Source organism: Miscanthus floridulus, chromosome 13 (assembly GCF_019320115.1).
Source record: "Miscanthus floridulus cultivar M001 chromosome 13, ASM1932011v1, whole genome shotgun sequence".
NCBI classification, from domain to species: domain Eukaryota; kingdom Viridiplantae; phylum Streptophyta; class Magnoliopsida; order Poales; family Poaceae; genus Miscanthus; species Miscanthus floridulus.
Window position 1 is genome coordinate 58,693,648 of NC_089592.1, and position 72,089 is coordinate 58,765,736.

Sequence of the window (72,089 nt, forward strand, 5' to 3'; positions counted from 1 at the left end):
CATGTCGAACCACTCATCCGTTGCTCTTCCAATCCAGCTTTATGCTCCAGTGCGTTTGGTGTGAGCTCCAGGTTCTTTTCCGAGTTGTTTTGTGTGAGCTCTAGGTTCTTTTCTGAGTTGTTTGTGTGAGCTCTAGGTTCTTTTCCGAGTTGTTTTGTGTGAGCTCCAGGTTCTTTTCCAAGTTGTTTGTGTGAGCTCCAGGTTCTTTTCTGAGTTGTTTGTGTGAGCTCTAGGTTCTTTTTCGAGCTGTTTGTGTGAGCTCCAGGTTCTTTTCCGAGTTGTTTTGTGTGAGCTCCAGGTTCTTTTCCGAGTTGTTTGTGTGAGCTCCTAGTTCTTTCCGAGTTGTTTGTGTGAGCGGGTGAGTTCAAAATGGAATTTTCCTTTTTCAGATATGGTTGAATAGTGTTGTAATTTGTTATTTTTGTGTAGATTTATTTAGAGCTCCAAAAATTATGAAAATTTTTGTGTGACCTCTTTGTGATGTATATTATTTAGGAAAATATAAAATGATACTTTTCAGTAATTTTTGAATGTGATAAAAATTGCTCAATTAATTAATAAATGAGTTTTCATGATTTTTCTAGGCTTAATTAATTATCCAAAAATTATGAAAATTGTTTTTCCACTTAGTTATCATATGGTGAACCTTTACAAAAATTTTGAGCTCAATTAGAACAAGTTGATTTATTTCATAATTTTGAATTAAATAATTAATTCATAAAGCAAATATTAACCTCTAATGATTTAGGTTTGGATTGAATTTTTGATTGAGTGATGACTTTGTGTCATTAGTTGGTAATGATCCTTGACAATTGAAACAAGTTTTATGAATATGTTTAATTAGTTGTTAATTGGCATCCATCATCAAGCATCATATTTTGTATCTCGCATCATGTTAAACATGGCATTGTTACTACGTGTAGTGAACGAAGGTGAACACATAGCAGTTAATCAAGTTGCGGAGGAGGTTGATCCGTCTATTGAGGTCAGATCAAATACTTGTGGTGTGACTCCTGAATCGGACTTTTCCGTCAACGAAGGCAAGCCCCGGATGCATCTAAACCTACCTTGTGTTTTACAAATTGATTTCGCTTTTTCTTTCCTTTACTACATTAAGTGATGAGGAGTTAAGTAAAAACCTAATTGGTGCATTACCAACCTTGTTTTTTTTATATCTACCTTGTTACCAGTTTTACTTTGTAAATATCTAGTTATGCTTAGCCATGCTTAGACCGATAAAAGTCAGCTGATTACCTGTCACCTATGAGATTTAAATGGATCTTTGGTTACACTTGGGTACTTATGTGATCATGAAATATGAGCATGTGGAGTAATAAATCTAGACCGGGCGGACTCGGTGTATGGGAGCCACAAGACATGGAGGTCTTGTGAGCGGGTTCTTTCCGCCTGTGTCGATTAAGGCACGTCCGTTGTTGAATTGCATGAGGTGAGAATTTGTGGTACTAACCACATACTCTGGTAAGCCTAAACTTGGCAATTCTATTACGAGAATGGCTACTCGCGCACTGGGAGTGGAGAGATGGCGGGAATAGCGTGTACCCACGTGGCCATGGGCTAGAATGGTGGAGTACTGTATTCTCGGGTGGCGCGGACCCGTTCTTGTTTTAGAGGATCCGAGGGTAGGTTTGTATATGTAGGTCGGGGACCTGCATATGTCGTGTGGTCTGGAATTCCCAGCTGGGTTAATAATCGGTTCGAATCGTCGTTGCTCCTTGGTTATGGAGACTCAACTCACTGTTCATCATCGTAGTAATAATAACTGGAATTTGAGTAAGGTTTGAGAAAGTGTTGGTTATGAAGTTTCATGATCTCATTACGGATCATGTCAGCTTGGTATATGATCTTTTGAAGACAAATATGTTAATAAAAAGAATCTTGTTAAAGAGCTTTTACGCAAAAGAACTTTGATTATTGCTAAAGCCATACCTTGAATCCCTGAGTCTGTATTCCTGAGTTCTATCAGTTAATATTTCGGTTAAGTCTTGTTGAGTACTTTTGTACTCAGGGTTCATTGACCCTTGTTGCAGGTGAGCCTCATGAGCAGATCTGTTTTGGATCATGCTGCATGACTATCGTTTGTTCTGACGATGAGAAGTAAATGTGTGATCCTTGGGCAGGATGTTTATTTTGTGTGTTATGTATATATTAATGATGCCACTCCACTACTACTATGGTTTGTAATAATTATCAAACTTAGTTTGTAAGGTTTGAAACAACTGGTTTGTAAACTATGTTATCGTAAGACTTCCGCTGTTTTTACTCTGGTGTCGATAATTGAATAAATGTTGTAATACTGCAATGACTCTGTAACGTGATCCTGCTCGGAAATCGTGGATGATTTGGGGTTCCCCAAGGACACCCAACAGACTTCTTAAAAGTTACCAGGAACATATGCATTGTTGTCAAAGGTCATTGGACAGTGACAAGTGCATGTGGGTCCTATAATTTAGGAGGTTCTGCCACAAAAAGAAGCCATATCATCATCACTATCACTCTCACTAGAGGATGAGGTTTCGTTACCTCGTGCCATAAGGCACACACGTGAAGAGCTTGATGATGAGTGCTTGTGGCCTCGCCTCTTGTGATGATGTTCTTCTTCACTTGAAGAATCATCCCATGATCTTATTGATGTGGGGGCTTGGTTCTTGCATGCCTTCTTTGTCTTGGGTGTGGGCTTGTTTGGACAAACTTCCACAAAGTGCTCCAACTCGCCGCATCCATAGCATCCTCTCTTTCTTTGCTCATTTCTTTGATTTGTGAAAATGAGATCTTGAATTTGGATGGGCACACCCTTGACATTGAGCCTTTGGATCATCTTCTCTACCTTGTTGATTAATTTGATTGATTCTTCATCAAGGTCGGAGGTGGAGGAGGAAGATTGATCATCATCACTTGAATCTTCATCATCATCATCATCATCATCATCATCGTCCTCGTCTTCTTCTTCATCTTCACTTGAGGAGCTTGAGCTTAAGCTTGTCTCAACTTGCTTCCCCTTCATCTCCTTTTTCTCGCTACATGCGAGAGCTTTGCCTTTGCTTGATGAAGAAGCTTCTTCTTGACCCATCTTATGTGACATTTCAAATGCCACTAACTTGCCGATGACTATGCCCGGGGTCATGGTGCTCAAGTCCTCCATATTGTGAAGGATGGTGATGATACTTGCATATTTTTTTGTGGTAGCATGGAGATGATCTTCCTCACAATATCCGCATCATCTAGCTTTATTAATCCTATTGAATGGAGCTCATTGATAATTAGATTCAAACGAGAATACATACACGAACAAGCTCATCATCATTCATTGTAAAGGAATCATAATTTTGTTTAGCTAGACAATGTTTTTGCTCACGGACATTACTTGTATCGTCATGGAGCTCTTGGAGTTTTAACCAAATTTCATGTGCCGTATTTAAAGTGAACACTTGGTTAAACACATCCATGCTAAATGATTCAAACAAGCAATTTTTAGCTCTAGCATTGAAATACATTTCATTTTCATCACTCTTTGTGGGTTTTTTAGGATTCTTGATGGGTTTCATCCCGTCACGAGTGACTCTCCATACACCCAAATCAACTGCCTCAAGGTGGCAAGCCATTCTAGACTTATAGTAAGGGAAGTTAGTGCCATCAAAGTGCGGAGGCCTAGAGGTATCCATCCCAACCACTCTAAATAGCGTCGATTCAATGGCGGTTAAGCCAAAGGTCCAAATTGAGCCAACCGGCTCTGATACCAATTGAAGGGGACTGTGACACCTAAGAGGGGGGGGGGGTGAATTAGGCAACTTAAAATTCTAACTCTAAACTATGGCCTCTTTTTCTAACCTTAGCAAAACCTATGCAATAGATATACTATCTAAATGTGTAACTATGGTTTTGCTAGTGTGTTGCTATCTCTACATCAAAACAAGTAATATTATCAATGTAAATGCGGAAGCTAAAGAGCAAGGTAGAGATATGCAAACTCTCGTTGATGACTCCAGTATTTTTACCGAGGTATCGAGAAGCACGCAAGCTTCCCCCTAGTCCTCGTTGGAGCCCTTCACAAGGGCCAAGCTCCTGGTCGGGTAACTCCGTGGATAGCCTTGGGCCTTCCCCACGTGTAAGTGGGTCTCTAACGTGCCTTCCGGCAAGCCTCTCCCAGATGCTCCCCGCCGTCTTCACTATCAAGCTTCTGGCCGACACGCCGTGGGCCTTGTTCCCTCTAGTACACGGTGGCGGCCACACCACAAATGCGGATGGTGTGATCTCGCAAGACTACAAGCCCCTCCGATGTACAACAATGGTGCATGCAAGCACCGAGTGGTAAGAGGTATGCAAACCTCACTAAACACTAGGCCTAAACCTAGAGCAAGCGCATAAACGGTGGTCTAATCAACCTAAGCACTTTGCAAAGCACCTACGGTAATCACCTGATGAAACACTAAGCACTATGCAAGTGGAGATCACTAAAATGGTGTATCAACACCCTAGATATGTTTCCTTAGCTCCACACAACTCAAATGGCTGGTTGGGGGTTGTATTTATAAGCCCCACTGAGAAAGTAGCCGTTGGGACGAAATCCCGCTTTTCTACTACTGACCGGACGCTGATCACGTCCTGGTTGGATGCATCCGGTCGTCCCGACCATTAGAGCCGCGAATACTTGATCGGACACTGCCAACGTCCGGTCACCTACCACCGAACGCGTCCGATCATAGTTTCACAGCTCTAGAACCTCTCTGTACTCGATCAGACGCTGCTTCCCTATGTCTGGTCGGTTGCCGCCAGCATTTGGTCTAGCATCTGGTCGCTGCTGATGATGTCTGTCTGCCGAGCCTTCGGTCCAGCGTCCGATCGCTTCTTCCAGCGTCCGGTCCAGCGTCCGGTCACCTCTACGAGCTTGTTTCTTTGGGATCTTGTGTACATCTTGGTTCCTATCTTCATGCTTAGATTTTGCTTGATATCTTGGGTCTTCTCTTGTGCTCCTAAGGTCTTGCTTATGGTGTTGATCATCGGATCATCATGTCGCCTTCGTCCAAGTCACGTCTTGCACCCTATTGAACTACAAAACAAATAGTTTCAAATTCATTTGTCCAATTTGGTTGTGTTGGTCATCAAACACCAAAATCCAAAGTAAATGGGCCTAGGGTCCATTTTCCTTATAGATGCTAAAGAACATTTTGACATTAAGCGATGGGAATGCAAAAACTTGTGTAAGGAACTAAAAGCCCTTAAGCAAGCCTTTGATGAGCTCAATGCATCTCATGAGAGGCTAGAGGAAGCCCATGAGAAGCTTGGCAAGGCTCTCAAGAAGCTTAAAAAAGCTCATTCCTCTCTACTTGATGACCAAAATGTGAAGGAGCATGTTGTAACATGTGATGTGGGCTTAACTTGTGACATAATTGATGAATCTTTCTATAAGCCTATCATTGTTGCTCCCACTAACTCTTCTTGTAGCACTTCCACTTCTAGCTCATCTAGTAAGTGATGGTTTGACTTATGATGCCTCACTAATGGTTGAGAATGAGACACTCAATAAGGAGGTAAATGACATCACTCTTGCCTTAGGCAAAGCCTATGGTGGGGAGGACCACTTGCTTATATGTTTGGGTAGCCAAAGAGCTTCTCTCTACAAAGAGGGATTGGGCTATACCTCCAAGAAAGGCAAGATGGCATTTGCTCCTCATAGGACTAGTTTTGTGAAAAACAATTGTCGGTTTTTCACTAGTTGCAAACAAGTTAGTCACATAGAGCAAAAGTACATGAACAAGAAATCATAAGCTAAAGTACCCTCAATTAAGCTTGATTCTTTCTATATGCTTACCAAGGGTACAAATGGTGTGAAGGCTAAGTTCATTTGTGCACCATGGATGGACTCAAAGAAGAAAGCCATTTGGGTACCAAAGAGCTTAGTAACTAACCTTCAAGGACCCAAGCAAGTTTGGGTACCTAAAAAGAATTGATCTTCTTTTGTAGGTCAATTACAAAGCCGGAGGAAGGCATTGGGTTCTTGATAGTGGGTGCACTCAATACATAACCGGTGATGCAAGAATGTTCAACTCAATCAATATCAATGGTAATTATGGTTATGATAGTATCATATTTGGTGACAATGGCAAAGGCAAGGTCAAAGGGCTTGGTAAGATTGCAATATCCAATGACATGAGCATTTTCAATGTGTTGCTAGTTGAGAGCTTGAACTTTAATTTGCTATCTGTGGCTCAATTGTGTGATCTTGGATTCAAATGCATATTTGGAGTAGATGATGTAGAGATCATAAGTGTAGATGGCTCTAATTTGATCTTCAAAGGCTTTAGATATGAGAATCTATACTTGGTTGATTTCAATGTTGGTGAAGCTCAATTGTCAACATGCTTATTCACTAAATCTAGTATGGGTTTGTTATGGCATAGAAGTCTTGGTCATGTTAGAATGAAACAATTGAATAGATTGGTTAAGCATGACTTGGTTAGAGTCTTGAAAGATGTTGTTTGAAAAGGATAAGCTTTGTAGCTCTTGTCAAGCTGGCAAACAAGTTAGAAACACCCATCCTAAGAAGAGCATAAAGAGTAATAGCAAGGCATTTGAGTTATTGCACATGGATTTGTTTGGGCCAACACAATACACTAGCATCGGTGGAAATAAATATGGCTTTGTGATAGTGGATGACTATACAAGATATACTTGGGCATTCTTTCTAGTGGACAAGAGTGATGTGTTTGTAACATTTAAATCATTTGTTAAGGGCATTCACAATGAGTTTGAGACAACCATCAAGAGAGTTAGAAGTGATAATGGTAGTGAGTTCAAGAATATAAGAATTAATGAGTTGTGTGATGAATTTGGAATTAGACATCAATTCTCGGCCAAGTATACTTCATAATCAAATGGCCTTGTTGAGAGGAAAAATAGAACAGTCATTGATATGGCAAGGTCTATGCTTAGTGAGTACAATGTGAGTCAATCCTTTTGGGCCAAAGCTATCAACATGGCTTGCTATTGTAGCAACCGATTGTATTGCCACCCATTGAAAGCGAAGACACCTTATGAGCCCTTGAATGGTAGAAAGCCCAACATTGCATATTTTTGGGTATTTGGTTGCAAATGTTATATCTTGAGGAAAGGCACTAGATTGAGCAAGTTTGATAAGAAATGTGATGAATGATTCTTGCTCAGATACTCCACTACAAGCAAAGCATATAGAGTTTAGAATTTGGCAAGTGGTACTCTTGAGGAGGTCCATGATGTTGAATTTGATGAAACTAAGGGTTCCCAAGATGAGAATGAGAATCTTGATGGTGTGAGAGGCATTCAACTTTCAAATGCCATGAAGAACATGTATGTTGGTGAATTGAGGCCTAGGCAAGTGAATGATGAAGAAGATGATCAAGTGTAGGTGCTCTCTAACTCAAATGTGCAAGATGATATAAATCAAGCAAGTACAAGTGGACCTCATGATAATATGCAAGATCAAGTGGCTAGTACATCATCTTAACCTAATGATCAAGCAAGTGCAACCAAAATGTTCCAATACTCCAACCAACCAATATTACAAGAAATCATCCATTAGACACTATAATTAGAGATATTTCTAGAGGTGTACAAACAAGATTAAGATCAGCATCATTTTGTGAACACTTCTCATTTGTGTCATCCATTGAACCAAAGAAGATAGAAGAAGCATTGATGGATGTTGATTGGGTGAATGCTATACATGAAGAATTGAACAACTTCACAAGAAATCAAGTATGGGAGTTAGTTGAAAGACCAAAGAACCACAATGTGATTGGAACCAAATGGGTCTATAGAAACAAGCAAGATCAAGATGGGATAGTAGTAAGGAACAAAGCAAGATTGGTAGCATAAGGCTATACATAAGTTGAAGGTCTTAACTTTGGAGAAACATATGCCCCAATTGCTAGATTGAAAGCAATTAGAATCTTGCTAGCCTATGCTTGTGCCCACAACATCCCACAACACTGTCGATGCCTAGAGACATGTGGGGGGGGGCCTCACCGTATGGGAGTTAATGGCGCCCACAATACTATAGGGAAAATGTTGGCCCCTACAACACTGTATGGGCTCTGTTGTGCCAGGGAGGTTGTAGAGTACTATTTCTATAGGTGTACAGAGTATAGTCCCTGGTATCGTGGTTTGACTTGTGCGCCTGCCTTACTTTCTCCATTCATTTCCTAGTCCTTACTGAGCAGGCGTCCTCGGTCGGTTGGTCCCAGTTGGCTCTAATTGCGCCAGTCAGAGAAGAGCAGTGAGTAGGGTTTTGGTGTACCCTGGTCGGAGACGTGGGGTTGGAGTCAGAAGTAGTGCTTTGGCTAGGCCTTCCAATCGGAGAGACCGTCCAGAGGCGGGCTAGAGACCGAAGTGAGCGTACAAGTTGAAGAAGGCATTGTATGGCTTGAAGCAAGCACCTAGAGCATGGTATGAGAGGTTGAGGGACTTCCTACTCTCTAAAGGGTTCATGATGGGCAAGGTTGACACCACTCTTTTCACCAAGAAAATTGACAAGGACTTATTTGTGTTGCAAATCTATGTTGATGACATTATCTTTGGATCAACCAAACAAGACTTTTGTGAATAGTTTAGAAAGATGATGGCTAATGAGTTTGAGATGTCCATGATTGGAGAGTTGAGTTATTTCTTGGACTTCAAATCAAGCAATTACAGAATGGTACATTTGTGAGTCAAGGCAAGTACATCAAAGACATTCTCAAGAAGTTTGGCATGTATGAAGTAAAGGCCATTAGTATACCAATGGGAACAAATGGCAATTTAGATAGTGATGCAAGTGGCAACATGGTGGGATCAAAAGTTGTATCGGTCTATGATTGGAAGTGTCGGTGCATAAAGTAACCAACAAGTAAATATTTATAGTTTTGTCATACGTTGTGATCAGAGGTGGCCTAGCACTCAATGACATAGGGTTTATACTGGTTCAGGCAATGTGCCCTATGTCCAGTTTGAGTCTCGGTGACTTTATTCCTGAGCCCAGGTGCTCAAAGTTTGCAATGGGGTTACAAACGAGAAGGAGAAAGATGGGGGTACAAGAGGTCCGGTTGGAAGGGCCAAGAGTGACAAGAGCTCCACGATGAGCTAAGTGTTCGAGCGTGTGCTCATGGTTTGAACCTAGTGGTTCTACTGTTGTGTGCTAGTGAACTTCATCAATCTAATGAATCTGGAATGACTTGAATCTGCCCCCCTATTGGGAGAGAGTGCATCCCTTTTTATAGATGAAGGGGATGGCCTTACAAGTGAGAGGGAGAGAATACGTATGCTACTAGGCCTTGTTGCCCACGCCGACGAGTACAGGATGATGGTAGGCGCCCACAATACTGTTGAATGTCAGATGCACGTGGGAGGTGGTGTTGTCTTCTTCGGGTAAGGCAGACGTCGGCGCCTGCCACACTATTGATACCTAGATGCATGTAAGGGGTTTTGCTATGTTCGTCTGGTATGGTAAAATCTGACGCCCACAACACTGTCGATGCCCAGAGGCATGTGGGGGGCCTCACCGTATGGGAGTTAATGGCGCCCACAATACTGTAGGGAAAATATTGGCGCCTACAACACTGTATGGGCTCTGTTGTGCTAGGGAGGTTGCAGAGTATTGTTTCTGCAGGTGTACAGAATATGGTCCCCGGTATCGTGGTTTGACTTTGCGCCCTGCCTTACTTTCTCCGTTCATTTCCTGGTCCTTACCGAGTGGGCGTCCCTGGTCAGTTGGTCCCAGTCGGCTCTGATTGCGCCAGTCGGAGAAGAGCAGTGAGCAGGGTTTTGGCATACCCTGGTCGGAGACATGGGGTCAGAGTCAGAAGTAGTGCTTTGGCCAGGCCATCCGGTCAGAGAGGCCGTCTGGAGGTGGGCTGTAGACCGAAGTGAGCGCTTCGGTTGGAGAGGTGGGCCGGAGTCAGAAAATAGGTGCCGCTCCTCCTCGGCTAGACCTTCTGGTCAGTGATTAGATCGCCCTTCTAGCCTATTGTTTAGATACTTGGGCTGGCCCATGAGTTGCACGTTGTCTGCTTGGGCCGAGCCTTTGTTGGAAAACCGGTCCACGAGGGACCCTGGGTTTATGAACATGACAGGAGCCCTCGAGCCCCCCGGGCAATTCAAGTAGAATCATCTAGGGGGATTTTGTCTTTGATGTGGGTGCATGTGAGCACACTCGTAGGTGTAGCCCCCAAGCCCCTAGGCGATTCGAGCAGAATCGTCTAGGGTGTTTTTTGTGTTGCCAGTGGGGGAGATTTTTGTTTTGTCAGCGGGTACGCGTGAGCGCACCCGCGGGTGTAGCCCGCGGATGATTTGGGTAGAATCATCCGGGGGTGTTTGTTAGCGGGTGTGTGTGCGTGTTTTTTAGTCAAGACGGAGTCATCAACCAAGGCGTCGTTACACAGCCGAGGCATTTTAGTTTTGGGATCGGGCGAGGTAGAGATCGTGGATCCTGGCGTCGGTGCGTGCCGTTGGATCAGGCAACACAGTTAGTTTAGGGATCGGATCAAGACGGAGCTCATGGGTCCTAGTGTCAGTGCACACCATGGGATTGGGCAAGTTAGATTCATGGATCCTAACCTCGGTGTAGCCCGCAGCAGCCGAGGTAGTTAGTTAGTTAGTTTAGGGATCGGGCAAGCCTGGAGCTCGTAGATCCTAATGGGGCGAGTTTGGGGTCACAGACCTAGGCATTTGGTGTGCAGTCGAAGCGTAGCCGAGGGATGGGGCGAGTTCGGGGTTGTAGACCCAGGCGTTTGGTGTGTAGTCGAAGCATAGCCGATGGATGGGGCGAGTTCAGGGCTGCAGACCTAGGTTTTTTGGGTGTCTTGAGCCCTCGAGCCCTGTTGGGCTTTTGGTTGGGGTTAGTTTGAGTTATGTGCATTACCTCATCCTCGGTTTCTCACAACCGAAGGTGCTGAGTTTTGTCCCTTGTCCCGATCGCTCGAGCTCGAGTGACGCGCTCGGTGAGTTCGCTAACAGGTATGATCGAGTAGAATCTGGGTCCAGTCATTCATGACAGGGGTTGGCATAGCCCTCTTATGACATTCCACTGCTCCTTTACCTGCAACCCAGCAGATGCCTAGGTCATTCCGAAGACCAACTCAGGTGGCCTGATGGACTCCCATCGATGGAGATTCTATGGGCTTGGCAGAGGTTTAGGATCAAACGAGAAGGTTGAGATGACCCTGTCTACTTTGGGGTAGACTAGGCAAGGGCCGCATGAGGCTCATCTATGTTTTATCCCCTAGCTCTATTTGACATGAGGCAGCATTGAGCCCTTCATGGGCCAGCCTTCGAACCCCGGTCAGTCGTTGCTCATGTCAAATGAGGCAACTGCTGCTTCATGACGCAACATGGAGCGTTGTGATGCATTTCGCTGCATGTGTGATGCTTAGTTCCTAAGCCCCCAGGTGGTTTAGGGCCTGAATCATCCGAGGGGCATAGGCATATGAATGAATGCGTGTATGGATGTATGAAATGATTATAAAGAAATAGCGGGGTCAGTAGTGTTACCTTGATGACTTGAGTGACGAGGTTTGAAGAGCTCCAATCGGAAATGTTCGACCAGGACCCATGCTTGTCATTCATGACAGAGTCGGCATGGCTTACATAGGGCATCCCTTCACTCCTTACCTGTCTCTTGGGGTTTCTTGAGTCGTTTGATCGATTTAGGAAGCTCGATGGTCTCCCCTGGCGGAGATCTTGTTTCGGGTTTTTCCAAGTCCCGCTTGGGGATGCGGAGAGCTACCCATGTGCGGTGGCGCTTTGGTTCTTGTGCCAGCATGTGGTAGTGGTTGGTGTGTGGTGGTGGTGGGCCATGCCTAGGCCACGTCCCATCTGATCAAGCACTGTTCTGTCGGGCAGGGCACGTCTCATCGGTCAGGGTGCGTCCCATCTACATTAAATGGGAAAGAGAGAGAGTTTTTTCGCTCCACCATTTTGATGTTCCCTGATCAGCGTGCCTTCCCCAATAGTTGTGCCCTTTTCCTTAAGTAGGAGAAGGGAGAAGGTTTTCGCCCTGTTCTTTCGCCTATTCCCCATCTGCCGCCTCCTCTCATTTTCCTTCTTGCCGAGAGCGTCTTTGAGAGCCACGGTGGTTCCTACGAAAGAAAAGGGAGAGAGCGAGGGAGTGGAAAAACTCACAAATCCTTTCACGAACCTGGAGTGAGATGTTGGACTGGAGGTCATCCACTATGAGGGAGTCGGTGTTGAAGGCCTTCACCGTGAAGGGGTTTCTACCGCCGAAGGAGGTGGCGCACTAGAGGGCTTTCGGGAGGGAGGAGTTTCTGCAACCTTGGCCTGGCGAGGTGGTTTCTTTTCTTGCCTTCCATGAGCATGGGTTAGGATACCCTATGCATTGGTTCCTATGTGGGCTCCTCAACGAGTGGGGTCTGGAGCTATAGCACCTCAATCCGACAGGGGTGCTGCATATCGCAGGCTTCATCACCGTCTGTGAGGCCTTCCTTAGGATGGAGTTGCACATGGACTTCTTCTGATGGCTATTCTCTGGGCGAGCTTTACTGGCATGAAATCCGCTCGAGGTCGCGCTGGTGGGGGGTTTCACCCTGTAGAGGAAACCTGAGCGCGGGAGGCTCGTATCCCACAGTACATCCCCTATGACTCCAATCGGGAGTGGCACGGGGAGTGGTTCTATATCAGGAATCCAGCGGAGGCGCCATTCCCGGCATTCACCGGTAGGAGGCCAGAGAAGCAGGATAGTTGGTCATGGGGCTATTCCCAGTTGGGAGAAGAAGAAGGTGCCGATCATCAAGGAGGAGCTCTAGAAGCTCATGCGGCATGGCCTTGATGGGGTGCGGGTGTTTCACACCCTCTACCACCATCGGGTTGCTCCGTTAGAGGAGAGGTTGTGGCCGATGTGGAGGTATGGTGGCCTGTCGGACCCTGATCGCACATCACCAGAGGAGCTGCCGAATGACGAGGTCTAGAGTCGTCTCGACCGCATGCTACAGCTGAAGCCCAAAGAGAAGGTCAATGGAAAGCCCAGACCTCTCAATGCCTCGGTGGTGTCCAAACTAGTATGCTCCTCTTTCTTTACTTCATGTTCTTTTCCCCTTTGCTCTCCTACCTTTTTTTATTTCTGAGTTGCTTGTTTCATAGGGACTTTATGCTTATAGGTCTCGGCCAGCACCTTCCGAAGGGGCCGGAGGGCACGGCTCGGTAGGCCACCTAGAAAGAGGCGACAGATGCCAGGAAGAAAAAGAAAGCCAAGGTGGCTCAGTAGAAGTATAAGGAGAAGAAGATTGCCCGACAGCGTGAAGGCTAGGGGAAAATAAAAATGACGTCTAGTCCGAGCTCAAGTCGGAGGATCCCATAGATATGGATGACATGGTTTTCTTCGAGGAGGAAAGCCAGGAGGTCATTATGACCTCGGCAGAGTGTCGTGACCCTATGGCGACATCTACTGGCAATGAGTGGGAGGTGGAGAGCCATGCCATGGTTCTTGTGCCAAGGAAGCATGTGGCGAGCGTAGATACCGCTGCCAAATGGGAGGCTGAAGCGGGTGCGTGGTCACCGCGCCCCTCGGTGGCATTACCGGTCTTGTCCCCGCCTGCTGCGGGAGCGACTGAGTAAGCCATGCGGTCAGAGGAGCAGGCTTGCACCCATGCATCGCTAGGATTGGCGCCAGTGCATGCCTCGTAGCAGGAGGATGCCCCGCCTGCTGCTCTAGTTCGGGGCATCCCGAGCCAAAGGTCATGGTGACCCACAGGCCTGGGCAGGAGCTGGTTGGGATGACTCTGCCCCCGGTTGAAGTGAGGGGGCCCAGGTCATAGCCTAGGAGCGGTCCTCACCCTACGGGCCTATCGACACTGGGTCTTGGCTTTAGAGTTGTGCCGCTTAGCTCCCGGTGTGTTTTCCTTTATTTCTTTTTGATCTTGTTGTTGAGTCTTTTTTGGAGTATGGACTGACCTAGTACTTTTTGTCAGTGGCCGGACGATGACAGGGTTTAGCATCGCCCTACTCCCATGTAGGAGGTTTGGAGGCCCACCCTACAGCGCACCGTGGCGAGTGGTAGGGGGAATAGGATGGTGGCAGTCAACCCTTCCCTTCCAAGGGTGGTGCTCCTCGGATCAGTTGCTAGCACGGCAGCAGCGATGGCGACGGTGCTGGCGGTGATCCCGGGGGTGATGGTGGAGGCTTTACTGGTGGTGTCCCTTGTGGGCCCTCCTCCACCGGGTGTGGTGGAAGAGGAGAAGGAGATCGAGACCCCTGCCACGCCGAGCGAAGGGATGCATGGCTCACCCTCACGGTTGGAGCTGAAGGACTAGAGTTGGAACTCCCGTCGGTGGCCCGCGCAATCAAGGTGGTGGAGATCCCATTCGATGATGAAGCAGATGATGCGGTGGAGTTGTCGGTGTTGTCATGGGAGCTAGAGGTGGTTCAGTCAGTGGCTGGCCCCTCCGGCGGGCTGCCAGAGGGTGATCTAGAGTGGCCCTACCTTGAGGACCCATCAAAGGTGCAGTTCATCCTTTGGGATTCCTAGGAGTATCAACTCTGGGACATCCTTGGGAGAAAGGACTTGCCATGGAGTCTGAACTCGCCAACCTATCGATGAAGCTCGAGGACGCCCAGGAGCGGGTTAAGTCAGCCCAGCAGTTAGTCAAGGTCGACCTGCAGCTCGTCGCAGAGGTGAGTTTCCTGTATTTGTCCTTGACCACTGAGTCTCTTGTTGGTTGCCTCAACATGCTTGCTTTTCGTTTTCGTAGGGTCTAAAGGAGATGTCGTCCCACAAGTCCTGCTTCCTCTAGATGGAGCATGCCCGGGTGGCTGAGCTTGAGCGTTAGCTAGAGTTCGCCCACCATGAGTCCTAGGACCGGGCTGCCGAGGTGACCATGGTGCGGGCGGAGGAGCAGCGTGTAGTGGAGCGGGCGACCGCCGCCAAGCGGGGGCTTGAGGCGACGAAGGCCCGCCAGGCGAAGACTCGAGGCAGGGTTGTAGAAATCCCTGGCAGACATCGAGGTGGTGCTCCAAAAATCCCTAGAGACCCTTGAGTCAGAGCGGAGTGCCTTGGTGTCAGATCAGAATGCCCTAGAGTCAGCGTGAAAGGCCCTAGAGTCAGAGCGGAAAGGCCCTAGAGTCAGAGTGAAAGGCCCTAGTCAGAGGTAGACTAGGAAGTGCTCATGCTTCGGGGTCAGGGTGATGGGGATAGAGGAGGCGAGCGCCTGGCTGCGTGAGTAGGTGGCCCTGGCAGGCAGAGGAATTCTCCACCCTTGAGAACTTCCACCTTAGTACGTACCTTTTCTATTTTTTGTCACGTTGGTTTCTTCCTTTAGCCTATTTCTAAGCTTGGCACCCTTCTTCCAGAGCTAGGCGGAAAGGTGAAGTTGTTGGAGCAGGGACCTGGAGATGGTCAAGGTGACTTCTAGCCAAAATGTAGAGGAGCTGGCCAAGTCCCTTGAAGAGCGACGTGCTCTTGAGGGGGAACTTGACTAGATCCGCAATGTTGCCTAGCTTGTCAACTTGCAGGTCTTCGGGTCGGCGCCAAGTACTAGCACGCCTGCTGTCCAGCTAGGCGGAGGATCTAGATGAGGTCCGAGCCCTTATCGCAAGCGGGCTATTCTATGGAGCATCAGGGGTGTTGACTTCGGTGGCTACGTACCACCCAAACCTAGGACTTTGCCACTATCTGCAGTGGGTATGCCGATGGCTTGAGCACGGAGGACATCCAATCGCTCGGGGAGAGCTTGCTGCCGCACGCAAGGTTGGTGGCAGAGCAAGTCTCTACGCAGTGGGTGATAGATGTCCATCATGAAGACATGGTCGAAAGCAGTGCATCGGGAGGACGTCGCCTAGCCTGCGGATGGCATAGAGCCTAGGTCAGAAGTGGACGTCATCCCGGCTTCAGCCGAGCCAAATGTGGTCCCATCGGGGAGTGAGCAACCCATGCTTTCACCGGTCGCACCGACAGCAGACGCCGCCGAGCCGCCCCAATAGCTTGTAAAGTATAAGTAGTTTAGTAGATGTAAAAAGTTTAAGTTTGTGGGGGAGCCCCCGTGTAGACATTCTTGTGTACTCAATGACTACAATCAGTTTCGTTTTTTGTGATGGATTCACTCCGTTCGGGGAAGCTTGTCCCTTTCGTTCCTTAGTTTTTCCCTTAGCATAATTTTGTTTTTTATTCTTTCTTTCTTGTACTTGCCCATTCATCCTATAGGCTGCAACCTTAGGAGCCTAGGGCATGGCCCGCGAGGCTCAGCTGCTCATAACCGTAGGTAGAGGCGGGCTGCGATCGGTCGGAATATTTTAAAGCAAAGCTACGTAAGGCAAATTAAAGGAACGAACTACCCTTTTGTTCAAGAAGGAAGGAGTTTCACCATATGATAGTAAACGAAAAAGAGAAGGTAGTAGTGCACTCTCGTGGATCCCCCGAGCGACCCAGGCCGAAAAGTGTTCGGGTCGGGGTGCTTTTATAGGAGCAAACACTAAGTAAACAATGATAAGACTGAATTTTAGGGGAAGAGAAAATGACATAGTTGTTCCAAACGTTTGGTGAGAATGTCGTCATTATCGTCCTTCAGTCAGTAGGCGTTCAGTCGAATCATTTCAACCTTCAGTCGTCTGGATCCTTGTCCAGCTATGCCCCCTTTCTTGGCCATTGCTTCTTCGCCTTCTTCTTTCTTTGGCCCGCTGGCCTGTCGTAGAAGGCACTTGAGGAGCTCGTAGTCCTTGTAGAGGTGTTTGACAGGGTAGGCGTGGTTGGTGCATGGGCTCTCCATGAGCTCAGTGGAAGTGGGCCGAAAGGTCCTGCTGGGGCTATTTGCCCATGTGATTAGCCGTGGCGACCAACGCGGAGTTGGCCGGTCGGCGGCGATCTTTTCTGTTCTTTTCCCCCTCTGTGTGGAGGGGCTCTTGTCCTGATCTTGGCGCTTGGCCTTGCCCTTGCCTCAGCCCCTATTGGAGCGCTGCAGGAGCAGCGCTCGCAGGATGTGTTGGTCAAAGGCCCGTGGTCCCGGTCCATCTGGGCTAGGACTTCGGTCAGCTGCTGCGAGCGTCTCGATTCGGTCCTGAGCCAGCTCGTGTATAGGCGGTCGGTGCAGAGCGGTCATCAAGTCAAGACAAGGCAGCCAATGCAGCCTCTTATGCCGCCCTTGGTGGTTGTAGCGGTGAGCAGGTTGGAACGACTCGTCTGCTGTGTCCCCATTACCCTGGTGGGGAGTGAGGCCACGAGTCCATTTCGCCATACGGAGCTCTCCGTCTGTTGAAGGGCGGCGGTCTCCACTAGTGCCTAGAGGTTCCAGTGGATCCCCTATTCTTGAGGGTCGTTCGACTCAGGAAGGTCGTGCAGAAGTAATACCGCAGCGGTGATGCTCTGATTGGCCCTGAGCGAACTGCGGGGGATCGTCCCCCTATCCATGGTGTTGCGCTGGGACCCGACGGGCGTGACCCCTAGGTTCTGCTCACCAGTTTATGCACACGGGGCGCAATGTGGTGCGCTGAGTGCGCTAGCGCAGTCGATGGTTGGTGCAGCCACTGTTGTTCGTAGCTCCTCGCTGTGCTCCCATGAGAGCGCGGGGGTCTTTGCACGAGGGTCTGGAGGGGTATGAGTCTGTAAGGACTCCACTACCACTGGTGGCTATCCCAGAGTGTCCACCATAGCGCACTCCCAGGATGGTCGGTGGCTAGGCACCACATCAGCCAATGCTAGAGCCGTCACTCTCAACTGTCGTCATCCATGAGGTTGAGAAAATAGGTGGGAGCATAGCTCGCCATCCCCATGAATTTGGACGTGAGAGGGGGTGGCACCGGCATCCTTTAGAGCCCCCAGGCGTCCGCGTCCATGGGAGACATGAGGCCATAGGGGAACCGGTCATATGGCAGTCACAGCGGGGACAACAGGGTCCCTTAGGATAATCAGCGGAAGATAGAGAATGGCAAGTAAATAATAGCATATACATTACTTACAGTGGGGTTTGAGCACAAAGTTTGCTCGGTATGAAGCGCAGATGCCTCGTCGTTGAGGTCGTCGTACGTCCTAGAGCTAATGGAGGGCGCCCCTCCAACGGGCGCCAGGAACGAGTGCCTCCTCACAGAGGTGTAGTACGTTGAGCCAGTCGACGACGAAGTCTAGGCTTCTAAGGAGGAAGGCCTAGGGATAGCTCAAAGACAGGTGGAACCCACATCCCAACAGGTGGGAGTGCTGGGAAAGTCCAGTGAGCCTGAAGCGAATCATATCGCTTGAGCCTGCCATGGCAAAGGTGGCAGAAAAGTGGATCATCCGATGACCAAAAAGTATTGAACAGTACAGTATCTTCCCCACGGACAGCGCCAACTGTCGGTGTAGAAAGTGACCAAGAAGTAAATATTTGTAGTTTTGCCGTACATTGTGATCGGAGGTGGCCTAGCACTCAATGACATAGGGTTTATACTGGTCTAGGCAATGTGCCCTATGTCTAATTTGAGTCGGTCGGTGACTTTATTCCTGAGCCTAGGTGCTCGAAGTTTGCTGTGGGGTTACAAATGAGAAGGAGAAAGATGGGGGTATAAGAGGTCTAATCGGACTTCGATCGGAAGGGCCGAGAGTGACAAGAGCTCCGCTATGAGCTAAGTGTTCGAGCGTGTGCTCGTGGTTTGAACCTGGTGGTTCTACTATTGTGTGCTAGTGAACTTGATCGATCTAATGAATCTAGAATGACTTGAATCTGCCCCCCTATTGGGAGAGAGTGCATCCCCTTTTATAGATGAAGGGGATGACCTTACAAGTGAGAGGGCGAGAATACGTATGCTACCGGGCCATGTTGCCCATGCCGACGGGTATAGGATGATGGTAGGCACCCACAATACTATTGAATGTCAGATGCACAGTGGGAGGTGGTGTTGTCTTCTTTGGGTATGGCAGACGTCGGCTACCTGCCACACTGTTGATACCTAGAGGCATGTAAGTGGTTTTGCTATATTCAGTCTAGTACGGTAAAAGCCGGTGCCCACAACACTGTCGATGCCCAGAGGCATATGGGGGGCTCACCGTATGGGAGTTAATGGCACCCACAATATTGTAGGGAAAATGTTGGTGCCTACAACATTGTTTAGGGCTCTGTTGTGCCAGGGAGGTTGTAGAGTACTGTTTCTACAGGTGTACAGAGTACGGTCCCTGGTATCATGGTTTGACTTGTGCACCCTGCCTTACTTTCTCCATTCATTTCCTAGGTCCTTACTGAGCGGGCGTCCCCGGTCGGTTGGTCCCAGTTGGCTCTGATTGCGCTAGTCGGAGAAGAGCAGTGAGCAGTGTTTTGGCTGTACCCTAGGGAGGAGACGTGGGGTCGGAGTCAGAAGTAGTGCTTTGGCCTAGGCCTTCTGGTCAGAGAAGCCGTCCAGAGGCAGGCTGGAGACCAAAGTGAGCGCATCGGTCGGAGAGGTGGGCAGGAGTCAAAAAATAGGCGCCACTCCTCCTTGGCCAGACCTTCTGGTCGGTGATTGGATCGACCTTCTGGCCTATTATTTAGATACCTTGGGTTGGCCCATGAGTTGCGCGTTGTCTGCTTGGGCCAAGCCTTTGTTGGGAAGCCTGGTCCGCAAGGGACCTCGGGTTTATGAACCTAACAGGAAGCCTACTCTATATGACCGTATCAAGCCGGATGTCATGTTTAGTGTGTGCATGTGTGCAAGATTTCAAGTCTCACCAAGATAAAGTCATTTGAAGGCTACAAAGATAATATTGAGGTAATTGAAGCATATACAAAATGTTGGTTCGTAGTATCCCAAAGGAGCAAAGTTTGAGGTAGTTAGTTACTCTAACTCGGATTGTAACACCCTAAAATTTGCTTCTTTGGAAGTAGAGCTAAATTGATTTAATTTTGTATTTTTGTGCTCATGAAACATAGAAAAATAATAAATTTCATTAAATTAAAATTTATCATAGGAATTTAGTAAAATTTTTGTGCATTCATGCTAATGCATACTTATTTTTGTGATGAGTGGTTTTGTCCAAAATTCAAATAATTTCAAATGCTTTTGAAATGGTTTGAAAATGGATTTGAAAATAGAATTTAGAAAAAAAAATAGAAAAAAATCTCTCTCTCTCTCCCTCGACCTGTCTCTCTCCCTCGCCTCACTCTCTTTCAACCCACAGTCAGCCTGCCCCCTCTTCTCTTCTCCTAACCCACATAGGCTTGTTGCTCTCAGCCTTTTTCCCAAGGCCCAGTCATCCATGCGACCTGCCCTGCCTTTCCCCGTAGGCGGCCCAACCCCGCTTTCTCTCTCTACCGAGCCGGCCCAATAGCAAGCGGCCCAGCGTAGCCGTGCCATTCTCCTCTCTCCCGTGACTCCCCTATCACTGAGTTGTGGGACCAGCCTATCAGCGTCCTCTCTGTCTTCTACTTTGCGCCATGTCCGCACCGAACTCCGCCGCCACAGAGTCCACCGTTGCTTCGTATCGTCGCCCTGCTGTGTTCCCCACGCCGTTTCCCCCCCCCCCATAAATAGTAGCTCCGTGTGCGCCTCTCCTCTCTGCCAACCTTAGCGCAAGCCACTACCTTGCCCGAGCTCGCAGCATCGTTGCCTTGACGAGCCGCGTGCTGCCCCCGCTATGGTGGTCACCGTCCGCTGCCGTGCTGACGATGAGAATCGGCCACCAAGCTCCGCTCTGCAATAGGGAACCCATAGGTGCTCTTCTTCTTCTCCCTCCCGGTCTCTATTTCAATCTCATCACCTCCAAACTTCGTACGAGACCCAGCTGCCGCCCTACCAAGCTTCATTCCATCTTTGTCCATTTTTTGCCTGCTAAAACCTCTGCGGTGAGTTCGCAGTCTTGCCCTCTTTCTCCCCGTGCTATTCCCATCGCGAACTAAGGCCTAAAACACCATTTGGCGAAGCTACGGTGAGCTCCAGTTCGCTAGTAATGGCGCCGGCGCCTCCCACACTGGTGCCGACTGATCTAGCGGTGTCGTGCCTGATCCCACAGGCCACAGTCGAGACGAGCAGCGCTAGCTCCTGCATCCCACCTCCCGACACGCACGCACGCAGCGCAAACGCGCAACATCGCGTGAGCATGCCGAACCAGCAGAGTAGCCATGTGTCCCCAGTTTTGCTCTTGCTAGCTTGATGATGTCATCATCACATCACCCACACATTTTGGTTGTTTTCTTATTGAAAAACAAATCCAAAAATACTATAGAAATACACCACTTACAATCAACAATGGATCCCCACCATTTCTCCAGTTTTAACTCTAATTTGACTCGTTCAACTTGCGTTAGGTTCGTAATTCCATAATCTACATGTTCATACTACTGTTAGATATGTTTTCAACTTATAAAATTTGAGGTTAGATTTAATTTATTATTTTATTAAAGGAAATATTGTTTAATTCGTATTTTCTATGTTTTAGCTCTGATTTGACATGTTCAAGTTGTGCTAGATTCATTACAACAAGACCTACGCATTAGTAACAATGTTTATCATGTCACTATTTCTAGAATTTCATGGTTTAAACTCTAATTTGAATAAATATTATGCAACTAGATTTTATAAATAAGATATGATTTGTTTTACTTTAGTTTTATAATTCAAATCTAAATTTGACTTAATTTAATAAGTTTTTTTATAGTTAAAACATATGAAGCTTATAGGTTTATATTTTCTCTTATGAGTAGATCTTTCGGTAGCCGTTTCTTTCAAACCGTAGCTCTGATTAGAGTGTTTTCCACGTTTGTGTGTTCGTAAGTAACGTGTAGAACATCTTTAAAACCTTTTTACTTGTTGTTTATTATGTTTGGTATACTATTCTAATTTAGATCTATTGTTTGCTTCATGTATGATTGCACGGATGTTTGTGTGGTGCTATATGATCATGTCTAGTCGGTGAGCTATACGTGGTGAATCAAGAAGCAGATCTTTGAAGATTTGGATTGGAAGAAGGATCTAAGTTTAAGGCAAGTATAGCATGGGATCTTCCTTGTTGTGCTATACACCTTTAATCATTTAATTCATACTGCATGTGTCTACCTTGACTGCCTCTAAGGATTTCCTAGTACTTTGTTACCTCGTACCTTGTAACGTATGGGGTGTTGCATTGGGTAGTATGATGCTAGTGCTCAACTACAACCATGATCTTGTAACTTGACTAATGAATTATGCAATAAACACTAAAAGATGCTTTTTAGCAACATGGAATCAAGGGGGCTAGAGCATTGGGCTATTTTTATGGTGCTCTAGATTTCTCTCCCTAAGGACTTATCTATAAGCGAACATCTGGGACTTACAGTAGAATTATGAGGGCTACATGGCTCTAGCTTTAGCTCAGTACAAGGACCTTTTGTAGCTTGTTAGAGGTTACCTTTATGGTGCAAGAGGGGTGTGTTTTGGGTTGGATATAGTGTGGCCTTTGTCCGTCAGTGTATAAGCTACGCGTTATTGTGCCTGTCGGAAGGGGAGCCCTACATTCGTAGGGCACATAAACCTAGCAGACCTAACTTGTTAGACGAACCTTTGAAAGGCTTCATAGTGAACCCTACCGACCTTCCTTGGAAGTTGGTCAAGAGATTAGCTACCTCGGGCGAAAGGGTAAATCATGACTTACAGTGAAAGTGTACAACCTCTGCAGAGTGTAAAACTGGTATATCAGCCATGCTCACGGTCACGAGCGACCTTGGACCCTTACAGAATAGATGATGAACACTAATGATACAGATGATGAAGATGATCATTAATGAATACTATTTATGCTATTATTATTCATGTTTACCTAATCATGTGTTTATATGGGCTATGAATAAACTTGCTGCCATCCAATTGCTAAAAGATCATTAAAAGCTAATCGCAGTTAACCAGTGTTAGCCTTTTGAGCCTCATCAACCCCATGTTATATTTGTTGAGTACGACATTTACTTATGCTTGCTTTACTTTTTAAATCTTTGGAAAAATCCTAGATGGGTACCAGATTGGTAGAGTTTGGAGGAATTAGCCTTGTGATCAACCAGTCAATTGTCCCTGTGGAATTAGAGTCTTCACCCAATGATCGGAGTTGTCTTTCTACTATTTGCTGTCTAAGGTTATATCCCTTATACTAAGTATGTTATATATTACGCATTGTCTTTCGATATTACCCTTATTTGTAGCTATATGTGAGCTTTGACTTCCTGGACTCACATATGGTGTGTATCTGGTTTTGTTCTTAAAACCGGGTGCTACATGGATTATGCGGGATGCAAGGTTGAAAGAAAAAGCACTTCAGCCACTTGTCAACTATTGGGAAGATCACTTTTTTCATGGTCATCAAAGAATCAAAATAGTGTTGCATTATCAACCGTCGAAGCCAAATACATATCCGCCTGGTAGTTGTTGTGCACAAATACTTTGGATGAAGGCCACCTTGAATGACTTTGGAATTAATTTCAAGAAAGTGCCACTACTATGTGACAATGAGAGTGCTATCAAGCTCACCAACAATCTGGTCCAACATGCAAGAACAAAGCACATTGATGTCCTGCCACCATTTCATAAGAGATCATCAACAAAAAGGGGACATTTGAATTGAGAGTGTAGGCACCGAAGATCAACTTGCCAACATATTCACCAAGCCATAGGATGAGAAAAGGTTTTGCAAGCTAAGGAGTGAGTTGAACATATTGGATTTCTCAAATATGTGTTGATGCACCCCCCACTAATATGACATGTCTCTCCTTCGAGCAATCCAAGGTAAAAGTTGATTAGCAAGCATACATCCTTTGCTAAGGACATGTTTAGTGCATCTAGTCATTCCTCATGTTTTATAGGCTCATTCATGAAAATCAAATGAATTTGATGCTTGTATGGTACCACTATTGCTTCTTTGTTTAACTTGATCTAGTGGTAGCATATAACATATTTGTGGGCTTGTGAACCTAGTGTTTGATCTAGAAAATGATCTATAAGTGTTAAACTCAACTATGGTACAAGATAACCCTTGAAATGAGGTATGAAGAAGCTTGTCCTTGGATCAAACCGAGTTAAATATCTTCGGCAAGTATTCTAGATTGGACCAAATTTGGAAAAATGATCCTTACCCCATTGATTAACATTGATAGTCTTAATCTATCTAAAATTAAGTCTTTGTGGTCATTGATGACAAAGGGGGGGAAATTAATGCACAAAGATAGAAATAAGATGACATAGGGGGAGAAATATAAAAGTAAGGGGATCAATTAAAATTTGAGCACATAAGTAGGGGGAGCAGGCTCATAAACTTGATTGGTGCATTTGAATGTGCATTTCATATGTTTGCTTGCATGGCACAAATTTTAAATTAAAATTCCATACTTGTGTGGTGTATGCTAGAGCCTTGCTTATAATGTTGATCTCACGAGATATCTAGTGTTTGTGTTTTGCAAGTAATTCCAAGTGGTATCTAACTAGCAATGGTGCTAAGGATGGTATATTTGGTGCACTCCGATTGATATCATGCTTCAAAGGTCCTTCTCTTATACCTTAGCTTCACTTGGTAGACATTATTCTCCTACACCTTATTTTCATGCATATGTGCAAGCTTCAATCTAAACTCTTAGCACATATGTAGGGGGAGCTAATGCTACCAATGGGTGTTCATGAAACTTGTCCAAATCCTTTTACACATGGTAAATATGCTTGGACAAGCAACATGGATTCAATTGAATTTCAATTTATATCTTTGTGAAAGGGTTGTCATCAATTACCAAAAAGGGGGAGATTGAAAGCTCTAGTTTGGTTTTGGTGAATTGATGAAACCCTAAAGTGCTAACCTATTACTCTAGTGATTATGAGATAGGTAGCACATTCCATGTGATGAAGCAAATGGATGAGATCATGGTGATCGTGGAGTCCATGAAGATGATCAAGTGCTTGGGCTTGCAAAAGAAGAAAGAGAAAAACAAAATGGGCTCAAGGCTAAGGTCATATCCATAGGGCCATTTTGTTTTCGGTGATCGAGACACTATATAGAGTGTGATCACATTTAGGATAGATGGTCATACTATTAAGAGGGGAGTTCTTATCAGACAAATCGATCATCTTGTGCCACTAAGTGTTGGAAAACTTGCATTGCATTTTAGGCCTAGTGCGCAATCGGTGAGAAAGAGATTAACCTTTGAAAAATAATTGTGAAAATGCTAACACACTTGCATGTTATGGTGAAACACTTGTAGTGTTAGCACATTTGCAAAGGTGGAGAAAAATGTGAAGAAAAGGAGGCGTTGTCAGGCTCAGGGTGCTGTCACGGGGGCATCCGCCATGCCCTGTCTGGTGCACTACCACCCCTGTGGCGATGACCGGTAGAGGAGGCCGAGAGTGGGGTGCTCTAGTGGGGCACCGCCACCCTGTTTGGTGGCACCGCCACCCCTAGGGTAGTGCCCACCTGAGCCTGGCCTAGGAATAGCAGAGAAGGAGGTAGCACCGGTGCGTCCGGTGTACACCGCCACCATGAGGGCGGTGCACCGCCGGGTCACTACCGTAGGGAGGGTGGTGCCACCACCACTTTTTTCTAGAGACTAGGTGAACTGGAGTTGGTCACCTGCCGTGGGCACCGCCACCCTGAGAGCGGTGCACCGCCATAAAATTCCAGAGGGTGGGGGTTTTTGGGCAGCTGGCCGAGTGGTCATCGCCACCCTAGGGGCGGTGCCACCACCGCTTGTCTAGTGCCCCATTGGATGACCATTGGATGGGAACCGCCGCCCAATGTCCGGTGCCACACCGACATAGTCAGGTGCCCCCACAGAAGCTAACTCAAAGGGGTAACGGCTCTATTTGCTTGTGGGCTTATAAATAGAGGTGGTGGCTGGCCTTGGCCACTCTCTTGGCACTTCTAATAGCTACATACATCCTTTGAGAGCTGAGCACACCACTCACTCACTTGCACACTTGATTTGATCATCTTGAGTGAGATTAGAGAGCCTCTAGTGCATTGCTTAGTGGTCTAGCATCTTGTGGCACTAGTTGGACGATTTGGGCTGGTGGAGACCTTGTTACTCTTCGTGTTTGCCGACACCTAGATGGCCCAGTGATTGGTGGATCGTCGAGCGGAGGAAGATGATTGTCTCTGGCTCCGATCATTGTGATTGTGAGGGGTTCTTGTGCCTTCTCCGGTGGAGCGCCAATGGCAACTCTAGTGGATTGTGCGTGGCTTATGGATCCTCATCTTGTGTTGGTTGTGCGGCACCCGGTTGCAAGTTAGACGTGTGATGCCTATTAGCGCGTGAACCTCCAAGTGAGTGAATCGCCACAACGGGGACTAGCTTGCCGGCAAGCAAGTAAACCACGGAGGAAAATTGATTGTGTCATCATTGTCTCCTTAGTATTCTTGGTATTCATTGTGATTGATCACTTGCCACGACGGTATATCATCTCTACCTCTATTGCATTACTTTCCTAGTGTAGCTAAGCACTTTAGTGTAATTAGTTTTGAGAGCTAGGTTGTGTCTTGTTAGTGGGTAGTGAGGCTCGTTGGTTAGTCTTTAAGAGCTCACTAACTTAGAGGTAGTGACTTAGCCCTTTGTGTGTGACATAGAGATTATAGTTACTAGAATTGTGGTAGGTGGCTTGCTTTTTTAGTAGGCTAACGCAAAACTTGCTTCGCCTCATATTTGTCTAACCTTTTGGCTTAGTGTTGTTGTGGATTTTTTAATAGGCTATTCACCCCCCCCCTCTAGCCATTAGGACGTTTCAGCGCGGCCTCGTGGCTCGCGGCCAGGGCGAGCGTGGGTGGCCACGGCCGAGCGCCAGCGGCCTCACGGTCACGGCCAGGGCCCACGGGCGTGGCCAGCCATGGCCATCCTTCTAGGGACGGCCGGGGCTTCGCCAGGGAGGTGTGCGCGGTGGTCGGAGAAGGGGCCGGGTGGGCATGGCCTCGCCTGAGAGGGGTGCCGCCGGGAGGAGGTGCGCCAGTGGCCGGAGCTGGAGGCGTGGAGATGATCGGTGTTTTTCCCCTCCGCCGGTCTAGTGGAGAAGACGAGTAGAATAGAAACAAAATGGTACATAGGTGTGTAACCGGTGGCAGTGGTGGGTAATTTTTTATCGACTCCACCAATTTGAGTTTGGTGGAGCACCCCATGAGAAGATGCACCATTTTGGTGAATCTAGCCCTCAGATCCACTATTTTGGTGGATCTAAATTTGTTGGAGCTAGACCGTTTGGCAAACTTTTGGTGAAGTGGAGCTATTTTCAGTGAATCTAGAGCTAGAGGAGCTGTCCCAAACCGGCCCTATACACCCCTTAACTCTCACAATCATACAAATTAGTAAATTACATAGGTCTAACACGGAAGCATATCTCTCCTTCCATGCATCCCAAGGCCCCTACCTTTCTTTTCACTTAAATACTAGGCAAACCCATCAATCATTCTCCTCTACTAGCCAAACCCACCAATCATTCTCCTCAACCCCTCCTTTCAGTAGTACCCACTGTATGGAGGATAAGAAATGAGGCTTACATTTTGACACGTGAGACCATGGCACATCAGTAAAATCATCTTGGAAACCACTTGAACAACCAAGGGTCATATTTTCTGGATTTCAGAGTTAAGTGGTATGGGATCTCTATTTTTCAGCAACACCACCATGAAAAAACAGTTTTAAGAGTTGAAGGTGTATGATTTTCTGGTTTTCTAGTTTATGGGAGTTTTTCCTACTTCATAACAAATTCTGGCAAAGTAAAATGGGCTTCACTCAATATTTATCAGCCTGTTCGGTTGGCTGGTTCGTATCGTTGCTGGTTCATGAAGAAGTACTGCTGGCTGATTTGTGTGAGAGAAAAATACTGTTCCGGCTGAAAATTTACGATCGTTTATAACAAGCCATAGCCAAACGAACAGGCTATCTATGGATTGTAGCTTCAACTCACGATCGTGTTATAGCAATCCAATTTTGTTATAGAATCTATAGCTCAATATCATATGACCTATACATTAACTTTTAGGCTCAATTCTAAAATATCACGTTGCATGGTCAATTAATTCCACCTATGTAGATCGTGTTAACAATTATAACTTTTGTATAGATCATGTTAACATCTGAAGTCGTTTGAAATTCTAGATTTTGAATTATTTTCGAGTTGCAGCTTTTGGGTTTTTTATTAAAAGTTGGCTTTCTAACGGTTGGACTTCTGCTATTTGCTTTTGTAATAATTTTTTAGTTTCTCATGACACCAAAAACCAAAAAAAAAAACTCCTCTCAACATACTTTTTAGCTTTTAGTTCATGTCCTCATAAGTTAGTTTTCTAGTTTTAAAAAACTAGCTCAACAGTTGGTTGTTTGTTTCAGCTTCTATGTTCTAGCTGGCAGAAACCAGCAAAAAGCTAAAACAAATAGGCCTTTGGCCTTGTTCATAATGGATGAATAACAATGAAAATCTCAATGTGTAATAATTTGCTCATATTCCTAAATTCAAGACGATGCATGAATATATTGATCAAGACGTAGCAAGGGTTCTATCATAGAGGAGGTTATTGTAGGCCTTCACAATGTGACCGTAGCAAAAGTTGCTTGAGTCGTGGAGGAATTTTTTTATTTTTAATACTTTTTTAAACTATTTTTAATTCTAACGCTGTCTGTTTTTTTTTTACAAATATAACACTTTTAGCCGCTCTTAATGCCACGGCGTAGGCAAACAGCGTTGCCACGCCATGCATGGTGGTGTGGCAGCGGCGATGACGTGGCACTTCCACGGGCCATGGCCGCTGACGTGGCAGGAGTTGCCGCGCCGCACGTCTTGACACGACAGTGCCGCTGCCACATACCACAGCGCGTCCCTTCGTCACATGTTGTGCGATGGTGCACAGTTGAGTTTTCCGTTTGCACGCGTACTGGATGGATGCGCAACTGCAATGGTTATTTATTCGCCGAAAGCATGCATGGGCTCGCACCTCGCTATATACCTAGCAGTCTCCTCCAAATCCAATCTTCTGCTGAGGGCTGAGGTGAGGTGAGGTGAGCCGATTCATTTATGGGGTGTGTTTAGTTCCCCCAAACTTCCAACTTTGACACTATGTAAAAAGAAGATTTCTCATCACATCAAACTTGCGGTACATGTATGGAGTACTAAATGTAGATAAAATCAAAAACTAATTGCACAGTTTGATTGAACTTTGCGAGACGAATCTTTTGAGCCTAATTAGTCAATGTTTAGACAATAATTCATAAACACAAACGAAATTGCTACAGTGTTTGCCGTCACATCAAACACTATGCGGATGCCGATTCCGGCCAAACTAAACCAGGCCATGGTTTCGTGAGGTTGGTTGGCCTGATCACTCACTGATCCTTGGACGTCGGTGAGGATGGCACGTCCGATCACTCACTTCACTTCAGCCAGACAGGCTTGAAATTGTCATAAACTCCGATCCCCGCCAGTTGTACTGACTGCTCAACATTACTGTTCTTAAATCTTGTTAACATTTTTTAAGACAAAAACATGGTTCAACCGTGCATCATGGCCATTTTTCCTGACACATGGTACTCCGTACTCCGTATGGTCGATGGATCTGGGCTGAGGTACATTCGTACGGGGCTCAAATTGAAGCCTCAGCAGCCTGATTCTTCCTGTGCCCTCCAATCCAATCGCGTCGTCCTTGGCTGCTTCACTGCTACACGGATACGGTTGCCAGCAGACAGGGAGCACGCGAGTTAGTGTGGTAGACGGAGGGTGCCGGTGTTGGTGGAGGCTGTAATGGTGATGGTGGTTGTTGAGAGCGTAAATGCGTGCGCCAAAGCCAGCCTGTTTGTTTGGCTGTGGCTTGTCGTAAACGATCGTAAATTTTCAGTCGAAACAGTATTTTTCTCTCATATAAACCAGCCAAGCAGTACTTCTTCACGAACCAGCAACGATACGAACCAGCCAACCGAACAGGCTGAGACTGCCACTGACGTGTTTGCGCCCATTTGCACGCACATGCCCAGCTCGCGCGACGGTGATCGATCAACGGAGAACGGGAGCCTAGAGGAGGAGCAGGAGGGCCGGGCAGTGGCCGCAGGGCGGCATAGATGTCCAACGGGCGGGCACGGCACGGCAACGGGCCAACACGGCCCGATGAGGGTCGGGCCGACAAGGCATGACGTGCCCTGCGGGCCGTGCCGCCATGGGCTTCATGCCTGGCCGACGACCCAGGCACGGTCTGTTGGGCCATTTTTCGTGCCGGGCCGGCCCGAGAAGCATGGCTAATCCTAGCGTGCTGGGTTAGCCCAAGGCCCACTACACCGAGTCACCGAGAGAGAGAGCCAGAGGGGGGGGGGGAGGCCAGGCTGCCGTCGTTGCGAAGGCCGTGGATGACGCGACCTCTCCATCCCTGACCTCTCTGCACCTCGACTTGGCTGGATCCGCGGAGAACGAGGCCGGATCCACATAGAGGAGGCATAGGGAGGAGCAGCAGCGCGTGGCGGTGAGGAGGAGGTGGCCACCGTCTGCGGGGCAGTGTGGGGCGGTGAGGAGGCGGTAGCCACCATCGGTGGCTCGCCGCTGGGGGCCATGGAGGTGAGTTGGGAGAGTGCGGTGGCCGGCAGGGAGGCGAGTCGTGCGGGAGAGAGTGGGGCGGGGAGGCGACGTGGCGAGCGAGTCGCAACATCGACTCGCAACCGCGACCAGCGAGCGATAGGGAGTGCGGCGGCGGGTTGGAGTGGAGGTGGGAGACTGGGAGGTGGCGGACAGGAGGAGAGGAGCCCACGGCGGTGCACCCCGCCGACGAGTCGTGAAGAAGAGAGGGAGCCAGCGAGAGCGGGGAGGAGTCAAGGCGAGGGACTGGGTGAGAGCCGAGAGAGAGTAGAGTGCGGCGGCGGGGGAGGGAGAGGGTAGGCGGTGGGGTTAGGGTTGGCCTGCTAGGGCTGTTTGTTGGGCCTTTGGCCATTTTACGGGCCAGCGGGGAGGGGGCGTGAGGAGGCGGCAGGCCAGGTCCTCTGGTTCTGTAGCGGGCCGTGCCGTGCCGGCCCACGTGCCTGGGGTAAGGCCCAGGCATGGCTTGCTCCTCCGGGCCATGCCAGCCCGGGCCCGCTGGCCGCCGGGCCGGACCGGGCCAAAAAAATGGGCTTGGACCAGGGCCGACGGGCTCGGGCTACATGGCCAACTATACAGCGCGGCGATGAAGTGAAGTGAGTGATCGGATGTGCCATCATGACCAATGTCCAAGGAGCAGTGAGTGATTCAGGCCAACCAACTTCATGAAACCATAAATGAATCGGCTCACCTCACCTCACCTCACACCTCAGTAGAAGATTGGATTTGGAGAAGACTACTAGCTATAGCGAGGTGCATGCTTTCGACGAATAAATAAGGGTTTTTTTATTGCTACCATTATAATTTTTGAATTTTTAAAAAAATGCCATTACTATTCACTTATTGTGAACCTCACCATCACAATTCTTCCTATGTTTGAATATGCCACGGTATAGGTCCGGATAGGGCTTGGGCCCAACTGCGGCGTACACGACATCATCTTATTTTTGTATGGACAAACTACCCGTCCCAACTTACTCTCTCTATGTCACTGACGTATGGACTCCACTAGTCATCTTGTTCCTCCTTCCCCTGTCATCTTCTCCATGACTGCTTCTTCCCCAACTCCCATGGCGACCAAGTGGGCACTAGCCGCCGTCGTGCCCCTTGGCCATGGCGGGACGAAGCTCCTCCGCCTCGAGCTCCCGCGCTGCCATGGCGGACGGAGCTCCCACGCAGCCACGACGCATGCCACGGCAGGCGGAGCTGGCGGGCCAGAGCTCCTCCGCCTAGAGCAGCAGTAGCAGCAGCACCAGGGGCAAAGCTCCAACCGCTGGAGCGTCAGCTCCGCGGACGGGGACGATGGCGCGCCCGCCTCAGGCTCCGGCCACCGCGAGAAGAAGCTCTGCCTCGTCAAGTCATCATGGGGCTCCACGAGCTGCTGCTGCTTGCCCATTCCTAGTGGCACCAACGGAGCTCAAGGTGCGGGAGCTTGGGCCCGCCATAGCTACGCGCGAGCTCCACCCACCATGGCCGCGCCGGGGCTCGAGGCGGAGAAGCTCCGGCCCGCCATGGCCACGCACGCAGCAGCCGCCGAGACCACGTGGCCATGCGGGCGAGCAGCAGCCTCCTCCTCTAGTCGCCCCCATCCCTCCACTCCTCCCGTCGAGCACACTGCCAATGGTGGCTCTCGCCCACACCCCTTCGATGCGCCCATCAGGAACAGAAGATGGGAAGAGGAGGCGAAATCCGAGTCCCCCGGTGCCCACTCTGCGAAATCCGATGCGCCCCCTGGTGCCCTGCGGCTGCTCGCCCATGTGGGAGAGATCCATCAGCAAGATAAGATGGGAAGAGGAGGATGCTGGGGGCCACACGTCAGCGAGTGGAAGGAGAGAAGCAGCAAGGGTATTTTGGACTATATGAAAATACACTATCCTTTAGTCACCTGCGTGTGGACCCAATACTGCTGAATACGTAGAAAATGGCATCATTCAAGTTCAAGAAGAATTATAATGATAAATTTCCAAATAGACAAATAGTAATGGTATATCTTATAATTTCAAAAATTGTAATGGCGTAGATTAAAAAACCCCAATAAATAATCATTGCAGTTGCGCATCCATCCAAGTAGGCGTGCTAATGGAAAACTCAAGTGTACGCCATCGCACATGTGACGAAGGGCCGCGCCGTGGCCCGTGGCGTGGCACTACCGCGCCAAGATGTGAGGCGCGGCAGCTCCTGCCACGTCAGCGGCCAAGGCCCGGGGAAGTGCCACGTCATCACTGCTGCCGCGCCGCCATGCATGGCGCGGCAGCCTTGTTTGCCCGCGCCGTGGCAATAGGCCCGGTCAAAAATGTTATATTTGAAGAAAAAAAGTGTTAGAATTAAAAATAGTTTTAAAAAGTGTTAAAAATAAAAAAAAATTCTCGTGGAGAATGTCCCTGTATGAGTATGATGACATGGGTGTGTATAATAAGCGTGAACTAAGCACAGTTACACTAGTTAAAATACTTGTGATGAACCTATATGCTTGGATTGAAGTACTCGACTTTACGTGGGCGCTTACATTTTTCTAGACTTAGTTTAGAATTTAACAGTACTATTTTTTGTGATGTGTCCATCGAAAGCAACACACATTTAATGATTTCATCAGCTTGAAGACCTGTTGGCTCAGTTTTTGAAAGGTGATCATAAGGGTTAAGGGTGTATGTGATCATAGGGTTAAGTGTTAATGTGTATGCATAGGTTAATAAAAATGAATACACGTGTATGTATATGAGCATCTGTGTTGTTGGTAACGTTATTTAGAAAAATAGAAAATCACGAACTATTCGGCTGGTATTAAAGCCGGCTGAAGCTGATTTTTTGTGAGAGAAAAATACTGTAGATTGTAGCTGATAAGCCGGCTGATAAGTTCAAGCGAACAGGCCCTAAAATAGAATTGCAGTTCACAAATGTGTGTGTCCCAGGAGGAAAGGCACATGAAAGAAAGGGGGAAAAAAGAGGTTGGACCAACCCAGGAGGTGGAAATGAAGCTTATTCACAAGACAATTCGGCCCATTACGTGTTGTAGGAAATGAAAACTGGGCTTACATATAGGTAATGAAAAATGTCAGAGTTGTTAGCGTGAGCCAACACTTCTTAATGCCACAATGACGATATCATATGGGGAAATATTATGTGAGGACGGTTCCCATGTAGCAATCATGGATTCATGACAAGTGTCCATATACATATATTTAATGCATAGAACTGTTGCTTCAATTTAGGAGAAATAATCGAAAATAAAAATTGCATTTCTATCGTGTGTTTGGATGCATATTCATAGACATGTATCGTGAATTCACATTGGTGTCCATGGTTGTTCCATGAGGAGTTGAGGACTGTCCCCTAAATTTTTTCCCATCATGTGAAGCTTCCTGTCTACGCACTGTTTTCGCTTCAATAATGGCTACAAGCATAAACAGCAGCTCCAAGCTTTAATATTTTGTTTTTATGTGTAAAAATTGTCCCAAAAGGGACCTCTACCAGGTTGGCCAAACAGAGTGCTCACGGCAGCTGGTCTCCCTTTACAGGTAGCCCAACCAAAACACAAGGGTACCAGTGCCAGTTGCAGCATGCAAATCTGGTCGTTGATGCTCACTGTATTTTTAGCTCAACCTTTTTTTGGGTGGCACGCGCAATGCTTAGCTTCCCAGACACCTGAGACTCGAATCAAACTTGACAAAGACGTACTTGGGCTAACACTAACCTTGTAAAGTACAGTGCTAGCTAGTCACCAGCTATCTTGATGGTCACATGACCAAATGCAAGAAACGAGATGAGCTACAACCGCAGCAGTTTCTTGGATCCCAAACGAAGCAATGCGGCCACATTGGGTCCAGTCCGGCCTCCGGCGGTCCAGCCGTCGCGCCAGGGTTTCTCAATAAGCAAAGTGCATGGTTGGAGTGTGTCCAGCAGACAAGCATTACATTATGACGATGATGAACCCTCTTCCGGAATTCTGGATATTCAACTCACCAACCTTGAACCCTTGACCTCACACCAACCTAAACAGGCTTTGACATTATTGGGTAGGCAGTGTATGATTAAATAAACACAGAGGCGGAGCTAGAGTAATCTAAGGGGGATACACTTGCCTTGTATGTGCAAAGGTTTATAATTTTTGGGTGTAAATATGGTAAAAATTTAGCCTATATCATTCTCCTTTTATTTTTACGTGGGTGCAACCATACCCACCGCAAGTCATGTAGCTCCGCCCCTGAAATCTACCTTGAGGGCTTATGCCCCCATAGGCGACAGATGCCAGGAGAAAAGAAAGCAAGGTGGCTCAGTAGAAGTATAAGGAAAGAAGATTGCCCGACACGTGAAGGCTGGGGAAAATAAAAATGACGTCTAGTCCGAGCTCAAGTCGGAGGATCCCATAGATATGGATGACATGGTTTTCTTGAGGAGGAAAGCCAGGAGGTCATTATGACTCGGCAGAGCGTCGTGACCCTATGGCGACATCTACTGGCAATGAGTGGGAGGTGGAGAGCCGTGCCATGGTTCTTGTGCCAAGGAAGCATGCGGCGAGTCGAGATACCGCTGCCAAATGGGAGGCGAAGCGGGTGCGGTCACCGTGCCCCTCGGTGGCATTACCGGTCTTGTCCCCGCCTGCTGCGGGAGCGACTGAGTAAGCCATGCGGTCAGAGGAGCAGGCTTGCACCCATGCATCGCTAGGATTGGCGCCAGTGCATGCCTCGTAGCAGGAGGATGCCCCGCCTGCTGCTCTAGGTCGGGGCATCCCGAGCCAAAGGGTCATGGTGACCACAGGCCGGGTAGGAGCTGGTTGGGATGACTCTGCCCCCGGTTGAAGTGAGGGGGCCCAGGTCATAGCCTAGGAGCGGTCCTCACCCTACGGGCCTATCGACACTGGGTCTTGGCTTTAGAGTTGTGCCGCTTAGCTCCCGGTGTGTTTTTCCTTATTTCTTTTGATCTTGTTGTTGAGTCTTTTTTGGAGTATGGCTGACCTGTACTTTTTGTCAGTGGCCGGACGATGACAGGGTTTAGCATCGCCCTACTCCCATGTAGGAGGTTTGGAGGCCCACCTACAGCGCACCGTGGCGAGTGGTAGGGGGAATAGGATGGTGGCAGTCAACCCTTCCCTTCCAAGGGTGGTGCTCCTCGGATCCAGTTGCTAGCACGGCAGCAGCGATGGCGACGGTGCTGGCGGTGATCCCGGGGGTGATGGTGGAGGCTTTACTGGTGGTGTCCCTTGTGGGCCCTCCTCCACCGGGTGTGGTGGAAGAGGAGAAGGAGATCGAGACCCCTGCCACGCCGAGCGAAGGGATGCATGGCTCACCCTCACGGTTGGAGCTAAAGGACAGAGTTGGAACTCCCGTCGGTGGCCCGCGCAATCAAGGTGGTGGAGATCCCATTCGATGATGAAGCAGATGATGCGGTGGAGTTGTCGGTGTTGTCATGGGAGCTAGAGGTGGTTCAGTCAGTGGCTGGCCCCTCCGGCGGGCTGCCAGAGGGTGATCTAGAGTGGCCCTACCTTGAGGACCCATCAAAGGTGCAGTTCATCCTTTGGGATTCCTAGGAGTATCAACTCTGGGACATCCTTGGGAGAAAGGACTTGCCATGGAGTCTGAACTCGCCAACCTATCGATGAAGCTCGAGGACGCCCAGGAGCGGGTTAAGTCAGCCCAGCAGTTAGTCAAGGTCGACCTGCAGCTCGTCGCAGAGGTGAGTTTCCTGTATTTGTCCTTGACCACTGAGTCTCTTGTTGGTTGCCTCAACATGCTTGCTTTTCGTTTTCGTAGGGTCTAAAGGAGATGTCGTCCCACAAGTCCTGCTTCCTCTAGATGGAGCATGCCCGGGTGGCTGAGCTTGAGCGTTAGCTAGAGTTCGCCCACCATGAGTCCTAGGACCGGGCTGCCGAGGTGACCATGGTGCGGGCGGAGGAGCAGCGTGTAGTGGAGCGGGCGACCGCCGCCAAGCGGGGGCTTGAGGCGACGAAGGCCCGCCAGGCGAAGACCGAGGCAGGGTTGTAGAAATCCCTGGCAGACATCGAGGTGGTGCTCCAAAAATCCCTAGAGACCCTTGAGTCAGAGCGGAGTGCCTTGGTGTCAGATCAGAATGCCCTAGAGTCAGCGTGAAAGGCCCTAGAGTCAGAGCGAAAGGCCCTAGAGTCAGAGTGAAAGGCCTAGTCAGAGGTAGACTAGGAAGTGCTCATGCTTCGGGGTCGGGTGATGGGGATAGAGGAGGCGAGCGCCTGGCTGCGTGAGTAGGTGGCCCGGCAGGCAGAGGAATTCTCCACCCTTGAGAACTTCCACCTTAGTACGTACCTTTTCTATTTTTTGTCACGTTGGTTTCTTCCTTTAGCCTATTTCTAAGCTTGGCACCCTTCTTCCAGAGCTAGGCGGAAAGGTGAAGTTGTTGGAGCGGGACCTGGAGATGGTCAAGGTGACTTCTGGCCAAAATGTAGAGGAGCTGGCCAAGTCCCTTGAAGAGCGACGTGCTCTTGAGGGGGAACTTGACTAGATCCGCAATGTTGCCTAGCTTGTCAACTTGCAGGTCTTCGGGTCGGCGCCAAGTACTAGCACGCCTGCTGTCCAGCTAGCGGAGGATCTAGATGAGGTCCGAGCCCTTATCGCAAGCGGGCTATTCTACGGAGCATCGGGGGTGTTGACTTCGGTGGCTACGTACCACCCAAACTTGGACTTTGCCACTATCTGCAGTGGGTATGCCGATGGCTTGAGCACGGAGGACATCCAATCGCTCGGGGAGAGCTTGCTGCCGCACGCAAGGTTGGTGGCAGAGCAGTCTCTACGCAGTGGGTGATAGATGTCCATCATGAAGACATGGCCGGAAGCGTGCATCGGGAGGATGTCGCCTAGCCTGCGGATGGCATAGAGCCTGGGTCAGAAGTGGACGTCATCCCGGCTTCAGCCGAGCCAAATGTGGTCCCATCGGGGAGTGAGCAACCCATGCTTTCACCGGTCGCACCGACAGCAGACGCCGCCGAGCCGCCCCAATAGCTTGTAAAGTATAAGTAGTTTAGTAGATGTAAAAAGTTTAAGTTTGTGGGGGAGCCCCCGTGTAGACATTCTTGTGTACTCAATGACTACAATCAGTTTCGTTTTTTGTGATGGATTCACTCCGTTCGGGGAAGCTTGTCCCTTTCGTTCCTTAGTTTTTCCCTTAGCATAATTTTGTTTTTTATTCTTCTTTCTTGTACTTGCCCATTCATCCTATAGGCTGCAACCTTAGGAGCCTAGGGCATGGCCCGCGAGGCTCAGCTGCTCGTAACCGTAGGTAGAGGCGGGCTGCGATCGGTCGGAATATTTTAAAGCAAAGCTACGTAAGGCAAATTAAAGGAACGAACTACCCTTTTGTTCAAGAAGGAAGGAGTTTCACCATATGATAGTAAACGAAAAAGAGAAGGTAGTAGTGCACTCTCGTGGATCCCCCGAGCGACCCAGGCCGAAAAGTGTTCGGGTCGGGGTGCTTTTATAGGAGCAAACACTAAGTAAACAATGATAAGACTGAATTTTAGGGGAAGAGAAAATGACATAGTTGTTCCAAATGTTTGGTGAGAATGTCGTCATTATCGTCCTTCAGTCAGTAGGCGTTCAGTCGAATCATTTCAACCTTCAGTCGTCTGGATCCTTGTCCGCTATGCCCCCTTTCTTGGCCATTGCTTCTTCGCCTTCTTCTTTCTTTGGCCCGCTGGCCTGTCGTAGAAGGCGCTTGAGGAGCTCGTAGTCCTTGTAGAGGTGTTTGACAGGGTAGGCGTGGTTGGTGCATGGGCTCTCCATGAGCTCGTGGAAGTGGGCCAAAGGTCCTGCTGGGGCTGTTTGCCCATGTGATTAGCCGTGGCGACCAACGCGGAGTTGGCCGGTCGGCGGCGATCTTTTCTGTTCTTTTCCCCCTCTGTGTGGAGGGGCTCTTGTCCTGATCTTGGCGCTTGGCCTTGCCCTTGCCTCAGCCCCTATTGGAGCGCTGCAGGAGCAGCGCTCGCAGGATGTGTTGGTCAAAGGCCCGTGGTCCCGGTCCATCTGGGCTAGGACTCTGGTCACTGCTGCGAGCGTCTCGATTCGGTCCGAGCCGCTCGTGTATAGGCGGTCGGTGCAGAGCGGTCATCAAGTCAAGACAAGGCGCCAATGCAGCCTCTTATGCCGCCCTTGGCGGTTGTAGCGGTGAGCAGTTGGAACGACTCGTCTGCTGCGTCCCCATTACCCTGGTGGGAGTGAGGCCACGAGTCCATTTCGCCATACGGAGCTCTCCGTCTGTTGAAGGGCGGCGGTCTCCACTAGTGCCTAGAGGTTCCAGTGGATCCCCTATTCTTGAGGGTCGTTCGACTCAGGAAGGCCGTGCAGAAGTAATACCGCAGCGGTGATGCTCTGATTGGCCTGAGCGAACTGCGGGGGATCGTCCCCCTATCCATGGTGTTGCGTGGGACCCGACGGGCGTGACCCCAGGTTCTGCTCACCAGTTTATGCACACGGGGCGCAATGTGGTGCGCTGAGTGCGCTAGCGCAGTCGATGGTTGGTGCAGCCACTGTTGTTGTAGCTCCTCGCTGTGCTCCCATGAGAGCGCGGGGGTCTTTGCACGAGGGTCTGGAGGGGTATGAGTCTGCAAGGACTCCACTACCACTGGTGGCTATCCCAGAGTGTCCGCCATAGCGCACTCCCAGGATGGTCGGTGGCTAGGCACCACATCACCAATGCTAGAGCCGTCACTCTCAACGTCGTCATCCATGAGGTTGAGAAAATAGGTGGGAGCATAGCTCGCCATCCCCATGAATTTGGACGTGAGAGGGGGTGGCACCGGCATCCTTTAGAGCCCCCAGGCGTCCGCGTCCATGGGAGACATGAGGCCATAGGGGAACCGGTCGTATGGCAGTCACAGCGGGGACAACAGGGTCCCTTAGGATAATCAGCGGAAGATAGAGAATGGCAAGTAAATAACAGCATATACATTACTTACAGTGGGGTTTGAGCACAAAGTTTGCTTGGGATGAAGTGTAGATGCCTCGTCGTTGAGGTCGTCGTACGTCCTAGAGCCAATGGAGGGCGCCCCTCCAACGGGTGCCAGAACGAGTGCCTCCTCATAGAGGTGTAGTACGTTGAGCCGGTCGACGACGAAGTCTAGGCTTCTGAGGAGGAAGGCCTAGGATAGCTCAAAGACAGGTGGAACCCACATCCCAACAGGTGGGAGTGTGGGAAAGTCCAGTGAGCTGAAGCGAATCATATCGCTTGAGCCTGCCATGGCAAAGGTGGCAGAAAAGTGGATCATCCGATGACCAAAAAGTATTGAAGGTACAGCATCTTCCCCACGGACAGCGCCAACTGTCGGTGTAGAAAGTGACCAACAAGTAAATATTTGTAGTTTTGCCGTACGTTGTGATCGGAGGTGGCCTAGCACTCAATGACATAGGGTTTATACTGGTCTAGGCAATGTGCCCTATGTCTAATTTGAGTCGGTCGGTGACTTTATTCCTGAGCCTAGGTGCTCGAAGTTTGCTGTGGGGTTACAAATGAGAAGGAGAAAGATGGGGGTATAAGAGGTCTAATCGGACTTCGATCGGAAGGGCCGAGAGTGACAAGAGCTCCGCTATGAGCTAAGTGTTCGAGCGTGTGCTCGTGGTTTGAACCTGGTGGTTCTACTATTGTGTGCTAGTGAACTTGATCGATCTAATGAATCTAGAATGACTTGAATCTGCCCCCCTATTGGGAGAGAGTGCATCCCCTTTTATAGATGAAGGGGATGACCTTACAAGTGAGAGGGCGAGAATACGTATGCTACCGGGCCATGTTGCCCATGCCGACGGGTATAGGATGATGGTAGGCACCCACAATACTGTTGAATGTCAGATGCACGTGGGAGGTGGTGTTGTCTTCTTTGGGTATGGCAGACGTCGGTACCTGCCACACTGTTGATACCTAGAGGCATGTAAGTGGTTTTGCTATATTCATCTAGTACGGTAAAAGCCGGTGCCCACAACACTGTCGATGCCCAGAGGCATATGGGGGGCTCACCGTATGGGAGTTAATGGCGCCCACAATATTGTAGGGAAAATGTTGGTGCCTACAACATTGTTTAGGCTCTGTTGTGCCAGGGAGGTTGTAGAGTACTGTTTATACAGGTGTACAGAGTACGGTCCCTGGTATCATGGTTTGACTTGTGCACCCTGCCTTACTTTCTCCATTCATTTCCTAGTCCTTACTGAGCGGGCGTCCCCGGTCGGTTGGTCCCAGTTGTCTCTGATTGCGCTAGTCGGAGAAGAGCAGTGAGCAGTGTTTTGGTGTACCCTAGGAGGAGACGTGGGGTCGGAGTCAGAAGTAGTGCTTTGGCTAGGCCTTCTGGTCAGAGATGCTGTCCAGAGGCGGGCTGGAGACCAAAGTGAGCGCTTCGGTCGGAGAGGTGGGCAGGAGTCAAAAAATAGGCGCCGCTCCTCCTTGGCCAGACCTTCTGGTCGGTGATTGGATCGCCCTTCTGGCCTATTATTTAGATACTTGGGTTGGCCCATGAGTTGCGCGTTGTCTGCTTGGGCCAAGCCTTTGTTGGGAAGCTGGTCCGCAAGGGACCTCGGGTTTATGAACCTAACAGGAAGCCTACTCTATATGACCGTATCAAGCCGGATGTCATGTTTAGTGTGTGCATGTGTGCAAGATTTCAAGTCTCACCAAGATAAAGTCATTTGAAGGCTACAAAGATAATATTGAGGTAATTGAAGCATACACAAAATGTTGGTTCGTAGTATCCCAAAGGAGCAAAGTTTGAGGTAGTTAGTTACTCTAACTCGGATTGTAACACCCTAAAATTTGCTTCTTTGGAAGTAGAGCTAAATTGATTTAATTTTGTATTTTTGTGCTCATGAAACATAGAAAAATAATAAATTTCATTAAATTAAAATTTATCATAGGAATTTAGTAAAATTTTTGTGCATTCATGCTAATGCATACTTATTTTTGTGATGAGTGGTTTTGTCCAAAATTCAAAATAATTTCAAATGCTTTTGAAATGGTTTGAAAATGGATTTGAAAATAGAATTTAGAAAAAAAAATAGAAAAAAATCTCTCTCTCTCTCCCTCGACCTGTCTCTCTCCCTCGCCTCACTCTCTTTCAACCCACAGTCAGCCTGCCCCCTCTTCTCTTCTCCTAACCCACATAGGCTTGTTGCTCTCAGCCTTTTTCCCAAGGCCCAGTCACCCGTGCGACCTGCCCTGCCTTTCCCCGTAGGCGGCCCAACCCCGCTTTCTCTCTCTACCGAGCCGGCCCAATAGCAAGCGGCCCAGCGTAGCCGTGCCGTTCTCCTCTCTCCCGTGACTCCCCTATCACTGAGTTGTGGGACCAGCCTATCAGCGTCCTCTCTGTCTTCTACTTTGCGCCATGTCCGCACCGAACTCCGCCGCCACAGAGTCCACCGTTGCTTCGTATCGTCGCCCTGCTGTGTTCCCCACGCCGTTTCCCCCCCCCCCCATAAATAGTAGCTCCGTGTGCGCCTCTCCTCTCTGCCAACCTTAGCGCAAGCCACTACCTTGCCCGAGCTCGCAGCATCGTTGCCTTGACGAGCCGCGTGCTGCCCCCGCTATGGTGGTCACCGTCCGCTGCCGTGCTGACGATGAGAATCGGCCACCAAGCTCCGCTCTGCAATAGGGAACCCATAGGTGCTCTTCTTCTTCTCCCTCCCGGTCTCTATTTCAATCTCATCACCGCCAAACTTCGTACGAGACCCAGCTGCCGCCCTGCCAAGCTTCGTTCCATCTCTATCCATTTTTTGCCTGCTAAAACCTCTGCGGTGAGTTCGCAGTCTTGCCCTCTTTCTCCCCGTGCTATTCCCATCGTGAACTAAGGCCTAAAACACCATTTGGCGAAGCTCCGGTGAGCTCCAGTTCGCTAGTAATGGCGCCGGCGCCTCCCACACTGGTGCCGACTGATCTAGCGGTGTCGTGCCTGACCCACAGGCCACAGTCGAGACGAGCACGCTAGCTCCTGCATCCCACCTCCCGACACGCACGCACGCACGCAAACGCGCAACATCGCGTGAGCATGCCGAACCAGCAGAGTAGCCATGTGTCCCCAGTTTTGCTCTTGCTAGCTTGATGATGTCATCATCACATCACCCACACATTTTGGTTGTTTTCTTATTGAAAAACAAATCCAAAAATACTATAGAAATACACCACTTACAATCAACAATGGATCCCCACCATTTCTCCATTTTAACTCTAATTTGACTCGTTCAACTTGCGTTAGGTTCGTAATTCCATAATCTACATGTTCATACTACTGTTAGATATGTTTTCAACTTATAAAATTTGAGGTTAGATTTAATTTATTATTTTATTAAAGGAAATATTGTTTAATTCGTATTTTCTATGTTTTAGCTCTGATTTGACATGTTCAAGTTGTGCTAGATTCATTACAACAAGACCTACGCATTAGTAACAATGTTTATCATGTCACTATTTCTAGAATTTCATGGTTTAAACTCTAATTTGAATAAATATTATGCAACTGGATTTTATAAATAAGATATGATTTGTTTTACTTTAGTTTTATAATTCAAATCTAAATTTGACTTAATTTAATAAGTTTTTTTATAGTTAAAACATATGAAGCTTATAGGTTTATATTTTCTCTTATGAGTAGATCTTTCGGTAGCCGTTTCTTTCAAACCGTAGCTCTGATTAGAGTGTTTTCCACGTTTGTGTGTTCGTAAGTAACGTGTAGAACATCTTTAAAACCTTTTTACTTGTTGTTTATTATGTTTGGTATACTATTCTAATTTAGATCTATTGTTTGCTTCATGTATGATTGCACGGATGTTTGTGTGGTGCTATATGATCATGTCTAGTCGGTGAGCTATACGTGGTGAATCAAGAAGCAGATCTTTGAAGATTTGGATTGGAAGAAGGATCTAAGTTTAAGGCAAGTATAGCATGGGATCTTCCTTGTTGTGCTATACACCTTTAATCATTTAATTCATACTGCATGTGTCTACCTTGACTGCCTCTAAGGATTTCCTAGTACTTTGTTACCTCGTACCTTGTAACGTATGGGGTGTTGCATTGGGTAGTATGATGCTAGTGCTCAACTACAACCATGATCTTGTAACTTGACTAATGAATTATGCAATAAACACTAAAAGATGCTTTTTAGCAACATGGAATCAAGGGGGCTAGAGCATTGGGCTATTTTTATGGTGCTCTAGATTTCTCTCCCTAAGGACTTATCTATAAGCGAACATCCGGGACTTACAGTAGAATTATGAGGGCTACATGGCTCTAGTTTTAGCTCAGTACAAGGACCTTTTGTAGCTTGTTAGAGGTTACCTTTATGGTGCAAGAGGGGTGTGTTTTGGGTTGGATATAGTGTGGCCTTTGTCCGTCAGTGTATAAGCTACGCGTTATTGTGCCTGTCGGAAGGGGAGCCCTACATTCGTAGGGCACATAAACCTAGCAGACCTAACTTGTTAGACGAACCTTTGAAAGGCTTCATAGTGAACCCTACCGACCTTCCTTGGAAGTTGGTCAAGAGATTAGCTACCTCGGGCGAAAGGGTAAATCATGACTTACAGTGAAAGTGTACAACCTCTGCAGAGTGTAAAACTGGTATATCAGCCATGCTCACGGTCACGAGCGACCTTGGACCCTTACAGAATAGATGATGAACACTAATGATACAGATGATGAAGATGATCATTAATGAATACTATTTATGCTATTTATTATTCATGTTTACCTAATCATGTGTTTATATGGGCTATGAATAAACTTGCTGCCATCCAATTGCTAAAAGATCATTAAAAGCTAATCGCAGTTAACCAGTGTTAGCCTTTTGAGCCTCATCAACCCCATGTTATATTTGTTGAGTACGACATTTACTTATGCTTGCTTTACTTTTTAAATCTTTGGAAAAATCCTAGATGGGTACCAGATTGGTAGAGTTTGGAGGAATTAGCCTTGTGATCAACCAGTCAATTGTCCCTGTGGAATTAGAGTCTTCACCCAATGATCGGAGTTGTCTTTCTACTATTTGCTGTCTAAGGTTATATCCCTTATACTAAGTATGTTATATATTACGCATTGTCTTTCGATATTACCCTTATTTGTAGCTATATGTGAGCTTTGACTTCCTGGACTCACATATGGTGTGTATCTGGTTTTGTTCTTAAAACCGGGTGCTACATGGATTATGCGGGATGCAAGGTTGAAAGAAAAAGCACTTCAGCCACTTGTCAACTATTGGGAAGATCACTTTTTTCATGGTCATCAAAGAATCAAAATAGTGTTGCATTATCAACCGTCGAAGCCAAATACATATCCGCCGGTAGTTGTTGTGCACAAATACTTTGGATGAAGGCCACCTTGAATGACTTTGGAATTAATTTCAAGAAAGTGCCACTACTATGTGACAATGAGAGTGCTATCAAGCTCACCAACAATCTGGTCCAACATGCAAGAACAAAGCACATTGATGTCCGCCACCATTTCATAAGAGATCATCAACAAAAAGGGGACATTTGAATTGAGAGTGTAGGCACCGAAGATCAACTTGCCAACATATTCACCAAGCCATAGGATGAGAAAAGGTTTTGCAAGCTAAGGAGTGAGTTGAACATATTGGATTTCTCAAATATGTGTTGATGCACCCCCCACTAATATGACATGTCTCTCCTTCGAGCAATCCAAGGTAAAAGTTGATTAGCAAGCATACATCCTTTGCTAAGGACATGTTTAGTGCATCTAGTCATTCCTCATGTTTTATAGGCTCATTCATGAAAATCAAATGAATTTGATGCTTGTATGGTACCACTATTGCTTCTTTGTTTAACTTGATCTAGTGGTAGCATATAACATATTTGTGGGCTTGTGAACCTAGTGTTTGATCTAGAAAATGATCTATAAGTGTTAAACTCAACATGGTACAAGATAACCCTTGAAATGAGGTATGAAGAAGCTTGTCCTTGGATCAAACCGAGTTAAATATCTTCGGCAAGTATTCTAGATTGGACCAAATTTGGAAAAATGATCCTTACCCCATTGATTAACATTGATAGTCTTAATCTATCTAAAATTAAGTCTTTGTGGTCATTGATGACAAAGGGGGGGAAATTAATGCACAAAGATAGAAATAAGATGACATAGGGGGAGAAATATAAAAGTAAGGGGATCAATTAAAATTTGAGCACATAAGTAGGGGGAGCAGGCTCATAAACTTGATTGGTGCATTTGAATGTGCATTTCATATGTTTGCTTGCATGGCACAAATTTTAAATTAAAATTCCATACTTGTGTGGTGTATGCTAGAGCCTTGCTTATAATGTTGATCTCACGAGATATCTAGTGTTTGTGTTTTGCAAGTAATTCCAAGTGGTATCTAACTAGCAATGGTGCTAAGGATGGTATATTTGGTGCACTCCGATTGATATCATGCTTCAAAGGTCCTTCTCTTATACCTTAGCTTCACTTGGTAGACATTATTCTCCCACACCTTATTTTCATGCATATGTGCAAGCTTCAATCTAAACTCTTAGCACATATGTAGGGGGAGCTAATGCTACCAATGGGTGTTCATGAAACTTGTCCAAATCCTTTTACACATGGTAAATATGCTTGGACAAGCAACATGGATTCAATTGAATTTCAATTTATATCTTTGTGAAAGGGTTGTCATCAATTACCAAAAAGGGGGAGATTGAAAGCTCTAGTTTGGTTTTGGTGAATTGATGAAACCCTAAAGTGCTAACCTATTACTCTAGTGATTATGAGATAGGTAGCACATTCCATGTGATGAAGCAAATGGATGAGATCATGGTGATCGTGGAGTCCATGAAGATGATCAAGTGCTTGGGCTTGCAAAAGAAGAAAGAGAAAAACAAAATGGGCTCAAGGCTAAGGTCATATCCATAGGGCCATTTTGTTTTTGGTGATCGAGACACTATAGAGAGTGTGATCACATTTAGGATAGATGGTCATACTATTAAGAGGGGAGTTCTTATCAGACAAATCGATCATCTTGTGCCACTAAGTGTTGGAAAACTTGCATTGCATTTTAGGCCTAGTGCGCAATCGGTGAGAAAGAGATTAACCTTTGAAAAATAATTGTGAAAATGCTAACACACTTGCATGTTATGGTGAAACACTTGTAGTGTTAGCACATTTGCAAAGGTGGAGAAAAATGTGAAGAAAAGGAGGCGTTGTCAGGCTCAGGGTGCTGTCACGGGGGCATCGCCATGCCCTGTCTGGTGCACTACCACCCCTGTGGCGATGACCGGCAGAGGAGGCCGAGAGTGGGGTGCTCTAGTGGGGCACCGCCACCCTGTTTGGTGGCACCGCCACCCCTAGGGTAGTGCCCACCTGAGCCTGGCCTAGGAATAGCAGAGAAGGAGGTAGCACCGGTGCGTCCGGTGTACACCGCCACCATGAGGGCGGTGCACCGCCGGGTCACTACCGTAGGGAGGGTGGTGCCACCACCACTTTTTTCTAGAGACTAGGTGAACTGGAGTTGGTCACCGCCGTGGGCACCGCCACCCTGAGAGCGGTGCACCGCCATAAAATTCCAGAGGGTGGGGGTTTTTGGGCAGCTGGCCGAGTGGTCATCGCCACCCTAGGGGCGGTGCCACCACCGCTTGTCTAGTGCCCCATTGGATGACCATTGGATGGGAACCGCCGCCCAATGTCCGGTGCCACACCGACATATCCGGTGCCCCCACAGAAGCTAACTCAAAGGGGTAACGGCTCTATTTGCTTGTGGGCTTATAAATAGAGGTGGTGGCTGGCCTTGGCCACTCTCTTGGCACTTCTAATAGCTACATACATCCTTTGAGAGCTGAGCACACCACTCACTCACTTGCACACTTGATTTGATCATCTTGAGTGAGATTAGAGAGCCTCTAGTGCATTGCTTAGTGGTCTAGCATCTTGTGGCACTAGTTGGACGATTTGGGCTGGTGGAGACCTTGTTACTCTTCGTGTTTGCCGACACCTAGATGGCCCAGTGATTGGTGGATCGTCGAGCGGAGGAAGATGATTGTCTCTGGCTCCGATCATTGTGATTGTGAGGGGTTCTTGTGCCTTCTCCGGTGGAGCGCCAATGGCAACTCTAGTGGATTGTGCGTGGCTTATGGATCCTCATCTTGTGTTGGTTGTGCGGCACCCGGTTGCAAGTTAGACGTGTGATGCCTATTAGCGCGTGAACCTCCAAGTGAGTGAATCGCCACAACGGGGACTAGCTTGCCGGCAAGCAAGTAAACCACGGAGGAAAATTGATTGTGTCATCATTGTCTCCTTAGTATTCTTGGTATTCATTGTGATTGATCACTTGCCACGACGGTATATCATCTCTACCTCTATTGCATTACTTTCCTAGTGTAGCTAAGCACTTTAGTGTAATTAGTTTTGAGAGCTAGGTTGTGTCTTGTTAGTGGGTAGTGAGGCTCGTTGGTTAGTCTTTAAGAGCTCACTAACTTAGAGGTAGTGACTTAGCCCTTTGTGTGTGACATAGAGATTATAGTTACTAGAATTGTGGTAGGTGGCTTGCTTTTTTAGTAGGCTAACGCAAAACTTGCTTCGCCTCATATTTGTCTAACCTTTTGGCTTAGTGTTGTTGTGGATTTTTTAATAGGCTATTCACCCCCCCCTCTAGCCATTAGGACGTTTCAGCGCGGCCTCGTGGCTCGCGGCCAGGGCGAGCGTGGGTGGCCACGGCCGAGCGCCAGCGGCCTCACGGTCACGGCCAGGGCCCACGGGCGTGGCCAGCCATGGCCATCCTTCTAGGGACGGCCGGGGCTTCGCCAGGGAGGTGTGCGCGGTGGTCGGAGAAGGGGCCGGGTGGGCATGGCCTCGCCTGAGAGGGGTGCCGCCGGGAGGAGGTGCGCCAGTGGCCGGAGCTGGAGGCGTGGAGATGATCGGTGTTTTTCCCCTCCGCCGGTCTAGTGGAGAAGACGAGTAGAATAGAAACAAAATGGTACATAGGTGTGTAACCGGTGGCAGTGGTGGGTAATTTTTTATCGACTCCACCAATTTGAGTTTGGTGGAGCACCCCATGAGAAGATGCACCATTTTGGTGAATCTAGCCCTCAGATCCACTATTTTGGTGGATCTAAATTTGTTGGAGCTAGACCGTTTGGCAAACTTTTGGTGAAGTGGAGCTATTTTCAGTGAATCTAGAGCTAGAGGAGCTGTCCCAAACCGGCCCTATACACCCCTTAACTCTCACAATCATACAAATTAGTAAATTACATAGGTCTAACACGGAAGCATATCTCTCCTTCCATGCATCCCAAGGCCCCTACCTTTCTTTTCACTTAAATACTAGGCAAACCCATCAATCATTCTCCTCTACTAGCCAAACCCACCAATCATTCTCCTCAACCCCTCCTTTCAGTAGTACCCACTGTATGGAGGATAAGAAATGAGGCTTACATTTTGACACGTGAGACCATGGCACATCAGTAAAATCATCTTGGAAACCACTTGAACAACCAAGGGTCATATTTTCTGGATTTCAGAGTTAAGTGGTATGGGATCTCTATTTTTCAGCAACACCACCATGAAAAAACAGTTTTAAGAGTTGAAGGTGTATGATTTTCTGGTTTTCTAGTTTATGGGAGTTTTTCCTACTTCATAACAAATTCTGGCAAAGTAAAATGGGCTTCACTCAATATTTATCAGCCTGTTCGGTTGGCTGGTTCGTATCGTTGCTGGTTCATGAAGAAGTACTGCTGGCTGATTTGTGTGAGAGAAAAATACTGTTCCGGCTGAAAATTTACGATCGTTTATAACAAGCCATAGCCAAACGAACAGGCTATCTATGGATTGTAGCTTCAACTCACGATCGTGTTATAGCAATCCAATTTTGTTATAGAATCTATAGCTCAATATCATATGACCTATACATTAACTTTTAGGCTCAATTCTAAAATATCACGTTGCATGGTCAATTAATTCCACCTATGTAGATCGTGTTAACAATTATAACTTTTGTATAGATCATGTTAACATCTGAAGTCGTTTGAAATTCTAGATTTTGAATTATTTTCGAGTTGCAGCTTTTGGGTTTTTTATTAAAAGTTGGCTTTCTAACGGTTGGACTTCTGCTATTTGCTTTTGTAATAATTTTTTAGTTTCTCATGACACCAAAAACCAAAAAAAAAAACTCCTCTCAACATACTTTTTAGCTTTTAGTTCATGTCCTCATAAGTTAGTTTTCTAGTTTTAAAAAACTAGCTCAACAGTTGGTTGTTTGTTTCAGCTTCTATGTTCTAGCTGGCAGAAACCAGCAAAAAGCTAAAACAAATAGGCCTTTGGCCTTGTTCATAATGGATGAATAACAATGAAAATCTCAATGTGTAATAATTTGCTCATATTCCTAAATTCAAGACGATGCATGAATATATTGATCAAGACGTAGCAAGGGTTCTATCATAGAGGAGGTTATTGTAGGCCTTCACAATGTGACCGTAGCAAAAGTTGCTTGAGTCGTGGAGGAATTTTTTTATTTTTAATACTTTTTTAAACTATTTTTAATTCTAACGCTGTCTGTTTTTTTTTTACAAATATAACACTTTTAGCCGCTCTTAATGCCACGGCGTAGGCAAACAGCGTTGCCACGCCATGCATGGTGGTGTGGCAGCGGCGATGACGTGGCACTTCCACGGGCCATGGCCGCTGACGTGGCAGGAGTTGCCGCGCCGCACGTCTTGACACGACAGTGCCGCGCCACATACCACAGCGCGTCCCTTCGTCACATGTTGTGCGATGGTGCACAGTTGAGTTTTCCGTTTGCACGCGTACTGGATGGATGCGCAACTGCAATGGTTATTTATTCGCCGAAAGCATGCATGGGCTCGCACCTCGCTATATACCTAGCAGTCTCCTCCAAATCCAATCTTCTGCTGAGGGCTGAGGTGAGGTGAGGTGAGCCGATTCATTTATGGGGTGTGTTTAGTTCCCCCAAACTTCCAACTTTGACACTATGTAAAAAGAAGATTTCTCATCACATCAAACTTACGGTATATGTATGGAGTACTAAATGTAGATAAAATCAAAAACTAATTGCACAGTTTGATTGAACTTTGCGAGACGAATCTTTTGAGCCTAATTAGTCAATATTTAGACAATAATTCATAAACACAAACGAAATTGCTACAGTGTTTACTGTCACATCAAACACTATGCGAATGCCGATTCCGGCCAAACTAAACCAGGCCATGGTTTCGTGAGGTTGGTTGGCCTGATCACTCACTGATCCTTGGACGTCGGTGAGGATGGCACGTCCGATCACTCACTTCACTTCAGCCAGACAGGCTTGAAATTGTCATAAACTCCGATCCCCGCCAGTTGTACTGACTGCTCAACATTACTGTTCTTAAATCTTGTTAACATTTTTTAAGACAAAAACATGGTTCAACCGTGCATCATGGCCATTTTTCCTGACACATGGTACTCCGTACTCCGTATGGTCGATGGATCTGGGCTGAGGTACATTCGTACGGGGCTCAAATTGAAGCCTCAGCAGCCTGATTCTTCCTGTGCCCTCCAATCCAATCGCGTCGTCCTTGGCTGCTTCACTGCTACACGGATACGGTTGCCAGCAGACGGGAGCACGCGAGTTAGTGTGGTAGACGGGGGTGCCGGTGTTGGTGGAGGCTGTAATGGTGATGGTGGTTGTTGAGAGCGTAAATGCGTGCGCCAAACCCAGCCTGTTTGTTTGGCTGTGGCTTGTCGTAAACGATCGTAAATTTTCAGTCGAAACAGTATTTTTCTCTCATATAAACCAGCCAACAGTACTTCTTCACGAACCAGCAACGATACGAACCAGCCAACCGAACAGGCTGAGACTGCCACTGACGTGTTTGCGCCCATTTGCACGCACATGCCCAGCTCGCGCGACGGTGATCGATCAACGGAGAACGGGAGCCTAGAGGAGGAGCAGGAGGGCCGGGCAGTGGCCGCAGGGCGGCATAGATGTCCAACGGGCGGGCACGGCACGGCAACGGGCCAACACGGCCCGATGAGGGTCGGGCCGACAAGGCATGACGTGCCCTGCGGGCCGTGCCGCCATGGGCTTCATGCCTGGCCGACGACCCAGGCACGGTCTGTTGGGCCATTTTTCGTGCCGGGCCGGCCCGAGAAGCATGGCTAATCCAGCGTGCTGGGTTAGCCCAAGGCCCACTACACCGAGTCACCGAGAGAGAGAGCCAGAGGGGGGGGGGGAGGCCAGGCTGCCGTCGTTGCGAAGGCCGTGGATGACGCGACCTCTCCATCCCTGACCTCTCTGCACCTCGACTTGGCTGGATCCGCGGAGAACGAGGCCGGATCCACATAGAGGAGGCATAGGGAGGAGCAGCAGCGCGTGGCGGTGAGGAGGAGGTGGCCACCGTCTGCGGGGCAGTGTGGGGCGGTGAGGAGGCGGTAGCCACCATCGGTGGCTCGCCGCTGGGGGCCATGGAGGTGAGTTGGGAGAGTGCGGTGGCCGGCAGGGAGGCGAGTCGTGCGGGAGAGAGTGGGGCGGGGAGGCGACGTGGCGAGCGAGTCGCAACATCGACTCGCAACCGCGACCAGCGAGCGATAGGGAGTGCGGCGGCGGGTTGGAGTGGAGGTGGGAGACTGGGAGGTGGCGGCAGGAGGAGAGGAGCCCACGGCGGTGCACCCCGCCGACGAGTCGTGAAGAAGAGAGGGAGCCAGCGAGAGCGGGGAGGAGTCAAGGCGAGGGACTGGGTGAGAGCCGAGAGAGAGTAGAGTGCGGCGGCGGGGGAGGGAGAGGGTAGGCGGTGGGGTTAGGGTTGGCCTGCTAGGCTGTTTGTTGGGCCTTTGGCCATTTTACGGGCCAGCGGGGAGGGGGCGTGAGGAGGCGGCAGGCCAGGTCTCTGGTTCTGTAGCGGGCCGTGCCGTGCCGGCCCACGTGCCTGGGGTAAGGCCCAGGCATGGCTTGCTCCTCCGGGCCATGCCAGCCCGGGCCCGCTGGCCGCCGGGCCGGACCGGGCCAAAAAAATGGGCTTGGACCGGGCCGACGGGCTCGGGCTACATGGCCAACTATACAGCGCGGCGATGAAGTGAAGTGAGTGATCGGATGTGCCATCATGACCAATGTCCAAGGAGCAGTGAGTGATCAGGCCAACCAACTTCATGAAACCATAAATGAATCGGCTCACCTCACCTCACCTCACACCTCAGTAGAAGATTGGATTTGGAGAAGACTACTAGCTATAGCGAGGTGCATGCTTTCGACGAATAAATAAGGGTTTTTTTATTGCTACCATTATAATTTTTGAATTTTTAAAAAAATGCCATTACTATTCACTTATTGTGAACCTCACCATCACAATTCTTCCTATGTTTGAATATGCCACGGTATAGGTCCGGATAGGGCTTGGGCCCAACTGCGGCGTACACGACATCATCTTATTTTTGTATGGACAAACTACCCGTCCCAACTTACTCTCTCTATGTCACTGACGTATGGACTCCACTAGTCATCTTGTTCCTCCTTCCCCTGTCATCTTCTCCATGACTGCTTCTTCCCCAACTCCCATGGCGACCAAGTGGGCACTAGCCGCCGTCGTGCCCCTTGGCCATGGCGGGACGAAGCTCCTCCGCCTCGAGCTCCCGCGCTGCCATGGCGGACGGAGCTCCCACGCAGCCACGACGCATGCCACGGCAGGCGGAGCTGGCGGGCCAGAGCTCCTCCGCCTAGAGCAGCAGTAGCAGCAGCACCAGGGGCAAAGCTCCAACCGCTGGAGCGTCAGCTCCGCGGACGGGGACGATGGCGCGCCCGCCTCAGGCTCCGGCCACCGCGAGAAGAAGCTCTGCCTCGTCAAGTCATCATGGGGCTCCACGAGCTGCTGCTGCTTGCCCATTCCTAGTGGCACCAACGGAGCTCAAGGTGCGGGAGCTTGGGCCCGCCATAGCTACGCGCGAGCTCCACCCACCATGGCCGCGCCGGGGCTCGAGGCGGAGAAGCTCCGGCCCGCCATGGCCACGCACGCAGCAGCCGCCGAGACCACGTGGCCATGCGGGCGAGCAGCAGCCTCCTCCTCTAGTCGCCCCCATCCCTCCACTCCTCCCGTCGAGCACACTGCCAATGGTGGCTCTCGCCCACACCCCTTCGATGCGCCCATCAGGAACAGAAGATGGGAAGAGGAGGCGAAATCCGAGTCCCCCGGTGCCCACTCTGCGAAATCCGATGCGCCCCCGGTGCCCTGCGGCTGCTCGCCCATGTGGGAGAGATCCATCAGCAAGATAAGATGGGAAGAGGAGGATGCTGGGGGCCACACGTCAGCGAGTGGAAGGAGAGAAGCAGCAAGGGTATTTTGGACTATATGAAAATACACTATCCTTTAGTCACCTGCGTGTGGACCCAATACTGCTGAATACGTAGAAAATGGCATCATTCAAGTTCAAGAAGAATTATAATGATAAATTTCCAAATAGACAAATAGTAATGGTATATCTTATAATTTCAAAAATTGTAATGGCGTAGATTAAAAAACCCCAATAAATAATCATTGCAGTTGCGCATCCATCCAAGTAGGCGTGCTAATGGAAAACTCAAGTGTACGCCATCGCACATGTGACGAAGGGCCGCGCCGTGGCCCGTGGCGTGGCACTACCGCGCCAAGATGTGAGGCGCGGCAGCTCCTGCCACGTCAGCGGCCAAGGCCCGGGGAAGTGCCACGTCATCACTGCTGCCGCGCCGCCATGCATGGCGCGGCAGCCTTGTTTGCCCGCGCCGTGGCAATAGGCCCGGTCAAAAATGTTATATTTGAAGAAAAAAAGTGTTAGAATTAAAAATAGTTTTAAAAAGTGTTAAAAATAAAAAAAAATTCTCGTGGAGAATGTCCCTGTATGAGTATGATGACATGGGTGTGTATAATAAGCGTGAACTAAGCACAGTTACACTAGTTAAAATACTTGTGATGAACCTATATGCTTGGATTGAAGTACTCGACTTTACGTGGGCGCTTACATTTTTCTAGACTTAGTTTAGAATTTAACAGTACTATTTTTTGTGATGTGTCCATCGAAAGCAACACACATTTAATGATTTCATCAGCTTGAAGACCTGTTGGCTCAGTTTTTGAAAGGTGATCATAAGGGTTAAGGGTGTATGTGATCATAGGGTTAAGTGTTAATGTGTATGCATAGGTTAATAAAAATGAATACACGTGTATGTATATGAGCATCTGTGTTGTTGGTAACGTTATTTAGAAAAATAGAAAATCACGAACTATTCGGCTGGTATTAAAGCCGGCTGAAGCTGATTTTTTGTGAGAGAAAAATACTGTAGATTGTAGCTGATAAGCCGGCTGATAAGTTCAAGCGAACAGGCCCTAAAATAGAATTGCAGTTCACAAATGTGTGTGTCCCAGGAGGAAAGGCACATGAAAGAAAGGGGGAAAAAAGAGGTTGGACCAACCCAGGAGGTGGAAATGAAGCTTATTCACAAGACAATTCGGCCCATTACGTGTTGTAGGAAATGAAAACTGGGCTTACATATAGGTAATGAAAAATGTCAGAGTTGTTAGCGTGAGCCAACACTTCTTAATGCCACAATGACGATATCATATGGGGAAATATTATGTGAGGACGGTTCCCATGTAGCAATCATGGATTCATGACAAGTGTCCATATACATATATTTAATGCATAGAACTGTTGCTTCAATTTAGGAGAAATAATCGAAAATAAAAATTGCATTTCTATCGTGTGTTTGGATGCATATTCATAGACATGTATCGTGAATTCACATTGGTGTCCATGGTTGTTCCATGAGGAGTTGAGGACTGTCCCCTAAATTTTTTCCCATCATGTGAAGCTTCCTGTCTACGCACTGTTTTCGCTTCAATAATGGCTACAAGCATAAACAGCAGCTCCAAGCTTTAATATTTTGTTTTTATGTGTAAAAATTGTCCCAAAAGGGACCTCTACCAGGTTGGCCAAACAGAGTGCTCACGGCAGCTGGTCTCCCTTTACAGGTAGCCCAACCAAAACACAAGGGTACCAGTGCCAGTTGCAGCATGCAAATCTGGTCGTTGATGCTCACTGTATTTTTAGCTCAACCTTTTTTTGGGTGGCACGCGCAATGCTTAGCTTCCCAGACACCTGAGACTCGAATCAAACTTGACAAAGACGTACTTGGGCTAACACTAACCTTGTAAAGTACAGTGCTAGCTAGTCACCAGCTATCTTGATGGTCACATGACCAAATGCAAGAAACGAGATGAGCTACAACCGCAGCAGTTTCTTGGATCCCAAACGAAGCAATGCGGCCACATTGGGTCCAGTCCGGCCTCCGGCGGTCCAGCCGTCGCGCCAGGGTTTCTCAATAAGCAAAGTGCATGGTTGGAGTGTGTCCAGCAGACAAGCATTACATTATGACGATGATGAACCCTCTTCCGGAATTCTGGATATTCAACTCACCAACCTTGAACCCTTGACCTCACACCAACCTAAACAGGCTTTGACATTATTGGGTAGGCAGTGTATGATTAAATAAACACAGAGGCGGAGCTAGAGTAATCTAAGGGGGATACACTTGCCTTGTATGTGCAAAGGTTTATAATTTTTGGGTGTAAATATGGTAAAAATTTAGCCTATATCATTCTCCTTTTATTTTTACGTGGGTGCAACCATACCCACCGCAAGTCATGTAGCTCCGCCCCTGAAATCTACCTTGAGGGCTTATGCCCCCATGTACTGTTTTTCATCGCATCATCTCGTTTTGCACACACACCGCCACTGGTGGTGACATGCATGCACTATTTTTCATCTCGTCAGCTCATGCCTCAGGTGTGAAGATACTCAAACGCTGCAAGGATCAAGGGCATATGCCCCTAAGTGCACGCACCGTCTGATGCACATGGGGATACGTGTGCATATGCCCTTGAGGGGAAAAACAACTTTGTCGGCGAGTCATGCCTCATGTGTGGCTTGTCCGGCCTACGGCTGAAATAATAAATAAACTCCAACTTGTCATTACGACCACATGATCTCCAACATGTGTAGTTTTAACTGTTATTCCTATCGTAATGCAATTGTCAAAATATCTTTCAAGATAAATGTCAAAATAAATGTAAACAAAATATTATGAAAATGGTGGTCAAAATGCTGAAGTTTGATCACAAATTTGTCGGCACTCAGGCACCATCAGGTGATTCCTTTTCTTTAAATTGAAGAGGGCACATTGCTAGGTCTAGCCTGCTTTTTTTTAAGTGAGCGGCAAGCTTTATTGATTAAAGATGGTTACATCATTTGATAACAATTCAAAAATAAAGCTAGGGGGCTCATCGTCTTAGATACAATTCTCCTTTGTTTGCCTAACTCGCCGCGCCAACTCGTGTGCTACCTGATTTGCTTCCCTGTTGCAATGCTCAATAGAGATATCCTGAAATCCACACCAAATGGTACAGCAATCATCATAAATAGCAGCAGCCGAGTTTGCCGAATTACCACCGTCCTTCATTGTTTCCACAACCTCCAAACAGTCTGCCTGAATAATCAGCCGAGATTAGCACCTATATGTTGTGCAAGCATCAAACCTTCCTTCAGAGCATAAGCCTCTGCCATTTGCGCATCCGCTAGGTCTGGCCTGCTTGGTTGCAAACATAAGCCCTCCCTTTCTAACCTTGCTGCAAGTCATTATAATTAAGGGCGTGTTTGGCAGGTCTACTCGTGGCTCCGACTCCTCCTCCATCTTACTCTGTAGCAGCACTATTCATAGGAGCTGTTTTTCTCTCTCCGATCAAAATGAACTAGGAGCCAGGAGAAGCCGCGATTTGTAGCTTCCCTAGCTCCGGCTTCTCTGGTGCTGTAGCGAGGAGCCGGAGCCCTACCAAACACGCCCTAACAATGTGATGAAAGTTCATCATCAAACCCACCATGAAGAAACTAGAAACATGCATAATATGTGTAACATCATTTGCAATTAGCAAACACATTGCTCCTTCATTTGCAAAAAGTTACTATATGTAATGCAACTGAAAAAAAAAACATGCAACAATTTGCAAGCAACAACCTATATACAGTTTGGCTAACATGACAGGAACAGAAGTAACAGTACAGTTCAGAGTACAAACGACGCAGACAACCGTACTGGATTCTCAAGTGCAGAGCTGTCTTGTAGGTTCTTCATCAATTCACCGCATCATTCATCCAAAAATGGCAGACCAAGAAGAAAGCACGGCAAGATTTCAACCCGATGAGAAAAGCATGTCCCAACGTAATCCAGCAGATAGACCTAAATTAATCAATGCACACGGATCGTCATGGATGAGAACTTGGTGGTGTCGCGGCGGGCGGAGCGCTCCCGCTTGCCACACGCCGGCGGTGAGGCAAACTGCTGCGGCCATGGTGGCCCTCGTCGTTCCTGCGGACCGACGTGTGGTCGTCGTCGCTGCTGTCACGGCCCATCGTGCGCAGCACCGTCTGAACCACCTCCTTGTCGACGCCCGGGCTCGCCTGCTCGGCGATGAGCATGAGTGGGCGGTCCGCGCCTGCTGCTCTGGCGAGCCCCCGGAACCGCGGGCTCCCCCTGCTCATGGCGTACAACGCCTCCACGCAACATTCCTGCAGCTCCGCGTGGCACGCACCTTCGGACAGGATGGCGGACGCCGTCGCCACGGCGCCCGCGTCCATCAGCGCGGCGCTGCCCTCCGCGCAGGCGGCCACGTTGCAGAGCACCATGAGCGCCAGCCTGCGGATGGGCGCCGCCTCGGCGGCGTCGCACGCGACGGAGAGCAGGGTCCTGGACGCGCCCGGGGCGCGCGCGAGCTTGGACTGGTTCACGGCGGCGAAGGATAGGTGGTACAGCGCCATCCCGGCGTCGCGGCGCGCGCGCGGGGCGGCGTGGTCGCGGTCCGCGAGCGCCGCGAGGAGCGGCGGCAGGGCCCCGAGCACGCCGATGGCGGCGCGGTTGCCCTCGTGGAGGGCGAGGCCGAACAGCGCCCCCGCCGCGTGCTCGCGTGCCTCGGCCGGCGAGGCGGCCGACGCCAGCACCTCGACAAGCGCCGGCACCGCGCCCGCGCGCACGACGGGCACCCGGTTCTCCGGCTCCAGCGAGAGGTTCGACAGCGCCGCGGCGGCGTCCGCGCGCGCCGACGCGGTGTGGCGCGAGGACAGCAGCACGCGCCTGAGCGCCGCGAGCAGCCGCGGGCCGCACAGCGCGCACCGCCGCGCCGTGCCCTCCCGCGTCGCCCGCCGCAATGCGGCCATCGCCGCCTCCACTTCCGTCTCGTCCCCGGCCTCCACCGCCTTTGCCACGGCCTCCTCCTCTGCGTCAGCAACACGCACGGGCTCGTCTTGTTCCTCTTTCGCCGCCTCCTTCCCGCGCACCACCACCTGCACATCGACCTCCCTTGACGACCTACCGGACGACGAGGACGATGTGGACGCAGCGGACGCCCCCTCCGACGAGCACGACAGGTTCGACGCGGACCTCGCCGGCGCCGGAGCCCCCTCTGATGAGCACGACAGATTCGACGACGACCTTGCCGAAACCTGCGTCCCCGCCACCACCGCGCGGAGCACGGCCACACTCGCCTCCTCGCCCGAAGGCGCCACGGGCGCCGCGCGACCAGAGAGCGCGCACCACGTCCGGACGGCCGCCCGGAGCGCGTCGTTAGGTATAGCGGCGGCAACGCCACCGCCCGGTGTGCCCCTGTCGCCCGCCACCACTCCGTCTGGGCCGAGAGAGAGGCCGAGCTCCGCGCAGGCCAGGACGCAGGCGCGCTCGTACGTCTGCCCCGACGGAAGGATGACCGGGTCCGCCATCGGCGTGCGGAGGATGGGGCAGCACAAGAAGTCCGCCGGCACCTCCTCCTCTCCCTTGTTATCCTTCGTCGCCGGGGGCGGGGGAACAGTGACGTCCGGCGGCCTGTTCTTGGGCTTGGATGCTGCCGGCGGCGGCAGGGACAGCGACCGGAAGGGCAGGAGCTTCCAGCGCCGCGCGCGCTCGGCACCCATCTGGCCAGCCGCGTCGCCGGCGCCGGAGCTTTTCAGAAGCAAAGCAGCAGCTGGTTTTGGTGGTGCAACGCCAATAATGGCGGCTGCTTTTGGCTTGGGTTCGGGCGTTCGGCAACTTTGGCTGGCTGAGGCTGGCTGGGGCGGGGGCTGGGGAGTGGGAGTGGAGGCCCTTTTTTCTCTTGGCGGTTAAATATTGCGGAGGAGAGGTGACTTAGCGGTGAAGGGATCAGGGCGGTTAGTAGGCTACCGGGCGAAGGCGGGTGCGGCAGGCTGCGGCGGGCCGGCGGCCGTGGCTGCGGTGGGGGCACTGAGCAATGGAGTGTTGCGGTTGGAGGCACGCAGTCGCGTCGCCGTCGCGCGGGAACGGCGGAGGGAAAAAGCTGGCGCCGGTCGTTTACCAGGGCGTCTTTTTGTTGAGGGTCCGGCTAAGGCTATCCGCACTTGCCCACCTCTATTTCCATCTCTAAAAAGAAATAATCTATCTTAGTCATTGAGATTCTCTACTCTATATCTATTTCTCCTGCACCTGTGTTATCTCTATCCCATACTCTATACCCACTATTCCATATTTTATTCCCCTCCCTCCCCCTTCTCTCTCCCCCCAACTCTCCCTCTCTCTCCTGCTACAGTGTTGGCGTGCGTGCACAGTGCGCCTCTAGGTATAGCGCGCGTACCGGCCGGCCGCTACGTGCCCGTGCGTGATACTGGCGCGCGGTGCAGGCGCGCACGCTACGGCTGGCGTACCGGCCGGTTTGCAGGTCCGCAGTGCGGACAGCCTAAGTGCTTGTTTACGAAATGTGTATAGAGCATTAAATGTAGACGAAAAAAAACTAATTGCGCAGTTTGGTTGGAAATTACGAGACGAACGTTTTGAGCCTAATTAGTCCATGATTAAATAATAATTGCCAAATAAAAATAAAAGTGCTACAATAGCAAAATTTCCAAAATTCGTGAACTAAACACAGCCTAAACAAGATAGTTGGTTTTTCTTCTCTCCCCCCCCCCCCCCCCCCCCCCCCCCTCTCGGCTATAAACAAGAATGGCCTCGAGCCCTCAATTCAGTCAATTTTAGTCCTTTTACAACACTCTTCTCTGATCCTACCACTTTCTTATATATTCATTGGCACAATGTCATGCTGGTTTGCTAAGAATAAATAAAGTCTAGTATATCCCCACTAACTTATCGCTGAACTTTAGAATATCCTCGAACTTGGATACCGAAGAACATATCATGTCCTTAACTTTTAAAATCAAATAAATTATCCTCTGAAACAGTTTAGGATGGTTTCCATGGTGGTTTTGGCTAATATGGTACATGGGCCCTCTAGGTTTTTAGTTTTTTTTAACTATGTTATTTCTTATTAAATATTTGAGATTCTAAATGATCTTAAAAATCAACTAGAAAGTTTTACAACCTGTCGAGCACCAAAATTTGATATAAAGTATTGTCTCAATCTGAGGTCATTTAAAAATTTCAAGAATTTGAAACATAATAAGAGAACTTAAAATGAATATTTGCACTTCTAAACAATCTAAAAAAATGTTTTCAACTACAAGTTTAGAGATAGCATTGTGATCTACAACTTTTTAATGGACCATGTCAATGTTCAAGCCTTCAAGGTCGTTTGAAAAATTCAAAAAAGTGACTTTCAAAATACATGAACTTAAAAAGAATATTTGGGTCTCTAAATTATCTTACATAAAAATATTATCAACTTTAAAGTTATAAATGTATGGAGGATACAGCTTTGGTATATGGCATGTAAACATCGAAGGTCGTTTGAAAAATAAAAAAGATCCAAGATATAAACAGTTGGGCCTCTAAATGATCTAAGACAAAGGTGTTAGTAAATATAAAGTTACATATCATATTGAGAACTAAAACTTTGCTATATATCATATCAACACTAGGGTCATTTCAATAGTTATAATATTTGAATTTCAAAGTCTGATAGTTTAAACGAATATTTGAGCCTATAAAATTCTTTAAAAAAAACTGTCAACTACTACCTCCGTCCCATAAAGAGTATCATTTCAGTTTCCTCCTGAGTCAAATAATATTAAGTTTACTAAATTTATAAAAATAAATTATGATATTTATGATACCAAATCAATATAGTTAGATTTGTCATGAAATATATTTTTATAGTAAATCTATTTGGTGTAATTTGGTCAAACACAAGATACTTTCACTCTTTTTTGATCCTAAGATACTTTCACTTAGTACTAAATCAAAACGCCACCTCTTTTGCGGGATGGGGATAGTACAAAGTTTTAGATCATGTCAAATTATACAACTTTGGTATGATGTTTGTATTTATCTGATTTCATATGAAAAAAAATTATATGCAAGAAATAGAGAGACCACCAGACTTCGAAATGGTTAGGAGGGTATTTTGCCTAATTTTAAAAGCAAAAATGTGTTTTATCCGGTATCGCAGTTCGAAGGGGAGCACTACTACATAATTTATCATCACCACCGCCATTTTCACTGTCGGTTCGTGTGAAATGATTTTCACCGCCGGTTTGTATTACGAGCCGTTGGTAAAAATGGGGGGATTATCTAGCTCTTAACACGAACCGGCGGTGATAACCTATCATCACTGCCAGTTTGTGTTACCAAACAGCAGTAATGGTTGATCCATTTTCACCGCTAGTTTGTGTTACCAACCGGCGGTGAAAACCACTTTCACCAACAGTTTGAGTTATGCTCCAGCACAATAAAATTCATAATTTTTTCAAATAAAGTTGGATGAAATCAAACTTAATATAAAAGTTATAGATCTCGACGAGATCTTTGTAGTTGACGCATTTTTCATTTGAAATCATTTCCGGTCCCATAATTCTGTTTGAAGTTCTCATATTTTAAAATTCAATTTTTTGACTCGTAGAAATGACCTCAGATGATGGAAAAATGACAAGAAACAAAGTTGTAGATTTTGATCAGATCTACAACTCTGCAGTTGATAACTTTTTTATTAGAACTCATTTATGGTCTTAAATTTGCATTTGAAGTTCTAACATTTTGAAATTCAAATTTTCAAACGATCTCGGGTGGAAAATCGATCAAAACCAAAGTTGTAGATCTCGATAAGAGTAACAACTTTGTAGTTATAAATTTTTCATTTAAAATCGTTTGATGTCCTAAAAGTGTAGCTCAAGTTCTCGCAATTTAAAATTCAAAAGTGTCAAACGACCTCGGATGACGAAACGACCAAAACCAAAGTTGTAAATCTCGATGAGAATTATAACTTTTTAGTTAATGATTTTTTTCTTTGAAGTCGTTTAGGGTCCCAAATATTTATTTTGAAATCCTAAGAAGTGAATACTAGGGGAATGAATATGTAATATAGACATTAGTGAATTAGGGATGGAGTGGTTAGAGCAGCTACGCATGAGGACATAAGGTCTCGGGTTCAGATCCCACCGCCACGCAGCGTGTGAAAAAACTTGTGACTTAAAACAAAAAATTTAGCTATGTCTATGACCCGATTCTAGATTTTCTAGAAATCCTAATCACCACCGGCAGTGATAACCTATTTGATAATGATAAAACAATGCACATGACCAATTGAGCATTTTATGTAGCATCTTGTGACTTAAAACAAAAATTTTAGCTATTTCTATGACCCGATTCTAGATTTTCTAGAAATCCTAATCACCACCGGCAGTGATAACCTATTTGATAATGATAAAACAATGCACATGACCAATTGAGCATTTTATGTAGCATCTTTTCACATCCAATTTTTTGACCACAACTCCCACATGGTAACTCACATAATCATGGAAGGTGCCTTGCACCCATCAGTATTTAGTGAGTTTGGGGATGAGGTTTCCATCAAGAAGAACGGTGGTAGGCTTAGGGACAAGGTTGCCTGTTATAGGCTAGCGTCGTGACAGTGGCAGGAGCGAGGGAGGGGTGCTGAGGGTAGGGAAAGGTTGCTGGCATGAGTGGTTCGACCGAGAAAAGGAAGCTAATCTACCGTCTACCATCTACCATTTATCTATGTTTCTGTATACCCAGGGGCGGACATAGCGGGGGGGGGGGGGGGGGGGGGGGGGCTCAATCCCCCCTACCCATATCGCAGCAGTGGAACCCCTGTGGAGCCCTCATGAATTTTTAGGCAAAGTTCTATAGTGTAGGGGAGCTAAGACTTAAGATCGAACAACAGTGTTGTTCAGCCCCCCTGAAATATTTTCTGGGTCCGCCGCTGTGTATACCATTTCTTCTCGCTCGTGGCCACGTCGCCGGCTACTTTAGCAAGCACTGCACCGTCACTATAGCGAACATTGTACATTAGTGTAGCGAACACTATTCTTTCTTTTTTTTTTGCTCTTCCTTACCTGTTACTCCCTCCGTCCCACAATATTAGTTATTCTAGGAGTCTTCACACGTACCAATGCTAATGGCAAAAGACGTAAATGCCCCTACTCTCTCTATCACACAGCAGCCATCTTCGCCTCCTCCACAGTGGACGTCCTATCACCTCCACCCTCGAACAGCATCTGCGACCAGCCCACCGTCCCCATCTCCGACTCCTCTTTGTCATGGTGCTATGGACGAGAGTGGGGTCGAATCACATTGCTCCATTTATGACCCCTCCGCATTGGGCGTCGTGGATGAGGGAGGGGCTAGGTCTCGGTCACCAAGCCAACATCGTCTCCATGCCGGTGAAGGAGAAGAAGGGGGATGGGCATCGACGAAGAAGAAGAGGAGGTGGCACCGGTGGAGGAGCAGACGATCTTGGGGCTAGATCTTGACCAGCGCCGCCAAGTAGTGTCACCGGTGAAGGAGAAGAGGGTGCTATTGGTGGAGCGGAGGAGGGGATAAGCCAGATCTCGAGCACCCATAGCATTGCCGGTGGAGAAGCAGTAGAGGGATGGGCCGGTTCTCGGCCACCCTAGTGATGGCGGGCGTCGGCCGTCCGCTGGCGAAGGATAAGAGGAGGGTGGGCCTGACCTTCCGTTGGTTGAAGAGAAGAGGAGGGCAAGCACCGGCCTTCTGCCGATGGAGAAGAGGAGGGGGCATCGGTATAGGAGAAAGGACGTTGTCGATGCGTAGTCCCCAGGTACCCCGTTGAAAGGGAGAAGATCTAGTCCGACTAGAATTCCCCACATGTAATCCTAGTAACATTGTTATCATGTAATCCTGCTAAGACTTCTACATTATAACTGACTAGAACTCTTGCCTCCTGGACTATATAAAGAAGGGCAGAGCTCCCTAGATCGGCACATCTCCTCAGGGGAACAGACCCCACGGTCTAAACCCCAAGCGTAGGCGCAATATATTTTCCACCCAGATGGGACGTAGGGACGCTATTCTGGCGGACCGAACCAATATAAATTGTTGTCTCTGCGTTTACCGTCGAGTTCTGCATACGCCAAAGCCCATCGAACACCGTTCTGGGTACCCTCGTGATGGGTTACCAGTCATCAGACACCGACAGCTAGCGCGACAGGTAGAGGCTCTCGATGACTTCGCAATCAAGAATTCAGCGGACATCAAGATCGACAACATCGGCGACACGACGTCCAGGCCCCTAACGACGTCATGGCGCAACTCGCCGTGAACTGTGCTTCGATGCGTGGAGTCAAGCTACGGCTCCAGTTCGGCGCACGTGGCTCTGCTTCCCGTAACAATCAACATCGTTCGGAGCCACTCGACGTCCCGCAACGATGCAGAATATATATCAGTCGTACTCTACTCACACGTGCGGAGATCAACAGCACAGGACGGATTCGAGTCAAATTTGCTAGCAGAGTAGCAGTCGCTGACAATCAGGATATATATAGCAGATCGTTGGCAGCTTTGAGACATCAGCCCTATGCCAACCCGAGTCCATCACGGTTCCGACTTTCAAGTTCAGATAGCCAGATTGGACATAGAGTATGACGACATGCAGGGCTACGTCTCGGATCCGACTACAACATCAAGTCGACCACAAACAAATAAGGAGTCCGTATGATTTACAAGGCCGTACAAGCAATCCAAATCCAAGACGTACACGTCCCGGGTGCGTTTCCATCAGCCAACAGTACTGGGCGCGGCATCCGTACAAAGCTCGTCGAAGTCCGGGCTCCATGGCGGAGAGGCCAACTCACTGGTCGACACTTGAGACGCTCCTTCCGACTACTCGGACTCGTCATACTTAGTCGGGAACGGGTACCAGACAACTAAGAATTGCTCAGTAACTGCTCGGCTCGATCAAAAATCTACCGGGGAGTATTGCCGACTAGGATACTTCATTAACAACCGGCTACTCGGCTAACTACGACAACACGCCGACTATTCTACTCGGCCATGAATCAAGCTAAGTCAAATTTTAATGTTTTTCTATATATTCTTTAATCTTTTTATATCGGTAGATATTATACATGCGCCTCCGCAGTCATACAATAGCTGTGTTCCCGACTACTCACATAGCTCCGAGCGTGTAGTCGGGACTACACCTAACATGTGTTCCACGTGCATTCTCTTTTTTCACGCAGTGCCGACTGCTCTAGTCTTTTCTCTTAACGGTTGTAAAAAATACTTGAGTAGTAAGAACTCACATTTGTGACGCTTGATTACTCGCACGGCTCACATGGTCACGGTCATGAACCTCACGATCATACGCCAGAGATTCAAGTGCTTACGCATAATAGGTCAACTACTCGGGGAAATTTACACAGCCTAGCAAGAGCAAGACGCGAAAAAATTATACATGCATTTTATAATACTAGGATCCGCTCCCAATCTATTATTTTACATGCATGGGACCTACTCCTGACTTGATATCCTGAATATTAATCACACCATATTTCTATGTTTACCTTGTAGGAGGCCAGATCTCCACCACACCACTGGGTGAGGTATGCTCTTGAGAGCTACCTTACTTGGCCACCGCGCTGGCTACTTCTACCACTCCGACCAGGCTTCTCCGCTTCCATGACTTAGTCGACACTAAGCTCGTGTGGCAGAATCGTCTGAAATAACGCACTTACGGAGGCGCTCATCTTCCACCAGACACTAAGCACCCTGTAAGCAAGCTACAACAAGCGGTATCCGTCGGGCACACCCCAAGGGAGAACCCGAAAGATCAACATTTTTCCCCAAGGATCCAATAATAAGAACGAGTTACAATACTTAATGCATTTCATACATCCAGAGTTCTTAGAAATTTATTATTACATTGCCAAATGTTAGAGTGCGGAATATTAAACAGCGGAATTAAAAATACACATCTAGCGATAAAGAATAAGGATCCGTCTGTGCCCATCAGATGAATCCTCCACACAAAGGTACCCCTCAAGCATTATCTACAACAGGGGTAAATAAACTCTGAGTACACAATATACTCGCAAGACTTATCCGACTAGTGGGAATAATTTCCCGACTCCAAGAGATATGCAAGCTTTATAGTTTGCTGGTTTCCTTTTTACAGAAAGCAATACTAATAGTGAGTTCTCATTTATGTTATTATTAATAGCCGTATTAATTTATTCTCTAGCCATTCTATGTAAGCACATGTTCTTCTTTCAAGCAAGAGTTGAGCAATCAGTTCTATTTGATCACCTTTTATCCTTCAGTTCTTACTACGGTGCTAGAGTTTAGACAAGCCGTACCGGATTTTCCGGTGATTCGTGAATCAATGCCTCCAGCTGGGTACACCAAAAACACACGCCCCACTTGTACCCCAAGCACAAGCAGAACCAACCCATCACCCTCCTATCATGGGGTATAGGTCTCTGTCCAAACTTGGACTCCAAGCCCCTACTCCTAAGTCCCGGACTTAGTGCGGTTCAAGAACCTCCACCATCCCCGCCTCCAATCAGTCGGTCTGAAAAGAGCCAAAACCCACGACAAGAGAGTGACAAGTTTTCCCTGCGCCTATACCTAAGTATGTGCTTGGGATAATAAGTCTGTGACTTGCCTAGCGTCCAATGCAACGACCAGTCCTTAACCGACATAGACAGGGAAAAAGTGTAACCAAGCTATGCCCTATTGACCATAGGACATAGCCTCTTACACCCACCAGTACCCAAACCCTATCTCTGCTCGGTCACCACTTTTCCTTTCCACTATTTTATCATGAGTGATCATAATTATCACATATTATGAGTAACGGCAGGTTACTCACGCTACCGAAATCCTAAGCACAACAGCTACTCGACCTATACTAGTAGGACTCATATGTAGATATATTTATGCATGTAGTTTCCATAAAATGCATGTAACATAAATGCACATCATATATATTCAGTGATCATTAAAAATACAGGTTATGCACCGGGGCTTGCCTTGGGCAGGCGGTGGTTCAACAAAGTCAGCACCAAAAGGCTTCGAGACTCCCTCCTACGTGAGGATCTCCTCCTCGTACTCCTCAATGACCTCTTCATAATCATGTTCATCCACGGGGACAAACTCTACCAACTCGTGATCTACATGCATGAAATGATGATGCAACACTTAGTAATACGACAACAGCAGCTCTTAAAATCAAATACATCTATCAAGCTACTAAGCGAGTTCTACCGACTAAGGTGCTAAGTTACCTACTGTTAACACTAACAAGTATGAAGCATGTCATATATTATCTTAGCAACTAAAGGTATTCTTACTCTTAATACCGATTTACTCTATATATGATAAAAACAAGGGGTACTAGCTACTCTATTTATCAACCTACTCTAGGGCTACAAAATTACAGTGAGTACATAATAATCTAACAAACCTACTGTAAAATTTTCATGGCTAAAGCTATCATCAATTTGCCACAAAAATTCCTATAAATATTAATCTAAATAATACTAAGCTTTCTAAATTAAATTTATGAACCTATTATTATCATAGCTAACTGTAAACTAACTACACCAATAGATAGATAGCATTTTTGTGAACCTAACAAATTTTATTTCACTATTTTTAGACACCTATAAAATTTACTACAAATTATCAAAGTTCAGTTCACAACTAATTTGATTAAGCCTTTGTTAATTCACTAGAAAAGAAGAAACTAAACTTCACCACGCGGCCCACTTCGTGGCTTGGCCCACTCCCACAACGCCCCCGCGCGCACCGGTGCGGCCCAGCACGGCAAGGCCCACACGCGACAATGGCCTACGGAGGAAAGACCCCCGCGCGCGCCGCATTATGCAAAAGAGCCCTCAGCTTCCAATCAAATGGAACCACAGTCCACTCCACTATTCCCCTCTCACTGACTCTCGCGCTTAACCCCCGGTTCACTTCGAATTCACGTTACAACGTCCCTGGTCGGAACTCAACCGAGGCCGCGGCATTCTCCAGCCAAACGCCGGCGAGCACGGACCTCCTCGGCCTCAACCAATACCTCCCTAGCACTCTATGAGCGAAGCGCCATCTATATAGGTATCATACACTAACAATGGTGCAGCGCATAGGTGTGGCCATGCACCACGGCGGGGTCTGGACGTGGCAACACCGGCGCCGATGAAATTACCTAGCTCAACGCCTTTACTGCTACCCTGTATCCATCTACAAACTATGAGACACAATATAGAAGTCCGAATTGAATCACTACCACTCCCAATCGCGTTGGTCACGGGAACGGCATCCACACCAGTTCGCCGACGGCAGCGAACTCATCCCGGGTGACCTAGACCTCAACCGGCTCAACCACCTACCCTAGGAGCAAGAGGGCCTCAACAGAGATGTGTAGGGTAGACGGGACGAAGTCATAGGGCTTGGCAAGGTGGTTGGCCACGAGCGCGGGGTGACTCTGGTTCACGGCAAGCGCAGCGATGACGTCCCCGGTGACCTGCTGCTCCACCGGTGAAGTCGCTGCATGGGCAAGGCAAACCAGTCAAGGAGACGCAAAAGCCCTGCTCAATTGAGACAAAGGAGCAAGGGGCGACATCCTGGCCGAGCACCCGCCTCGATGGCCATGGCGGACCACCGCGGGGAAAAAGCTCCGTATTACCTCACTAGAGGACAATGGCTCGTCGGAACGACTCCACTCGTGAGCTAACTACCAATGCTAGTTGGGTGCACGGCTAATTGGATGGAGGTGGACTATGCAAGGCCAATTGGACGGGCGACGGCGTTCGGGCTTAAGGTGTCGATGGCAGGGGGAAATTCCAATTGAAGCCCTGACACCGTACGACCGCCACAGTGGCAAGCTTGGCGCGAAGCTGGACTCCCACTCGACCTCCAGACGTGTGCAATTATGAGAGTAGGACCAAGCTCTACGGTTTGCCTTGGCGCGGCGCCATTGCAGGCAATGTGATGGTGGCTTGGCGTGGCCCAAATTTCTAATTGGGGAAGGACGGTAGCGCGACGGGGAAGACTCCACGATGCGTATGAGGCCGGCACGGCGACATGTGACTGCAACGCCATGACCCGCAAGACGACGGCGCACGGCACAGCACGCCGTAGAGACTGATGCCGGTTTGAGGAGGCAACAGCGTGGCGTGGCATCGAGCGCGGACGTGATGGCAAAGTTAGGCGGCAGGCCTACATGCATGTAGCCGTGAAGGTCAGCGGCAGCAGTGACTGTGCAGGTGGCGGTCAGAACGCAGCGTGGCTGTGGGCTTAGTTTGACGCGACGATGAGCAGCGTGGCTCAGGCGGACGCGACGATGGCAGAGCAGCCAGGCCCATTGACGCGGAGCGCGTGCGTGCATGAGTGTGTGTCAGGCACAGTAGCAGGAGGTCATGGCCAGCAGCGCGGAGCCCTTCACGCGGGCATGCACGCGCATGTGCGTCGGGCGGCCGGCGCGGCAACACCGAGAGCCGGGCAGGGTGACCGCGCCCAAGCGCTGGCATCGCTAAAACGTGACTTGCACACTTTTTAAAGCTACTTAAAAATCTAACCCGATGACCCAGTAGCTAAACCAACTATTTTATGTTCGAAATGTTGTATCAAGCTACTAAAACCAACCTTAAGACCATGCCGCTGCTTAACCTGATTCCCCTATAAAATTTGTCGAACCTAGCTTCGTCGAACCATTTTCCGACTTACAAAATTGACTAGTTTTTGTTCGGATTCGCGTCAACTCTGATTTCCAAGCTACCAACTATGCTATCTAGCGAACCCCATTCTCGACCGCAAGTATTTCACCGCCACCTATGAAGTTTGTACTACAACTTTATCAAAGTTTCGTATATGCGTTCTATAGCATTCTCGTTCAATAAAAATTCGTTTAGAACACTAAGTGATACAACGCGACATGAAATATAACATTCAATTCATGTTTTCGATGAACGTTTCAAGTTCCGTATATTGCTTTACACCCTATATTACACACATTTACACATAAGTATGATGTTCATGCAGTGTTTTAGCAAAAAGTTGTACAATGTAACACCGAGGGTGTTACAGCTCGGGGGGCTCAACCATTGTCTCGACTTAGTCGGTATCGCTCTGACTACGCCCGGGGGCTCGGATTCAAGATAGAAGACCCAATTTACAAGCATTCAACCACTCGGCGACAAGCGGTCGTTGATCATTGTCTTCGGGAAGTTACTCGGCTGCACCCTTGAGAACGTCTACAAGATCATGTAGTCGACTCCAAGTAGTCGGCTTTAGGTTCGGGGGCTGCGGGATACATTTCCTCAGAGGGTGGGTTCAAATTTCTTCGAAAAGGAATTGCAAACAAGACCCTCCAACTCTTTGTTCCAAACCGCCAGAGACTCGGGGGTTACACTCAGTGAGTGTACTTTTTCTGGAAAGTGCACACTACTCGAAGATCTCAAGAAGCACTATATGGTTTCTCTCAAGAAAGCACTTGGATGACGCTTGCTTCTACTTGGCAAAACCTGGAGGAACAAGAAGAGGCTTCCAAAGTTTAACCATATAGTGCTCGGGGGCTTGTCGATGCGTAGTCTCTGGATACCCCGCTGAAAGGGAGAAGATCTAGTCTGACTAGAATTCCCCACATGTAATCCTAGTAACATTTCTATCATATAATCCTGCTAGGACTTTTATATTATAACCGACTAGGATTCTTGCCTCCTGGACTATATAAAGGAGGGCAGAGCTCCCTAGATCGGCACCTCTCCTCAAGGGAACAGACCCCATGGTCTAAACCCCAAGCGCAGGACGCAATATATTTTTCACCCAGACTGGACGTAGGGACGCTATTCCGGCGGACCGAGCCAGTATAAATTATTGTCTTGTGTTTATCATCGACTTCTGCATACGCCGAAGCCCATCGAACACTGTCCTAGGTACCCCTGTGATGGGTTGCCGGTCATCAGACACCGATGGACATCGACACCAGTAGAGAAAAGGAGGGAGAGGATGCCAAGAATGGGAAGAGGTGAGCAAATGGCCAGTTGGAACCCCGAAGCCTAAAACAACACTCTTTTCTGGGACATGTTTTAAATGCTAGAACTATAATTATTGTGAGACGGAGGAAGTAGGTAGCAAATCAACGATGTGCTAGTCCACCTAGAAAGTAGAACTGGGACTTGGGAAGAGAAAAACCCATAGAATGTACTAGAAGGTAAATAAGGCCCACTAGCATATTTTTATGTGGCAGTAAAAATTTGTGTGCTTTATTGTTTTGGTTTTTTTATTTATGTCGTTACTCAACTCCTTAGTGTTATTGCTCTGTATATTGCCTAGTTTTTGTTCATTTTTTAAACATATAACTGATAGCTCTTTTGTCCGGTTCATTTAAATAAAAGAGCCCAATTTGTTTTGGAGCAACTAGCACCTAGACGTTCGGATGTGGCGTCCTTCACGACGCTGCTCCCGTGCCTGCACTCGATGCACGCCC

At 48.1% G+C, this 72,089-nt stretch overlaps 1 protein-coding gene across 1 annotated transcript; it reads right to left on the reverse strand.

Annotated features, from left to right (window-relative positions):
- Nucleotides 1–56,617: 56,617 nt before the first annotated feature.
- On the reverse strand, nt 56,618–59,483 carry LOC136501103 (U-box domain-containing protein 39-like). Its single transcript, XM_066496598.1, has one exon. It carries the CDS (start codon nt 59,344–59,346, stop codon nt 57,649–57,651), a length of 1,698 nt encoding a protein of 565 aa, XP_066352695.1. The 5' UTR covers nt 59,347–59,483; the 3' UTR covers nt 56,618–57,648.
- Nucleotides 59,484–72,089: the final 12,606 nt, after the last annotated feature.

Excerpts from the sequence above, each read along its gene's own strand:
- LOC136501103 (XM_066496598.1), bottom strand. The coding sequence starts at position 59,346 with ATGGGTGCCGAGCGCGCGCGGCGCTGGAAGCTCCTGCCCTTCCGGTCG.